This window comes from Dermacentor silvarum, unplaced genomic scaffold (genome assembly GCF_013339745.2).
Source record: "Dermacentor silvarum isolate Dsil-2018 unplaced genomic scaffold, BIME_Dsil_1.4 Seq483, whole genome shotgun sequence".
Classification (NCBI taxonomy): domain Eukaryota; kingdom Metazoa; phylum Arthropoda; class Arachnida; order Ixodida; family Ixodidae; genus Dermacentor; species Dermacentor silvarum.
Window position 1 is genome coordinate 1 of NW_023606306.1, and position 72,089 is coordinate 72,089.

The 72,089-nt window shown below is 48.4% G+C and overlaps 1 protein-coding gene across 1 annotated transcript; it reads left to right on the forward strand.

The window, feature by feature from the left end:
* Positions 1-4,057: 4,057 nt before the first annotated feature.
* Positions 4,058-36,682, forward strand: LOC119435154 (lysyl oxidase homolog 3A-like; the record flags this gene model as incomplete). The annotated part of the gene is given in 6 exon segments (XM_037702086.2): positions 4,058-4,261; positions 9,232-9,349; positions 34,216-34,468; positions 35,304-35,343; positions 35,346-35,381; positions 35,384-36,682. Coding segments are annotated over 6 exon segments (692 nt in total), but the record flags the coding sequence as incomplete, so codon positions are not given.
* Positions 36,683-72,089: the final 35,407 nt, after the last annotated feature.

The window sequence follows — 72,089 nt, forward strand, 5'->3', positions numbered from 1 at the left end:
AGCAAACAGATAAGGTGAGTTACATGAAAAATATATATTTTAATAACTCCATCAGAAGACAAATCGTGATGAATGTCAACGTCCGAGATGGAAGGAAGACGATTGGGAGACCTGCTTTATGTGGTAGTTCTCTCTGCCAGATCACGCTTCTCGCCAGTACGCACGCATGACCAGATTGTATTTAACTTTTTACGAGGGCTATTTGTGTAACGCTAAGGAATGCTGATTACTGCAGCCCCGGCTGACTTTTACATCGTTGAATGAACTTGTGCGAATGTTTCTGCGTATTTGAGGACAGAGGGCCCGCTTGGCAAGTCATTCTTGGCACGTAAGCAGACCTGTCTGCTGCACACTTCATGTTGTATGAATCAGTGCTCAGCGCAGTGAGACCAAATAAAAGTTATTGTTTGAAAATTGAGAAATATTTAACAAAGCAGTGAAACATGACCTTATTTTAATGCCCGCCCTCTGTAGCAAGCACAAAAAGCATAACAGAAATATCTTTTCTGTTTTTACATGTTTAGCCATACATAAATCTGCGAAAGAATTGTTTTTCTGGATGAGTTTCAATTGCTTTCATATCTTTAGCTACTTCATGTTCAGCGCTATAGATGTTTCAGCATTTTTGTAATGCTTTACCAGTATAATAATTAAGGGAGCTCAAGACAAACAGCCGATAGCAGGCAACCGCATCAACAGATGTCTTGTAATCTTAACTGGGTGCTGTCATTCGTAAGAAAATTTCCACTTTTGTTTTTAGCTTACACTTTTGTAAAATTTAAAGGGCGCGTTGGCGCCCTATATGATTTTACACGATGTAAATGTACTTACATTTGCGGAAAAGCCTCAACAGCTGTGCCTGTAACGGAGCATTTTCGAAAAGTCTGTGCAACCGACGGAACCTGGGGAGCCGCGTCACCACTGGCCTCTTGTGCAGGAACGGCCCCCTCCAACTGCATGTAATCCTGTTGTTCTGCGGAGGAGGGAGAAAATATGGGGCATTTTAGCTTGTCCAAACTGGTGAGATAGCAAAAGAGAAAAGAAGTGACGAGAGTGGCGCAGAGACCACATTCCGCCAGGAGTTACCAGCGACTTCCTGCGGAGGTGCTGCGCCTCTAAGTGAAGAACAGATGTACGTGTGATCACAGTGGACCCTTACTGTGCTCCACCCTGCAATTTTTGGGTGGAACTTATTGTCGGGGAACAGTGGTGTCTTCGCTCCTTATATGTGTCCTTAACATAAAGAGGCAAGGTTACCCTCTACACGAGAGAACTCCTTCACCGAGGCGCTGCCTTCAGCAAGCCGGTAGGATGTTGGCTCAAGAACCGATGGCACCTGGGGAGCGGCGTTACCACTGCCCTCTTGTGCAGGAACAGCCTCCTCCAATTGCATGTAGCCACGGTGTGCTGCGAATGAGGACATAATATGGTGCATTTCAGTGTGTCAAACACGCAGCAAAAAAATGAAAGGAAAAAAAGGAAGAAAGAAGTGATGAGAGTGGCACAGAGAGCACATTGCGCCAGGAATTACGTGGGACTTCCTGCGGAGAGGCTGCACGTCCAAGTGGAGGACAGGCGTACGTGTGATCACAGTGGTGCCTTACTGTGCTCCACCCTGCAGTTTTTTTCGGGTACTAAGAGAACAGTCGTGTCTTCGCTACTTATATGTGTCCTTAACATAAATAGGCAAGGAATTACCTCCTACACTAGGTGATTTCTTCACGGTGGTTGGTTGCAGCCATTGGCGAGACATTATCTGAGATGAACGAGCTCACGTGGCCTGACAAGTTGGACTCTGCAAACGTAATGTGGACAATTTATTTATGCCATATGCAACTACGTGTAAAGTTAAAATGAAAGTCACCTTCAATTTGGAAGGCTGGAGATGATTCTGACCAACGTCACCACACCTGTCGTCATGGGTGTCAGATCCGGTGCCTGCCATAAAGGTGTAGTAAATATACGTTAATTTTATACCAAGGAATGTATTCGATCAATTCTGTCGATGTATTCCCCTTGTTTTAATAAAGATAAGCACTGTTTTACGAACGACTATAGTACAGTCATGCCTATTGTCGCACGAAAGACGGCTTGGCGATTTGCTTACTCATAACAGGAGATATTGTAGGCTCTGCGTCGTGAAGAAGTAAACCGGGCCGCAGGAATGCTGATTCATGAAAGTGCAGCGAGCACACTACTCTCGACCATAGTTGTCCCGGCGTCTTATCTAGTAGGCATGGGTTCCTACAAAATTTCACCCAGGATAAATGCCTGCAAATTCAAGTAGCATGTAGCATTATTTAGGCCAATGTCCTGGCGAATAAGGAAGAAAAAAAAAGAGAAAACTAGATCAACGCAAAGCAGGGTGATGACAGCAAATGAAGAACACATGGCAGGAAAGATGTGGCTGTAGCACAAAGTGAAAGCATGAAGTACGGCATGTGAGAGATTAGGGCCGCGATTTTGTAGCGAGGCATTATTACTTATTGTACTCTAGTCTTATCATCCACCGCTCAGTCTGTTACGGCTAATCCCGTTGATAACGCGAGCGGACTGTCGCTCCGACCACTGACAAAGCGCGATAAGCGCAAAAAGGCATTATTACATGAAAGGCATCGCTACAAAATACCGGCCTAGTTGTGCATCTAAGCACAGTAATAACGATTTGGAGCGTTGTTTTTATATAGAACTAAAGCGATGCGAATTTTAATTGACTGAAGCACAATATTTATGCTATTTGAATAGGCGGTGAAGCGCTGGGGAAGTTGACACCAAAAGCTCCTAGCCTAAACTACGGCAGCAACGTAGCGCTAATTGTAAAGTAACAGACGTTTCACACAGATTTTTCAAAGCACCACGGCATCCCTCCACACAACCCTACAGGAAGGCATTAATAGTAATAGAGTTTTGCCTCACCTTGTGGAATAGAGAGGAAGCCGGTGTAGTGAAACGCCAGCCGTACGGCTGTTGCTGTTGCATCCTTGCACGGCACATCGTTTCCACGGGTACCGAGGAAAACGTTCGGCGTGAACTGTTGGTCGCATCGTCCCGTAGGACGCCGAGCCCGTTGGATACAGTGTTCAGCACTTTCACCCACGATGAAACGCACCTCGCAACACCACGCTCAGCAAAAAGTAAATTGGCGCCACAATAATTCAGAGAACGCATGCAGGAGCGAAACACCAAAGCATGCGAGGAGGCGTGTCGTAGCAGACGAACTTTACGAGCTCGCCTTTCCGTGCAATACAAGGGTTGCATGGTATGATTACGACATGCGCCCCTTCTTCAGAGGGCGCTGAGAAAAAGGTATAAAAAAGCACTATCATAATTTCTTTACACATTGCGCCTAATGAAAATTGATTGGGACATAAATGTTGTTTGAACAGTATAAAAAATTGCTTCGCCCTTCACAAAAAATGATTTTTTTATCAGTGTTTCTTCCCTCCTCCCCTAGTCGCGCTTCAATCGCAACTCCCATAACTCCCCTTGTTGATGTCGCTGGCAATAGGTTCTGAACCGCTTTTCGCCCGAAGCTTCGCGACCTATGTGAATTGGCCTTGGCTTCAACCTGGACTTTCTAGGTGCGCCACCGTCGACTTGGCTTTCGCAAGCCAAAAGTAAAGAAAAAAACAAGGGCTTTAGGAGAGGAGGCGGCGGAGGAAAGAGTAGATGGCGGTACTTTTCTTATATAGGGAATTTAGGGCACCAGGGTTTACTCTGGAACCGTCGATGACTCATGTATAAAAGCCGACGCGTTTCGCCGCTGATCATATTTCTACGATCGCCGACTGTGTTCGCCGCTATCGTTGTGCTTCGAGTGCAACTTGCTTTTGTGGGCGTCGGTTCGCCCAGTAAAGTCAGTTTCGTCGTTCACAGTTTTGCGATTGTTTTCTTCACCATCACTACCACGTGACAATATCGCTTGGGAGGGGAGGTGATGTGAAGGTAAAGATGCATGAGCTGGCCTCACAACAAATCCAGTTCCTAGCTTTCGAGTAAGCAAAGGTTGCGCTTCGACCCACCTGTACCGTGTTGCTGCTTGACGGTGCGATTTCAGAACGAAGTTTCAGAACGAAGTATTTCGAGCGGGTCGTGTGTGAACGGGGAGACTTTATTGGCGCAGACCAAGCGGACCTGGTGATTGACGAACACGAGGTGGAGCGGTCGGCCTATCTGGAGGACCGGCAGCTGCTGTACCTGCAGTGCGCAATGGAGGAGCACTGCGTCTCTGCTTCCGCCTATGCGCTCAAGGCAGACCCCGGTGAGATACCAGTGGTTGATATCTTTGGGTGTTTCGAGAAATTTACTCAACACGATGATACCTTTCGAAGTTGCCTGGTCCCGCTGTGCCTTGGTACAACCAGGGTTGAATCGAAACGCATGTCATTGTCCACTTTCGAAAAACGCATCGCATCTCTTCACAAAACTTCTCATTGACTTGTTCATTTACCAATGGTTGTTGTGGAGAATTCTCGTAAATAAGAGAAGCAACGTTTTTGATCAAAGACACCGAAAGCAATTGCAAACGCAAACATCAAAAAAACGGTGTTTACCTTGCGCTCGCCGAATCCAGCGCCTTTAAATGTCACAACCTTTGTCGATAGCAACGCTGCACCTAAATATAAGTACAGTTGCATACAGTTCTGAAGAGAAAGCTTAGTAGCGCGTAGAATGAATGCTCCATTGAGGAGAAGGTACTGAAACTGACCGGGACATTGCGAATCAGCAATATTCCAAGAAAACAAGGGAATTGACGACATAGTCTTCTAAAGAACGGCGAGGTAAATAACCAGGAAGCCAGCATGCTGTGCGAACACATTCGTGCTACTTTAGACGATATCTCGTAGCGACATGCAGGCTCATAAATGAGGTAACACTGCAGTTCATCACGTGATCACATCTCATTTAAACTGCCTTAAGCGTATCCAAGGGTGTTTTTTAGACCATGCAGAATTTCAGAAAAATCAGCTATGGCAGATAGCTTCATTCCAGTCATTGAGCTGTATTACTCAACGAGGCGGCCATTGCTTGTACAAGAAATCGAAATGCCTATTCGGTGAATTAACAAACATTCACCGAATAACTGTTCATTTATTTATTTTACGGCACATATTGCAATTTACGAATTGTAGCCGTGAGTTCGCAAGATGTGTCCACTTGGAACAATTCCTTAGGATGACACCACTTTCGAGATGTTCATTCCCAAAGCGTTAGACGAAATACATGGGCGTTCCAGTTATTTTTGTGCTACATTTTTGTACTACATATGGGGCAGAAACTTGGAGGTTAACAAAGAAGCTCGAGAACAAGTTAAGGACCGCACAAAGAGCGATGGAACGAAAAATCTTAGGACTAACGTTAAGAGAGAGGAAGAGAGCGGTGTGGATCAGAGAACAAACGGGGATAGCCGATATTCTAGTTGACATTAAGCGGAAGAAATGGAGCTGGGCAGGCCATGTAATGCGTAGGATGGATAACCGGTGGACCATTAGGGTAACAGAATGGATACCAAGAGAAGGGAAGCGCAGTCGAGGTTGGCAGAAAACCAGATGGGATGATGAAGTTAGGAAATTTGCAGGCGCAAGTTGGAATACGCTAGCGCAAGACAGGGGTAATTGGAGATCGCAGGGAGAGGCCTTCGTCCTGTAGTGGACGTAAAAAAAAATATAGGCTGATGATGATGATGACATAAAACGGCGGTTGGCAAAAATGTAAATGGAACAATAGTGGACATTTACTGCACGTTTGACGGCCCATATCACGGCGAGATACTTAGAAGTTGTTTCAAGTGGAAATGCCTTGAAAACTTACCGGCTATCATTCGTATCATGCAATATGGGCCGTAAAGTAATTATTTGAGAAGTTAATTAGTGCATGTTTGTTACGTCGATTATGTAGTTATATTTATCGGGCAAGCAATGTCCACGGGTTCGAGTAATACATCTCAAGGACTACAATTATGCTACCTGCCAAAGGTGATTAAAAAAAATTCCGTATGATCTGAAAAAAGAAAAATCTCCCCCTATACGTATATGCAGTATGATCGTTCTAATTTACCACTTCGCATCGGGCAAGGCTTTATTGAAATTGAAATTCATTTAGGTTTAGGTGTCACAATTTACGCACTTAGTGGAGGGAAAAGAGTGACAATGCCTGACTAGGCCCTCTCTCCCACAAAACTATGCTTTCCACTTGAACACATGACATCAGTCCCTTTGCATTTCAAGGGCACACAAACGAACCAACTCGCAATGAAGTGCGATCTCACAACGCAGAGCGAAGGGCTCTTGGCTACGCTCACCTTTATGCTTTAAATTCGCTAACAATAGGGGGCTACGTCAAGTAGCCGAGTCATTTTCACATTCGAGCCAGTGTGCAAGTCATCATTCAAATTCGACGGTTCAATGGGCTAGATAGGCTAAATTAGCTAGTTTAGCATGTATGCACAACAGAATGCGCAAAAGAACTCCAGAGATATACAAAAGAATTACCTGCAGAAACAACCTTGGGTTGATATTTTGCAAGTGCTTTCAGGCACATTAGGATAACAGACGGGCTTCTGATTGTAATGACCAACGCGTCATTCAGCCACCAGTGTGTACCTTGTAGAGAAAGCGGAAATTTTCTTCAGTATTCAAACGGGTGTACAATCACAAGACACGACATGCTTTACTCGGTAGAAAAGCGCCACAGTTTCCCACTACGACGAGAGAAGTGCAGCGAATTTCGGCGACGAACTTATCCTGTAACTTCTCTCTTTATCGTCAGGTAGAAAATTCACGCATTCACTTTTGAAGACAAGGTCTTTTGGCGAGTTCATATCAATTTGAGGTTCGTGGAATCTGGGTACCCCATGACTTTCGCCTCGTAAATTAGATGGTTTGAGGCCTTCTAGGGCACGTAGGGCAACAAAAGAGGCGTAAAACTGAAGCTTGGAACCAAAAAGACACACAAAGTTATCGAGCTATGTAAGGAGGGGTAATCAGGCGTAAATTAAGGAAAAATGGAGACATGAAGCCCAGATGCGCTGGTTCAGACTGCCTACGCCTAAATCCCGAAACGTAAGTGTGTCTTTACTCACGTAAAAATTGGGGCCGAACCCGCAGATTGTGCAGTCTGAAAATGTGGACCAATCCCCAAGAAGTGCGGTTTAAGAATAACGAAAGTAAAGTAAAAAGTTAAGTAAAGGGCTCTATACAAAAGTAAGCTGGTACTAAAGCAAAACGTATGTCAAGTTAAGGCGACTCAGCAGCGGTTGACATCAAAGGAAGAAAGACACGGTCTACTGAGGGAGCTGCTCCTCCCCCCCCCCGCCCAAATAACAAACATGGAAACACTTGGAAGAACAAACCACACGGTACACTAATGCGTCTCGGAAGACCTTGTCTTCAATGTCAACCGCTGGTGATTTGCCTTTTTTATAAGAGAATTATAGCTATGCGACGCACCTAAAGCGCCAAACGTGGCCATGTGCTGGCTTGCACGAGAGAAATTCGTAAAGGTGTTTTATTTCGCCTTTTATAGCATGCGTCGCTGGCCTGATGGTTAGACTCAGGTTGGCCATAAAGAGTCAGAAACATACAAATGGCAAGGTGTGCAGAAGAGCCAAAGAGAGCAATGGCTTAAAAATAACAATTGATCTATTGCGACACTTGATCACGCCAATAACTTGAACTAGTACTGGGAGCATACGTAGGAAAACGTGAAAATGCGCTACATGAAATACAACCTTTATCTATGTGCCGTTGCTTTATCAAATTGCAGGTGATGTGTCCCCAAATAACTGCTTGCAGTAGCGCTGTGGCGCCTCATTCGAAACGAGTAAATGCAATCAATAGTCGGTTGTAGTCTTCCCCAAACTCTTTTTCTCTGGACCACCTTTCCTATATACTGTTGCCACCTGACGAAAGTTAATAACTGTTTCAGCTATTGTGTTCGAAACAAATGTGCAGCCATTAAGCTTAACTTACCTCACATGTTGCTTTATTACGAACGTGCTTATAGCATATTAGACTGGTCGTTCCAGAATACTCTCCGTTCTGCGCAAAAGCGGTCTTATAATGCAGCTACAATGATTGTAAACTTTTCTTTCAAGGCCAGCGGTAAACTTCCGGTCATAATTTCGTAATGCCAGCCGTGTGTTTCCGGATACATTTTATTTTTATGGAAATTTCTTTCTCATTATAGGGTCCCCTGTAAGTAAGTGGCCTATATAAATGTAGTCTTGCACAGATTCCAGAAGCTGACAGTCAATCACAAATTTTCAGTCACAATAATTGCATTCTACCGGTTCTAACATATATGGAGATTAACAACTTGGAGGTCAGCAGGGACGCTTGAGAAGAAGACCGAAAAATGTTAAGCATGACGTTAAAATGCAAGAAGACAGTGGTGTGGATTAGAGAGCCAACGAGGGCACCCGATATTCTAGTTGGAATTATGAGGAAGAAATGGAGCGGGGTGCGCCATATTATGGACAGGGCAAATGTGCCACTGGTCTATTAGTCACAGAATGGGTACCAAGAGAGCGTAAGAACACTCGAGGACAGCTGAGATTTCGGTGGAGTAATGAAATTAGAAAAAATTCTGGCATGAAATAGGGTTTCCTGGCTCACGACAGCAGTAATTGAAGATCGCTGGGAGAGGCCTTCGTTCTGCTGTGGACATAAATAAATGGTGATAAATAAGGTGATGTAAATATAATGAAAGATGCCGTTAATCATTGCTGCGAGCATAAGCGAGCACCAGTGGCAATAATGAAGCTGCACTGTAAAAGACAGTTTACAACATTTGCGGCCGTTTCTCGTCCACAAACAGTAATCGTCATCTAGCTGTCTTGCGTTTGCATTCCTGAACGTTGCGCGCCCAGTACTTCCAGATCACGAACGGCATTCGCGTTTTAAGCGTGACATAACATTCTTGAGAGAAAAATATCCAGATGAGAATTTTCACGAAAAGAAACGAAAGCAAGACAGATGACGATTGTTGTTTGGGGACAAAATACGTCCCGAAGGGTGGAAACTCTTTTTACAGTGCAGTTTATCATCTATCAGACCCTCTTATTCACGTAACGCAGCTTTAACAGAAGCTTTCAACACTGATATAGAACATTCCAATACTGTCACTCTGTCTCCTCACCATGTTCTATTTAGCTACAGAGCAAATGGCAACGCTTCATCCGAGCGTTGTTATCCTACGTGGCCGTGTCTTCAAACCACCGTCCCGATGCAGGTTGGCTGTACGAGAGTCGGCGCCTGCTTCGCTTCACGGCGCGCGTGGCGAACGTGGGCAACGCTGAGTTCATGCCCTTCCTGCCGAAGCACGCCTGGGTCTGGCACTCCTGCCACATGTGAGCTGCGCTTTACCTATACTCTGTGTCCCATCCCCATCGTCTTCGGTGAGCATCACTGATGCAACCCTGTGCTGAGCGCGTGGGATGCACCATTCACGTCATGGTAGGCTGGCGATCATGATAAAAGCCCGGAAGAAATGCTTAAATGGGTGTTCTGGCGCTTCACTCTTATTTTATTTTGGCATTGGCCTCCATTTGTTGGGTTAACTTTATTTCTTTTTTCATTTACAGATGAGTATATTCAAAATTATTATGTTTGGGCTAGCCAAGTGGCAAGTTCTCCAGAGTAGCTATGATGGTATACTGTATACGTGATTCCTGCATAGCGTTTCGTATTTACTCGGCGGTACAATGAATGATCATGGCAATACACAACCCGCCGATGTGGCTTAGGGGCTATGGCACTGCGCTGTTCCCGGCTACAGCAGCCGTATTTATATGGGGGTGAAATGCGAAAACGCTCGTGCACTCTGATTAAGGTGCACAATAAGGAAACCAAGGTGGTCATTATTATTCCCGAGTTTCCCACTATGGCGCACCTCATATTCAGATCGTGCTTTTGGCACGTAAAACCCCAGAATTTCATTTATTTTTATAGCAATACACATACTGTTCAAGTTTGCGGACTCTCGTCTGCGATTAGAAGTGGTATATAGGTTCAGGATCAAAACACTTGTCCCGGTGACCGGTGTTTGGCCACTAATTTGTCTTCAGTACTTTTCGTCAGTACAAGTCCGTTTTCACCAGTACAACGCGTCGATGGAAGGTTAGCCACTGAAGCCAGCTGCTGTGCAAGTATCACGCAAGGAACCATGGCCTGCAGCACTAAAACCAATAAAGACCCAAGTGGTCACGGAGGAAGCGAGGTTGCCCCAGGTTGGCGCCTGAGAATTTTGTTGAAACGCCTAGATAGCGTATCAGGCCCCATGGAAAGGACACTAATAGCGGACATGAACGCAGGTGAAATTGGTAGATGGCCTTTCTTAAACGTCCTTGCAGCATTTGTTCAGTGAAGAAGTCATTAGGTGGGAGAATCGCGATCCGACGAGCAACTTTGTTTTTCTCAATCTGTCTCTCTCGGCGCCGACGGCACCAGTGACATCATTGCCACGACGTTCGTGCGAGATTGTGCGACTTTAGCCTTTAAGCAGTAAACTAAACAGCTGGAAAACCAGGACCCGCCCACCCAAAAAGAATCATTATAATAATAGCTAACTGTTTCAGGAACGCGACAGGAGCGTCCGTACCTATATTTCAGCTTTCGTGTTGCCGTTATGTTTCCCTAGCCTATTCCCCCTCTGACCTATAGAAAAATGCGACAATTATTGCGTTTGTTTTTGCGCACTTTTTAGAAAAATCTATAAGTGAACACTGCCTTATTCTTCTTTCGTGTCTGTTCATGATGCGGTTGGCTTAATGGATTAAGAAAAATGCATTATCAGAGTGAAGGAAACTGTTATTAAAAGTATCACGGCAAGAATACACGAAGCAGTGCTGAGCCTGCATGCATGTGGTCTGGCACGTGCCTCAGGACACCAAAATCTGTTCATACACGGGAGGTATTTTTTCGCATACGTACGCTTAGTTACCAGGATGGTGTGCGCTGTGTTGTTTTCGGTTTCAATCTTATTAGAGAAAGAAACAACTTGAAGAAAAAGAAAGTAAAAAAGGAAGATCTTCTTCTTTCTGGGGTTTCACGCGCCAAAACCAGTTCTGATTATGAGGCATGCCGTATTGGACGGCATACGAGTTTTAGCCGTCTCCTCACTATACACGGAACATCGCTACCATTGAATTACGTCCCTGCAGCATGGCCTTCGTTACCACTGTGGTCTCTCCATTAACCTCGAATATGCCTCACCATTCCAGGCGTGAATAAGAAGGCGCAAATGCCGTCAGCAGCATTGAAGCAGGCAGCATTATTGCTACTACATGAGGTCCACAGTGACCGCTTACATGTTTACACAGATGGGTCGGTCATGCACTCCAGTTCAGCAGCTGCAGTATTTGTCCCAGCAAAATCTACAGTAATAAAATTCCGGACATAGCACTTGACATCGACGACGGCTGTCGAACTTACAGCTCTGTGTGCAGCAATGAAATTTATCGAACAGGAACCGCCCCAGAAATGGTCTATCTTCTGCGATTCCAAGGCTGCCCTCCAGAGTCTGCTCTCTGCACTACGCCGTGGACCCCACGAACGACTTGTCGCGGACACACGCGAAATTTACCATCAGGCAGTTGACAAAGGACATGACATTTTCTTTCAATGGCTGCCAAGTCACTGTGGTATCTTTGGAAACGAGCAAGCGGACGCAGCCGCTCGATCCTCACATACCAGTACCGATTGCGTCGCTATCCCTATGTCCAGAACAGACGCAGCAAGAAAGCTCCATGCGCTTGCTCGCGAGCTTACGTTAGCCCACTGGAATTCAACGGTCTTTAAAAACCAGCGCCTATGTTCCCTGGATCCTAATCTGAAGTTCCGCCTTCCACATGGCTTACCATGACGGGAGGTAACTCTCATTTGTCGCCTTAGGCTTGGAGTGGCGTTCACCAACGCGTACTCCTACCTGATGGGAATGGCCACAAGTCCAGATTGTGAAACTTGCCGGTGCAAAGAGACGATAGCACATCTTCTGTGTGATTGTCGTCGTTTTAGTGCACAAAGGAAAGTCCTCAGAACCACGCTCGACAAGATAGACAGCCGTCCCCTTATGGAAGCCAGAATTCTTGGTCCCTGGTCCCAACCGACGTCGGAACGAACTGCTTTAAAAGCGCTAGTACGCTGTTTGAAAGAAACAGCACTTCATGAAAAACTATAGAATTGTGCGGACAGATGTGTTTTTTGTTCTTTTTGTTTTCTTTTTAATCTTCTCTTGTTTTCTAATCTTTTCTGCCCTTACCCCATCCCCCCGTGCAGAGTAGCCAACCGGACACTTAACTTGGTTAACCTCTCTGCCTTTGGCCTCTTATTTTCCTTCCTTCCTTCCTTCCTTGGAGGGCTCCGGATTAAATTTGATCACCCGGTGTTCTTTAACGTGCACTACAACGCAAGCGTACGGGCGTTTATGCATTTCGCCTCCATCCAAATCTGGTCGCCACTCCAGGGATTCAATCCCGCGTCCTCGTGAAAAAAGGAAGAACGTGCATTCTTCTTCTTCTTTCTGAGGTTTTACGTGCCCAAACCAGTTCTGATTATGAGGCACGCCGTAGTGGAGGGCTCCGGATTAATTTTGACCACCTGGGGTTCTTTAACGTGGAGCGTGCGTGCAACAGTGTATGTACAGATAGAATCACACTTGTCTAGAGCAGTCCAGCGGCCGGCTGCGGACTGCAGAAGCGCCGCTTACCGGCAGTCGCTGGGTTCGAGATATGTTGGATTCAAGCGCCAAAAGCCTGCATGCGGCATGGCTTCTCGCGGCCATTTCTGTTATCGGCCTGTAGATTTTTTCACGAACGTGGGTGGGCGAGATCTGCGCTTATTCGCTGCCTGCTTCGTCGCGTGCAGCCGGCGCCGAAGCTGATAACATAGCAAAAAATGTGTTTTACTTCGCGACAGTCGTCGTTTGCGTCTATCACTTCATGTGCCAATTGGCGTTGACGTCACCATTCACCGAGACGCCTATGAATCATTGCCATTTTTTATCTTGAATCATGTGTAGTTCTCAGAGCCAGTGCATGCATTCCGTGGCACATCCACGCTTATCACGGACAGTGGTCGTTCCACAAGCGACAGCAAACAAAAAAACAAAAAAAGGAGAAGAAAAAAAAGTAAGATAACTGACTATCTCTTATGATCAAATTTACAGGCTGACAGCGCAGATAGGCCGCAAGTGCACATGCCGCGTGCAGGCTTTTGGCGCTTGCATCCAACATATCTCGAACCCAGCGACTGCCGGTACGCGGCGCTGTTGCAGCCCGCAGCCGGCCGCTCGACTGCTCTAGACAAGTGTGACTCTATCTGTACTACACGCTCTCTGTAGGGCTATTCGTTGGTAAGCAAGGTATGCCAGAAACGTCCCCATTAGCAAACCGTCCGCAAGTCTACATCTTTAGAGTTCGATTTAACTCCTTTCTTTATTTGCGCATTTGCTTCACGAACTCACGAGTGTCGCAGAAAGCGCATGCAGAGCAATGTGAACGCTAGTGGATCGATGGAACAGCGTGTTGCTGCGCACTTGCAAGCCTGTTGCCGACATCGCCTTTGATCTCCGCTGTGCCTGCGACGTGGTATACCAGATTATCCCAACAAAATATTGGCCACTCTCTCAGCGTCCAGTAAAGTACTATCCGCACAAGTCGCAAGGTGGCCATGACGAAGTTGGTAAAATTCATTTAATTATGGGGTCTTACGTGGCAAACCAAAGATTTCATTATGATGCATGCCACAGTACGTGAAAGACTCCGAGTTAATTCTGACCACCTGTGGTTTTTTTCATCATCATCATCAGCCTATTTTTATGTCCACTGCAGGACGACGGCCTCTCCCTGCGACCTCCAATTACCCCTGTCTTGCGCTAGCTGATTCTAATTTGCGCCTACAAATTTCCTAACGTCATCACCCCACATAGTTTTCTGCCGTCCTCGACTGCGTTTCCCTTCTCTTGGCATCCATTCTGTAACTCTAATGGTACACCGGTTATCTACCCGACGCAATACATCACCTGCACATCTCCATTTTTTTCTCATAATGTCACATAGAATATCGGCTATCCCCGTTTGCTCTCGGATCCACACCACTCTCTTCCTGTCTCTTAACATTACGCCTAACATTTTTTGTTCCATCGCTCTTTGTGCGGTCTTTAACTTGCTCTCGATCTTCTTTGCTAAACTTTAGGTTTTTGCCCCATACGTTAGCACCGGTAGAATGCAATGAGTGTACACTTTTTTTCAACGACAGTGGTAAGCTCCCAGTCAGGATTTGGCAATGCCTACCGTAAGCACTCCAACCCACTTTTGTTCTTCTGTAAACATCCTTCTCATGATCATGGCCTCGTGTGATTAATTGACCTAGATAAATGTACTTCTTTACAGACTTCTAGAGACTGACTGGCAATCCTGAATTCTTGTTTCCTTGACAGGCTATTGATCATTATCTTTGTCTTCTGCATAATAATCCTCAACCGCACTCTTGCACTTTCTCGGTTAAGGTCCTCAATCATTTGTTGCAATTCATCCCCAGTCTTGCTGATCAGGACTATGTCATCTGCAAACCAAAGTTTGCCGAGATATTTGTCGTTGATGCCCACTCCTAAGCCTTCCCAGTCTAATAGCATGAACACTTCTAAGCATGCAGTGAATAGCGTGGGAGAGATTGTGTCTGCTTGCCTAACCCCTTTCTCGATAGGTAACTTTCTACTTTTCTTGTGGAGAGTCAAGGTAGCTGTGGAATCCTTGTAGATATTTGCCAAGATATTCACGTATGCCTCCTGTACTCCTTCAATACGCAATGCCTCTATGGCTGCTGGTATCTCTACTGAATCAAATGCTTTTTCTTAATCTATGAAAGCCATATAGAGAGGTTGATTGTACTCCACAGATTTCTAGATTACGTCATTGATGACAGGGATATTGTGACCTGTAGTAGTGCGAATAGGGCAAGCGCAGAGGCGGAAGAAGAAAGAAGTGCGCGTGCTAACCGCCCCGCTCGATAGTTAGCTCTCGCCGCCGTTTTTCTCCAGAGCCCAGCCGCTCTCAACAAACGCCGTCAGCCCCCTTTTGAAGACGCGTGACAAAGTGGGGGAGGTGCGGGGTACTTCTCACTCATGCCACAGACGCCTCCTGGGAGCAGAAGCACCAGCCCTGTGTTAGTCCATACTCCCGTCCATCGGACCAGCCGCAGGATCCAGGGACTGCCCCCTGAAGACACCGTAGTGCTTCAGACTACCCCAACCGGTATGGAACGTGCAATGACGAACCGGTATACACTTCAGAACCCGCTGGTGCCGAAGTTGTTCCATGGCGACGTCTTCGAAGACGTCGAAGACTGGATGACCGAATTCGAGCGCGTCGCCGAATACAACGAATGGGATAACGCGACTAAACGTAGAAATGTCTACTTTTGCCTCGAGTACGGCGCGCGTACATGGCTTCAAAACCGTGAGGAGCAACTGACGTCGTGTCGCGAGTTCCGCCGTCATCTACTGGGCACCTACGCCAGTCCTGATCGCTGCGAACGAGCCGACCGAACAATTCAGGTCCGAGTCCAGCTTCCCAACGAAAGCGTTACCGCGTTCGTCGAACATATGACGCGCCTCTTCAGACGAGCAGACCCTGGAATGACCGAGGACAAGAAGTTGCGTCACCTGATGCGAGGGGTGAAGGAGCAGCTCTTCGCTGGTCTGGTGCGCAATCCTCCGAAGACTGTCGCCGAATTTCTATCCGAGGTTGTCAGTATGGAGAACATACTTCAGCAGCGCTCTAACATTTACGATTGGCAAGTGAACGCGACTACTGACATGTCCACGGCCATCGGAAGCCACAATGACCACCTTCGGGACCTCATCCGCACCGTTGTGCGCGAAGAGATACTGAAGGTTTACGGCACCCCACAAGCCACGGTGAGCTCCATCGCGAGTGTTATAAGAGATGAAGTGCACCAAGCGCTCCGGTCCACCGTTCCTTTTGCTAACACCGCGCCTGCATCTTCTGTACACCACCGTGCGACCTACGCAGAAGTCTTGAGACAGCCTGCTTCGTCCCCGCCGCTGTTTGTTCAGGCCGCTCATCCGGTTGCACTCCCACCAGCCCAGCCAGTGCCGTACATCGAGGAACGACACACGCCTCCACCGTTTCCCCATGCTGCTCCTCCGGTTGTGCTTCCGCAAGAGCAACCGGTACATTACGCCGACGATCGACGCATGTCCCCTCGGAAGTCAGATGTTTGGCACACTCCGGATCGCCGTCCTCTGTGTTTCCACTGTGTTGAGGCAGATCATTTGTACCGCCAGTGCCCAAACCGACGCCTCGGGTTGCGGGGCTTTTCCGCCTACTCGCCGCCACCCCGTCTGGACCAACGACCTCGGGACATTGAAGATTATCTGGCTCAGCAACGCGTGGCCCCGCCTACCGGGCGGCAGTCGCGCTCGCCGTCGCCAAGGCGATTTTCACCACCGCCCCAGCGGTATTCCAGCGGGCGGTCGCTAAGTCGCCGCCGGGAAAACTAACTACAGCGACTTTTGGGGGCGAGGCCGCTGGCAGTCAACGCGCTGAAGACCTCCGATCGACGCGAGTAACGAAGGGTACCGGTCCGACATCAACTGCAGCTGAACGGAATGACCGGCTTTCGCTCGACATACCAGTGGTGATCGACGGTCACGCGGTTAGCGCTTTAGTGGATACCGGAGCGGACTATTCTATATTAAGCGGGAAGATGGTGACGTTTTTGAAGAAAGTGATTACCCCTTGACATGGCTCGCAGATTCGTACGGCTGGCGGTCACGTCGTTACTCCTCTGGGATCCTGCACGACAAGAATTCGGATTCGAGGATCGACATTCGTGGTGAGTTGCCTTGTCCTACGCGAATGCTCTCGCGACGTCATTCTCGGAGTTGACTTCCTGCAGGAATACGGCGCTGTTATTGACTTACGGGGAGGTGTAGTCACCTTCTCAGCTGACCAAGCAATCGGCACAAACGACGACAAACGACGTGCCGACGCGCTTTGTTTCCGCCGAAAGTGTTACACTTCCTCCACGAGCCAGTGTTCTAGTCGAAGTGATGTGCGGTGGAATGCGCGAAAGGGGAGTGGTTGCAGAAAGTAACTTAGCGCATTTACTGACGCAAGGTGTTTGTGCGGCCAGCAGTGTGCTACAGCTTCGTGATGGTCGATCTAAGTTGCTAGTCAGCAACTTTAGTAACGAGCATCGACACCTCTTCCGCCGTACTTCAATAGCGTTTGCCGAAGAAAAAAAACACGTCGCTGAATGCTTTGCCCCTGAACCAGTGAGGATGGCTCACAAGTCACTGGGCAACGTCGACATTAATCCAGAGTTATCTAACGACAAACAGGCAGCACTGCACGAGCTCTTGCTTGAATTCAGGGCATGCTTTGCAAGCTCGTCTAAGGTACGTCAGACTTCGGTTTCAAGGCACAGGATCATCACATGCGACGACGCACGCCCGATACACCAGCAGCCCTGCCGCGTGTCGGCAAAGGAGCGCGCAGCGATTCGTACGCAAGTACAGGAGATGATTAATGACGGCGTGATCGAACCTTCCAACAGCTCATGGTCATCTCCGGTCGTTCTTGTCAAAAGAAAATGGAACGCTACGCTTTTGCGTCGAATACCGGAAGCTCAACAACGTAACTAAAAAGGACGTGTACCCACTGCCATGTATTGACGACTCGCTAGATAGACTGGGGCGTGCCCAGTTCTTTTCGTCACTCGATTTGAAAAGTGGATACTGGCAGGTCGAGGTAGACGAACGAGACCGCGAGAAAACGGCCTTTGTGACTCCCGACGGCCTTTACGAATTTTGAGTGCTCCCTTTCGCTTTGTGTTCCGCCCCAGCAACTTTCCAGTGAATGATGGATACTCTCCTCGCTGGATTGAAGTGGCAGACTTGCCTTGTGTATCTTGACGACGTAGTTGTCTTTTCTGAAACATTTGAGCAACATCTTCATCGCCTGCGGCATGTGCTAGAAGTGCTCCGATCGGCTGAGCTCACGCTTAAACCAGAGAAGTGTCACTTCGGTTATGAAGAGCTCAAGTTTCTCGGATACGTCGTCAGCGCGAAAGGAGTTCGACCCGATCCCGACAAGCTTGCCGCTTTAGCAGCTTTTCCTCCTCCTGCCGACAAGAAGGCCGTCCGACGCTTCCTGGGCTTGTGTGCGTATTATCGCCGCTTCATCGACAACTTCTCCAAGATTGCGGAACCCCTGACTCGCCTTACCAGGGATGACACACCATTTGCCTGGACGAATGAGCAACAGGCAGCCTTCGCTGAACTACGACAACGCATGCAGTCAGCACCCGTCCGGGCACATTTCGACGAGGAGGCTGACACCGAGGTGCATACTGACGCCAGTAACATCGGCCTTGGTGCAGTAATCGTCCAACGTCAAGGCGGCATTGAAAGAGTAATAGCTTATGCTAGCCGCTCGCTGTCCCGTGCCGAGGCGAACTACTCTACTACAGAAAAAGGGTGTCTCGCGTTCGTCTGGGCGATCACGAAGTTTCGCCCTTATCTCTACGGCCGTCCCTTCAAAGTGGTGACAGACCACCATGCTCTATGTTGGTTGGCGAATATACGCGATCCTTCAGGACGGCTGGCACGGTGGAGCTTGCGGCTGCAGGAATTCGACGTCACCATAGTTTATAAGGCTGGCCGCAAGCACGAAGACGCCGACACGTTGTCGCGTGCTCCCGCCGAATCTGTCAGTCGACAGTCAGAGGACGACGACGGCTTCCTGGGCGCCCTTACTACGTCGGACTTGGTCAGATGGCAGCGTGACGACGCTGAAATTCGACCTCTCATCGACCAATTAGAGGGCCTTCAAACAGCCATAACACGGCATTTAGGTCGCGTCTTGACGTCTTTCTGTCTAAGAGACAATGTGCTGTACAAGAAGAACGCCCGCCCGAATGACCGAGCCTACCTCCTAGTAGTTCCCAAAGACTTGCGGGACGATATTCTTTTCGCTTGCCACGAAGAGCCTACATCTCGCCACCTCGGCTCCTCACGAACGCTTGCTAGAGTGCGCGAGATGTATTACTGGCCCGGGATTTCGGCGAGCATCAAACAGTATGTTCAAGGCTGCCGTGAATGTCAGCGACGAAAGTCACCACCCCTGAAGCCCGCCGGGTTATTGCAACCCATCGAACCACCTCATAAGCCATTCGACCAAGTCGGCTTGGACATTATTGGGCCTTTTCCTCTGTCAACCGACGGCCACAAGTGGGTGATTGTCGCCACTGACTATTTAACCCGCTATGCCGAGACAGAGGCGCTCCCACGAACCACGGCTTCTGAGGTAGCGCAGTTCATGTCTCACATTGTATTGCGCCATGGTGCCCCATCTTCTGTTATCACAGACAGAGGAATGGCGTTCACGGCTTAGCTCATGGACGAAATTTTTCAACTAAGCAATACCAGGCATCGAAACACGACCGCTTACCATCCGCAGTCCAACGGCCTTACGGAGCGATTAAACAAGACCATCACAGACATGATCTCTATGTACGTCGACGTCCAGAACAAAACATGGGATCGTATCCTGCCTTATGTGACCTTCGCGTATAATACCGCCGTACAAGAAACAACGCGCTTCACACCATTTCGCCTCGTCTACGGCCGCGAAGTACAGACCACGGTGTAAGAAGATAGGTGCTCCGACGGCGCGCCCGCGCTGGGGCGAGAGAGCGGCCACTTCATGTGACCGGAAGTGAGCACCGCCGCTAGGGGCAGCACGGGTTCAGGAGGCCTTGAAGAAGCGGCGCAACAGTGGATAATTTACGACCTCCGTCAGCATTTAAACACCCATACCCAAACACATGCAATTTTTTGTTATTTAGCCGCCAAATCCGGAGCAGGTAGAAGGTTCATGCCACTTACAGTCAAAATACCGTCATTTCGAACACGAGAGAGACGCGTCGTCTCCTCGAGCAGACGGCGCGCTGCGCTTACCGCTGCTCGCCGCGTCGGAGTCAATCGGAATGTCGGCAGAAACATAAAGGGACGCTCCTCCAACCAACTAGAGTCGTTTTAAGCAAGCGAACGTCATATATTCATCGAAATAAAGCACTTCTGTCGCGCGTGCCCATAAAAGCGCCAGCAAAGCGAGCGAAAAGTGGCCCCCCAGAACATGTGCTGCCCCTTGCGGCAGCGGCGTGCGTAGAGTCACACTACGTGGCCGCGCCTCGCACCGCCGTCGGATCACCTTCCTTTTTAAACCGTGGTACAGACGATGCTGGACGCTATGCTTCCATGCCATGACGCCGAGAACCTAACTACTGACGCAGAAGAATTTGCTCAGCGCGCTGAGGAGGCTCGCCAACTCGCGCGGCTGCACATCGGTGAGCAATAACACGCAGATGCACGACGCTATAACATCCGTCACTGGCAAGTGCGCTACAGTCCCGGAGACCAAGTGTTGGTGTGGACCCCTGTTCGCCGCCGTGGTCTTTGGGAAAAGTTGCTCAGCCGGTATTTTGGCCCATACAAAGTGCTGCGCCGCATTTGTGACGTGAACTATGAAGTCATTCCAGACAGTGCGGCGCAAACACGGCGTGGACAACCACCTAGCCCTGACGTAATTCACGTCGTACGCATGAAGCCCTACGTTGCGCGTTCGTGATTTTTACGCTCCCATATGCACCTAATGCACTTACTCTCTGTTTCTAGAGAGGTAGAGAATTGTTTCTAGCTACGCTACTGTAGCTCTCACTGTGTTCTGTGCGCGAGCATCTTCAGTGAGTGTGTTTTAGTTTTTGCTGTTTTTTCTTGCCTTTCACCACCAGTTCTTGAGCACCGAGCCGATGGTCTCTCCGAGGAAGGGGGAAAATGTCACCTGTAGTAGTGGGAATAGGGCAATCGCAGAGGCGCAAGAAGAAATAAGTGCGCTTGCTAGCCGCCCCGCTCGATAGTTAGCTCTCGCCGCCGTTTTTCTCCAGCGCCCAGCCGCTCTCAATAAACGTCGTCAGCCCCCTTTTGAAGACGCGTGGCAATATGATCCATCGTTGAATATCCTTTCCTGAAGCCAGCCTGTTCTCTTGGTTGATTGAAATCAAGTGTTGCCTTGATTCTATTGGAAATTATCTTGGTGAATATTTATACAATACTGAAAGCAAGCTAATGGGCCTATAATTTTACAATTCTCTGACGTCTCCCTTCTTATGGATTAGTATAATGTTGGCATTCTTCCAGTTCTCTGTCACACTTGAAGTCGTGAGGCATTGCGTATAAAAGTGATTATTTTACGTGCCTGTAAATGCAGGTACACAAGCGCTTTTGCATATCGCCCCATCTTCATGCGGCCGCCGTGGCCGGTATCGAAACCGCAACCCCGATCTCCGCAGTGCAGTGCCATAGCCACGAAACTACCGCAGCGGAAGCCGTAGGCTTCAACCCACATGACTGTTAATTGGATCCCAGGTATACATCCACTCGGATCTGTAGTTTACGTTGCGCCCTACCAGGCCTGTAACAAGGGTGGTGAACGAACACGATCGGCCCATTTCCAAGGTCGTAACAGCTGTTCAGTGAAAAATTGCTGAGACTTGCGCAATTTTCAACCTGTACACGTGAGATGTTCCGAACAGTTTGCCATAACGCATAACAAGTTTCACCTCGTTATAGGTTTTCGACTGCCCCACGCACCCCGACCAGATGATGATGGCGGAAGTGCATTTTAGCTTCAGCAAATACAGAGCTGGCCTCGTAAACCATGTCTGTACTGTATTTTTATTACTCTTAGGTGTAGGACTGCTTGGTGTTCTTTGTCGCAAGCCACAGTAAGTGTCAGAGGAGCCCTTTCTGCTTTTATATCTGTCGTTTGAGGAAATAGAATCAGCGTGCATTCAAGATCAATGTTTTTATTCTTCATTTTATGGGAGTGTATACAGTCTATATGAGTTGTTCAGTCGGTATATATAATATATATATATATATATATATATATATATATAGGGTGTCCCTGCTAACACGCAGCATGGTTTTAAAAAAGAGGAACGGCGTTACGCGACGCAAACCTAGTGCGTATTTTTTCCAGTGCAGTGGAGTAGCCGCCAGTAATTTATTCATTACGGCCATTTATTTAGTTAATTGTACATAATTATCGAACTTGAGAAGTACTGTCCTAATCATCAAATTGTCAATGAGAAAATTGTAGAGCAACATCGAAAACTCCCGATACCGCTTTCTGTTGCTCAATACGTGGTACGTAAATGCGTTTTCCGAGTGTGAAATGAGCCCGCGAATACACGCAGAATTGCCACGGTACTGGCCGCTCGAGGCGCTTTGCGTGTATTCGCGGGCATCTTTCACGCTCGGAAAAACACATTTATGTAGTACGTATTGAGAAACAGAAAGCTGTATCGGGAGTTTTTCATGCTGCTCTACAACTTTCTCATTGACACTTTGATAAGTAGGACACTAATTCTCGAGTTAGAGAATTAATAACAATGAACTAATTAAATCTCAGAAGAAATTGCTGGCGGCTATTCCACTGCACTGGAAACAATACGCACTAGGATTGCTTCGCGTAACGCCGTTCCTCTTTTTTAAAATCGTGCTGGGTGATAGCTGGGACACCCTGTATAGTCCTATATATTATCAGTTCCACTCTCAATTGTGTTGTTTGGTGTTTTATTGTGTTCAAAGTACAGAGTACAGTGACGAAGTGTGATGTAATAGTTACATTTTCTATATTAATGGCTGTTCTTAGTGTTACCATGGCGTTATAGGAGCCAAGTCAAACATATTCCTAGTCTTTAGCGCCAGCGTAATGGCAATCATGCACTTTAATGTAGTATCAATCAAATAATTAAATTAGAAAACATACTACCATTACAGCGGAATGCCATGAAAAGTTACTAAAAAGTTAAAGATGCTTACAAAAGCATCAAATAAATCTACCGTGGGTCGAAAGCTCTCTCACTTGGTGCATGAATGAATAGCGAAATTTTGCGGGTAACACAAGTACAAACACAAGACTATATGGCGATGCTGAAACAATCTGGCCTCATCACAGGATAGTTCCAGGCCCGTCCCGTGTTCTTCTTACTCTGCCAATTCGTCGTGTTAACCGCTAGATTTGCCATTTAACTATGAAAATAAAAGTGGCCAACACATGCAGTAGTCTAAAAACAGCAACTACCAAGGAGGCGGCATAAACGTAGAAACCCGACAGTTGAGTAGCCTTCTCGAGCTCTAGGGTTAGTCTTAAGAGGGAAAGGCCACCGCTTCAACACCTGGGACCTCTCAGGTTCAAGACGTGGGGCTCCAGTTTCGACACATTCGTTTTATGACCGTTATGACGACTTGATGATGGATATTTCTCCCGGTGCACGGGAAACAAACGGACAGCAGTAGCCTTAATTAAGTGCGGCATTTACCGTTCCTAGCCTGCTTTGGCGATTTCGCGACTCACTGAACCTGAGCTCCTAAAGTCCTACGGGACGCTTAACCGAGAGAAATCCGGATTTTACATGTAGCCACGAAAAAAACGAAATGTCGGTGTGCCTCTTAGTGAGAAAATAATGTTCTGCACATGCTGTTTCCAACAAGGGTGAACACTACAGGATACTGACCCACTCAGGTGCAGCAGTTGCACTAGCCATCTCCTGAAATACTGACCGTTTTATAGGCTGTCATATCATGCGAGATGGTTCAGTTACCAAGTCGGAGTTTCTAGGGTGCAAAAACTATCGGAATAGACAGCAGTTATTTCAATCTATATGTCAGTTTCAACTTTTCTTAACGAGCCCACAAATTTTGAAAGCAGTAGCTAATTGTTTGAGACGATTTCAAGATTTCCTGAACTTGCATAGAAGTATTTTAACTTCCATTCAAATGTTTTTTGAGGTGCAAGAATATTCCCATAGCTAGCTTTTATCTAATTACCTTACCCTCGTGATGACAGGATGATAATTTCTAGCGACCCACGCGATTCTGTCGACGGGAGACGTCTTTGCAGCTTTGGCGGTGCTGCATTAGCCGGTGTGGGAAATAATATCCGATACGCACCACTTAAAAATGCCGGCAGTGTAAGCACGTGATTTCGCCAACGCCGGAGCTCGCCCCACCGAGTTTGCACTGAACATCTCTCCTCTTTAAAACGGTATTCCTACATGTAGTCATTTTCACCCACTACTCGCCGTTCTTCGAAAAACCGCAAACACAGAACCACCAGGTTAAACCTCTAGCTTCTCGCTAAAGTTAGCATCTATCGCTCTCCGTCGAGCCAAGCATATTGTAACGATGTGGCATCGACGGGGACGCGGAGCAGCACCAACAAAGACACTTTATCAGTCGCCAAGAAAACCAACAACGTCTTCTTCGTCTCCACGCTTAACCCAAAAGCCCGCGCTACTTCAACCTTGTCCCACTGGCACATACGCGCGGCGATATAGTTGTTCCATTGGCTCCCCCCATAGAAAAAAAATCATCGTCCCTGATCATAGAGGCTTGGCAAACTGCGATAAAGTAAAACAACTGTGCAGTCTTGTCCGTCTTCAAAGTACGGCTTCATACGAAGCACTTGAACGACCTCGGTAAATGCCGTCGGCGCTTTGAACAGTGAGAGCATCCGGAACGACTTCGTAGGTGACGTCACTGATGCGTCGAAGAACTATGTACGGCCCGAAGTATCTGCGCAGGAGCTTTTCAGAGAGCCCACGCTGACGAATAGGTGTCCAGACCCACACTTTGTCGCAGATCTTGTATGTTACGGGTCTGTGTCGAAGATTGTAGCGTCTGGCGTCACATTGCTGTTGTTCGTGGATTCGCCAACGCGCAAGCTGCCTAGCTGCTTGTGCTCGCTGTGTGATCTCTTCAGCACCATCTCGTTGTCATCAAATTCATGAGAGAGCATTGCGTCTAATGTTGTCGTAACCTGACGGCCGTACACGAGGCTGAAGGGTGTCTTGCGAGTGGTCTCTTGACGAGCCGTATTCTACACGAAGGTGACATAGGGTAAAACCTCGTCCCAGTTCTTGTGCTCTACATCGACGTACATGCTTATCATGTCAGCCAGTGTCCTGTTGAGTCGTTCCGTCAGGCCGTTTGTTTGAGGGTGATAGGCCGTGGTCTTCCGGTGGGCGGTACCACTTAAACGTAGAACGATGTCCAAAACTTGGCCATGAACGCAGTACCTCTGTCCGTGATGACTAGTGCCGGAAGCGCCGTGTTCTTAAAACGAGGATTCAAGAAAAATTGCGCCGCTTCATCTGCTGTTCCCCGTCGTAGATCACCTGTCTCGGCATATCTAGTGAGATAATCCGTGGCGACGAATTATTCACCTGTTGCCGGTAGCAGACGTTGGGAAGGGGGTCCAGAAAATCCATGCCTACTTGTGCAAATGGTGTTGGCAGGTACTTGAACAGGGTGCAGAAGGCCGGCTGGCTTGACGGAAGGTGGTTTGCGGCGCTGGCAATCCAGACATGTCTGAACATAATGCTTAACGACCGCAGCAAGTCTCAGCCAGTAGTAATTCTGCCGAATCCGTGCCTACGTGCGAGTGTAGCCCAAGTGCCCAGCGGTCGGCTCGTTGTGGCAGGCGTGTAAGATTTCACGTCGAAGCGATGAGGGAACAACGAGTAAGTAGTTGCTGCCGCTAGGGGAAAAGTTCTTCTTGTAGAGTACGTTGAGGCGCAAGCAGTATGACGTCAGCCCTCTTGTATATAGCCTTGGCACGCTGTTGGTTCGTCCTTCCAGGTAATCAATCAGCGGCAGCAATTCAATGTCATCCCGTTGCAGAAAGACCATGTCGTCATCGTCTTGTGCTGCCGTCTCAACAGGAGACCAAGAAAGGCAGTCGGCGTCTGCGTGCCGTTTTTCTGACTTGTATGCGACAGTAAAGTCGAACTCTTGGAGTCTAAGACTCCAACGTGCGAGCCGGCCGGAAGGATCTTTCAAATTAATGAGCCAGAAGAGCGAATGGTGACCGCTAATAACGGTGAAAGACCGACCGTACAAATACGGACGAAATTTCAGAACTGCCCATACCATTGCGAGGCATTCTTTTTCAGTGGTGGAGTAGTTAGCCTCCGCTCGGGACAGTGTCCTGCTGGCGTAAGCGATCACCTTTTCGCTGTCGTCCTGCCATTGTACTAGCACCGCCAGTAGACCGACATTACTATCGTCTGTGTGCAATATCGTCGGAGCGTCTTCTTCGAAGTGTGCAAGCACGGGAGGCGCTTGCATGCGTTGCCGGAGCTCGTGAAATGCCCGCTGCTGGTCTTCGCCCCAAGTGAAAGGGATATCTACTCTGGTGAGCTGTCTTAACGGCCACGCGATGCGTGAGAAATTTGCAATAAATCGCTGGTAATATGCACATAGTCCCAGAAAACGTCGCACGGCCTTTTTGTCCGATGGGGCCGGGAAATTAGCGACGGCCGCAATTTTATCCGGATCAGGTCAGACTCCTTGGTTACTGACGACGTGACCGAGGAACTGGAGCTCTTGAAAACCAAAATGGCACTTTTCAGGCTTCCACGTGAGACCGGCAGATCATATTGCTTCAAAAACAGTTTTCAGCCTTCGTAAGTGTTCGTCGAACGTTGCGGAAAAGACAATCACGTCATCCAGGTACACCAGGCATGTTTGCCATTTGAGTGTCCATTAGATGCTGAAATGTTGCTGGCGCTGAACACAAACCGAAGGGGAGCACCTCAAATTCGTAAAGTCCGTCAGGCGTCACAAAGGCGGTTTTCTCACGGTCTCTCTCATCCACTTCGATCTGCCAATAACCGCTTTTCAAGTCCATTGAGGAAAAGTAGCACGCGTTTCGCAACCTGTCCAAGGAATCATCAATACGTGGCAGTGGAAACGTCCTTCTTTGTGACCTGATTGAGCTTCCGATAGTCTACACAGAAGCACAGGCTACCATCCTTCTTTTTCACTAAAACTACAGGTGACACCCAAGGACTATTACATGGTCGAATAACGCCATCTTCCAGCATCGTCTTCACTTGTCTTTGGGTTGCCTCGCGTTCCTTCGGGGCCATGCGATAAGGGTTTTGTCGAATAGGTCGGGCGTCGACATCAGTAATGATGCGATGTTTGGTAAGTGGCGTTTGACCAACTCTTGACGCAGATGAGAACAGCCCTGGTACTGGTTGATGAGCTCAAGAAGACGGTCTCGCTCAACGGCCGTTAACGTCGAACTAACGTCTACAATAGGCGCAGCTGTGGGGATCGTAGATGTCGTCTCCTGCGCTAAGTGGCAGTCTTCTATCGGTATTACTTCGTCGAAATAAGCTACAGCAGTGCCTATCACGATGTGTCGACGCTCGTTACTAAAATTCGTCAGCAAGAGTTGGGCGCTTCCGTCAATTACATTAATAAGTGCTAATTAATATGCCGCAATTCAGTGCTAGCGCATTGATGTGTTCAGCGACTCCAGTCCCATTCTGCAGGCTGTCACAGTGCACGGGTACGAGAGAGCAACTCCGCGGCAAAAAGATCACGTCGTCTGCAGCTATACGTAAGCGACGTTGTGGATGCTCCTCATGCGTGACATTATCCGAGTTCGCGGCAAACGAGACGCTTGTGTCGCGGATGTTAATCACGGCACCGTACTCACGCAGGAAATCCATCCCCAATATAAGTTCCTTGCAACGCTCAGAAAGAATGACGGGGGCGACGAAGGTTGAACCGGCGAATAAGAGTCAGGCTGTACATTTCCCGACAGGTGTCATCAACTGACCTCCGGCGGTTCGTATGTTGGGTCTGTGCCATGGCGTCTTCACCTTCCTTAGTTTGTCGGCGAGCTGTGCGCTTATTATTGAAAAATGGGAGCCAGTGTCAACAAGAGCGGCTACTTGGTGGCCGTCAATGCGAACGATGAGGTCGGCGCTGACGGCGTCAGTTACGTCTTTCGTAGTTGAGTCCGTCGTATTTGTCGTTGCATTCGCCGTCTTTGCCGTATTCGTCGTTGCATTCGTCGGAGTCTTTACATCGTCATACGTCGATAATGGGGATATGGCGAACTTCGAGTACTGGAAACCTCACCCCCGGAGGTCGCTGCGTCTAGTTTCCCCGTCGCGGGCTAGGAGACCTGCCCCTAGTGACGTCGGCAAAACTGCGACGCGTCGGTGAATTGTAGCGCGCAGGTGATGGCGAAGGAGAACGTGATCGGGGAGTCGTATTTTGCGGCAGGTCGTTCACAGGAGCGTCGTAGGCGCGTCGACCGTCATACGGAGAATAGGCGTAGTTGGTAGGAAAGCTTGGGTATTGGGCGGCGCGATAGTTGTTCCATTTGTGGCAAACTCGATAGACGTGTCCAGCTTCGCCACTATGGTAGCACACTGGTCGGCGATCGACGGTGCGCCACAAATCGGTTTTCCGACGCTGATAGTTCGGTGGCAACTCTCCATGGTGCCAAGGATTGGCGTGCGTGTGTCGAAGATGCGACATTGTTTGTGGTGGCGGGATCGGCGAGGTCGGTAGAGTTGACGGGGGTGACGATATCGACTCTGTTTGTAGCGTAGGTGATGGTCTAGTTGTGGGTGTCAACGGTGTCGAAGTTGCGTGGGCTGGACGGCGAACAGCCTCCGCATAAGTAAGGCGCCGCGGCGCGTTACCACAGTCTGGCGATGAAAAAGCTTGCCGGACTTCTTCACCGGACTACATCAGCTACAAAAGATACCGTTGGCGCCGATTCCGTACCCGTAGTCACAAATCCGAGCTGCCGAAGCTATTCTCGCACAACCTCTCGGATAATTTCACGCAGAGGCTTGTCGTTACTTGCCGCCAGAACGGAAGTGTTCGCCGCCGAGTTACTCATGTCGTGCTGGCGGTATCGTTGCTGCAGGGCCCGTTCAATGGCTGTGACCTCTTTTGTGAACTCCGCCACTGTAGTCGGTGGATTTCTCACAAGGCCGGCAAACAGTTGTTCTTTCATTCCGCGCAAGATATACCGTAGCTGTCGCTCCTCTGGCATGTCAGGGTCTTCTCTACGGAAACGACGGGCCATATCTTCCGAGAACATTGCAACGCTCTCATTGGGTTTTTGAATTCGGATTTCGAGGAGACGCTGCGCATTTTCCCTCCTGTCGATGCTCGTAAAGTATCCAGCAGCTGTGCGCAGAAGTCGTCCCAGGTGGCAAAGCTTCTCTCCCGGTTGACGTACCACGTACGAGCATTGTCCTTCAGATAGAAATAGACGCTCGAAAGTTTGTCCGCCGAGCTGGTCACGTGGTTGTACTTGGCGACGCGCTCGAACTGATCAAGCCAATCTTGGACGTCTTCAAAGGCATCACCATGAAAGCTCTCCGGAACCATAGGGTTCTGCAGGGTTACTTGTGTTGGAGCCGCGGTGGCCATGGTAGTTGCAGGGGGCGAACGATTTCTTGAGGTTTCTTGCAGGGGACCGGACTCGGGCGTTAGGCCTAGTAGGCGGCGACTGAACCGCTGGACCGTTGTTTCGATGCGCAGCGCTTAACCTAAAAGCCCGCGCTACTTCAACCTTGTCCCCACTGGCACATACCCGCGGCAATATAGTTGTTCCAATATGAAAACACACAAAATCAAGCATCCTCCTCGAAATAGCTTGATATAGATTTGGCAAGCCATATCCGCTATTCGTCATGCATAATACACTGTCGCTGCCAATATAGAGTACAATGGGCATGGATGTCAAGGTCATTTAGAACAAACCGATAAATAACGCTCGATGCTCTGATGCTCGCGGATGCGTACGTGGAAAGTGGCGCGAACGCTAAATAATACGGTACACCACAAAAGCATACGGATCAAACGTATAGGGTAGGTGCAGCGGCGCAGAAAAGTCGACAAACACAAAGGAACACGCAGAGAACTTTTACAACACAAGGAACTGCAATTTAATAACAGAGCGGGGAATTTTAGGCGCTGTAGGAATACATCCTGGGTGGGAGGCCCAGTGTAGAAATATCCTCGGGGCTTCGCAAATTACGACATGCTGAAAAACACAGGCACTCACAGGCGGAAAGCTTGGTGAGACGAGTCATGTGCATTGGGTTAAGTTACAGACGGCCGGCTTCATTAAACGGTCATGAAAAAAATTACTGTCAGCGGGCTCGCGTTCGAATCCGAGGTGTTTAATACTACGAGAGGTGCCTCTGCCACACGCTATCTAGTGTTGATTGAATCTGGCTTGATCATAGACTATCGTAAACAGTTTTGAGCCTGTATGCGCAGTACACTTGTGAACGAAGGAATCAGATATCAGTAGGCTTTGGTCAGTCTTTTATGCCTGTGTGTATGACTGTCTATATGTCTCTCTATTGAGTAGTGCGTTCAGGGAGGACTCACGGCTGCCGAACTTGATGTCGAAAGCCACGAGATGGGGCCAACAGAGCATGGGATGTTGCATAATGCAGCGCTTCCAATGCGCTACGGTGCTTTGCATACATCGCGCTAAAGAACCTGCTTTTTAATCGGTAACACGTCAAATCTAACACGTTCCTGCTTCAACGTCCGTTAGAGAGGTTCTTAGAAATGCAGAGAGAACAACTGTGGAATTCACATGCAATTCTTACAATTACGTGTCGCACATGAAAAAAATGTGTCAATGAAAACCTACTCCTTCGTATGCAGATATCACAAAAACAATACATGAATATTGTGTAAGGGGCCTGGCTACTCATTTCTAGAAGTCACAGGATAAGCAATATATTGTTATAGAGCAAAAGTAATTAATTATAAAATGATTATGTGCCTATAATGACTCAATTATTTGGGTAATATGAGTAATGCAAACCAACAGTAAAATTATGTTAAATAATCATTTATTATGAATCTTACGTTTTCATTACTTGAGTTATTTCAAAGTTCGATAATTAAAATTAATTTAGTAATTCAGTAATGAATTAGACGCATTAAACAGTTAATATTGCGGTGATAACCTCTGCGTAAGAATAAAAATGGGATGCCTCAGTGAAAATCAAGACTTTATATTAAACAAGGCGTCATTTGATCTACATAAACTACAAAAAAATCCGAAACAACACAAGCTTCGACGTACGCGCCAGCGGCGTAAAACCAGCACAGCTGACAACAGCAGGAATGTGCGACGGGTCGACGGATGTTGGCGGCGGCACTGCTGTCGCATGGGCTGGCCAAGGTCATTCCAAATTGGTCGCGAAGCTACGGGCGAAAAGCGCGTTAGAACGAATTGCCATCGACATCAGCAAGGGTGGTTATGGGAGCAGCGATTGAAGCGCCCTATGTTTGGAGGGAACCAACGTTGGGAAAGAAAAAAAAGTTTTTTAATTAAAGCGAGACACCGTTAGATTCAGTCCACAAAAATAAAATTCCTAATCAACTTTATATACGCATGGCGAGAAAAAAACTCTATTTTACTTAATCATTATTAATAAATACCTTTTTTCAGCGACCCATAAGAGCGCCCACCGATAGCGGCCGGCGTTGACGCCGCTATCACTTGATGCAATGCAGCTGTTGCAGCGTGCAGAAAGGCGCGCTGTAAAGTTAACCTGTTACAATACCCCCCTCACATGTTGTGTGTGTTGTTTTGCTTGTCGGCGTCTGTCTGAATTTGGCGACGTGGGTAGTTTCATCGTTTCTTAGCCTGTTCAGTGAAAAATAGCGAGTTGCGACCGCTAGATAATTGTTTACGTTAGTAGTTTTCGTTTAGTAGTAGCTCAGGACTTTAGTAGTAGCTCAGAACGCCCATCAAGTCGAATGGCGGGGCATTTTAATATACAGCTCTAATGCAGGCCTCCGAAAACAAATTACGCGCCTTTGAGAACAAAATGACATCACTTCTATTTTTAACGGATATGACGTCACCTTATTTTTCTTCCGCCGGAAGAGTTCTCTCCTCACACAGATGGCGCTAAGCCCCATAGATACTATACTACTATTGACCCTTTTCCCGGCGCTCCCGTGGGCGCTGCCATGTTTGATCACGTGGTGACGTGTCCATTGCTTGCCTCAGTCGCCTCCGTTGCCTCCGTGTTTACAATGCAAGCGCGTGACGCCGGTGCAGCGCAGCAAACCTACGTTTCGACGCAAATCATAGAAGTTGACTGTGTGGACGAGAAGAAGCTTTGACCACAGCCTTAGAGGACATGTAAGTGCTTTCAGAGCTCATTACGCCTTGTCCAAACGGCGTGAGCAGCGTATACGGTGCTTCTATTAAAAGCGGGCTAGAAATGTATTGCAAGCTGTGCATACATTCCGCTTATGAATTAAATCAGGATCATGCAGTGTGCTCTTCCTTCTTTATTTGGCAAGCATTTTGAAGCAGCGGCTTTTCATGTTTCTGACTCAGTAAAGTTCCTTCTCGTTGCTCGGGTAGTCACTATTTCATTGTTTTTTCAGCCTAATCGCTCGCGGGTGTGCTCTGCTGCGATAGATTTGCTCTTGCTGCGCACAAAGCTTGGAACGTAAAGCGTCTGTACTTCTGTACTGTTCCCTCGCTTACTCTGTGGACCGTCACGAAACGTTCAGCTTCCAACATGCGCGTCTTTTCGGTGTAGTCGCCCTCACTCATGCTTTGGCACATCGACACATTGATTCAAGTGTGCGCCCATTCACTTATGATTGGTACGTTGGCGATAGGGTGGGCGTCGTAAGTTTGCGTGCAAATAGGGGTTGATGTGTGTAGATATCGCGCGAGCACGCGCTATAAGCCTCACAATGTCATACCAACAAGCCCAAATCACTGCATTACAATAGGTTGATTCCATTCCTTAATATGCGAATCACTATTTTTGCAGCGAACTACCGCACACGCCTTTCCTTTATCGTTACACATTTTGCAGCATGAATTGGGCGCAGTGCATTAGCAAACACCCAGTTGCATTTCCGACAGCTGATCGCACAGTAGCAGGGCAGAATTAGCAGTAATGGTTTCGTATTCGTGCGCATTCGCTGAGGCAACATATGGCGCGCCGCCGAAAGCGCCATCTCGTTCCTCTAGAGCAAACTGTTCCGCGAAAAGGGTCAATATAAAAAGTAGCGCCAACCATTTCCCTCCTCCTCCGTTCCACTGTCGCGCTCGGCGCGGCAAGGGCGATCGAGGCGCGATCTCGACAGTGTCGGCCCTGTCGGCTCATGTCGGCCCTGCCGTACCAGACGATGGCAAACGCGCTACCAGATTAAATCCGCGGAAAACTTCGATCGCGCCCTGCGGAGCAGTTTCGGAGGTGCTATTTGGCTTCGTCAGTCAGTAACTGGCCTTAATAATGCCGTTTTGGAAGTAGCAACGCGACGATGCGAGGCGGCGCAAATACAAAGTGTGCAGCAAGCGTTTGCGCTCGCCGGATGACAAGCAAAAAAAAGCCTTTTGCCCTCGCCTTGTCGGTTGCGGCAACTGAAGGCGCAGCAGCATGCCATCACAACGAAGTTCTTGTCCCTAACACGTTTGATCCGTTTGTGCGTGCAGCACTTTCGTCGCACAGGCCCGAGAATGGTGGTCGGAGCGCGCTGGAAAGAAAACAATATACAAAAGCGCACCGCGTGCTTCCGCGTGACACGGATTGGCCAATGAGGAGCGGAGGAGGTTTGGGCGACAGGAAGCAGCCAGGAGGAAACGCCGAGGTGAGCGCGGTGGCGGCAAGATATAAGAATGGCGCTACTTTTTATACACAGGGGCTCTATGATCCGCCGACGAACCGCCATGTTTTGAACGTATGGGCTTCTATGGAAGCTTCGCTATACCAGGTATATTTACCTTGGGCTGGCATCCAAGTGCCGGACCTTTCCACACTTTTCGCCTCAGGGCAATGCAGGGCGCGTGCCGCCCCTGAACACACTACCCCCTTCTAGTACACCTTGAATTCACGTAAACGTTTACAGGTCGGGCTATGTCAGCCTTAAGTAAAGATGTGAAAGCCCGCGTGCATGAACCATACCGAATAGTTCATACATTCCTATGCTTATGTCAGTGTCAACGTGGTCGGTGCATCAAACGTGCTATAAGACGGTAGTGTTCTGTTCGCACACTGTTTTCTCGCCTTGACGCTGACTGCTGCCGTGTTCTCGGCCTGATTACATTTCTGCGTAAACTGCCACAGGGGTGATGAAATCATGTATGTAAACGAGGAACCTTTAGTTGCCTTGTATTCGTGCGCTCCCTTTGGACATTCGCATACAGGATCACTGAGCCAACTGGCCTGACTAGATCACGTTAGTATATATATATATATATATATATTATCATTGAACATGAGCCTCTCGTACATGCAGGCATTACCACTCAATGGAAGTGTTCGCTCACTATGACGTGCTCGACACGGCCGGACAGCGTGTGGCTGAGGGCCACAAGGCGAGCTTCTGCCTCGAGGACAACGTGTGCCAGCCCGGAGTGGACAAGCGCTACAATTGCGCAAACTACGGCGACCAGGGAATCTCTGTCGGCTGCACCGACACCTACGCACACAACATCGACTGCCAGTGGGTCGACATGACCGACGTGCCACACGGACACTACACTCTCAGGGTGCGGATGCGCAAGCTTAAAGTGATCGTTTCCTGAAATAAAAAGAGCCTATAGCGATTTCGGAAACTTGAAGTGGTTCATAAAGTTCGAAGATATCTCACTAAAGTCGATAGGAATGTCGGCCTCGGACGTGACGCACAGTAATCCAGCAGCTGACATTAGTGCTTCCATCTGGCGAAGTGTGCTCAGGAAAGTAGGTATTATCGCCACCTAGTATCAGCGTTTGATTACCAAGCCGTTTTATGTTCATCAGGGCGTGACCAGTGATGAAGCACTATAATTTAGTCACTGACTGCCTAGGAAAACGAAAGTTACTGTAGTTTTGCAAGGAAGCAAGGAAACGTCCCCCTGCGCTAAGAGAAAGAGAGGGATTGAAGTGCCCCGTTAGCCAGGATTACGCCACAGTAAGTTCTGTGGCGTAATTGAAGATTAAAGATTGACGGCAGTGACGAATAGCAAAACAAATGAATTATTTTAAAGGTACAAAATACCTCGTGTATCTTCAGGCATTAGGAAAAATTGGAACGACCTGCGTAGACAAAAGACAAACATTGTAGACAAACTGCCTTGAGGAAAGGCTTGCTTCCCGAATTTGGGTTTATTTTCATCATCTATACATTTTTATTGGGATTGCAGTAAAAATACCTATAACAGTCGTTTAGAGGCGTCGGCTGCAGTCTGTGGTTAGTGCTTCGAGATAACCTATGTTTTTATCAGCTCATCCGATCCCTCTCATAAGTGCTGATGTAAATATGAGCATGTACCAAAATCTACATTGTTGGTGTTTTGGAATCTGCGGAGAGTGCGTAAAAAACCCTACTCTCCTACTACGCAGGTGTCCATCAACCCGGAATACAAACTGGCTGAGATGAGCTACGAAACAACGCTGCTATATGCGACCTCATCTACACGCAGCCTACGCTGCCGTCACAAACTGCACTCTTGGAAGGCCGTGAACTCGCAGCGACAACGAGAACGCTCCTTGCCCAAGAGGACGTGCATCTCAAGGAGCGTCGAGATAAAGTGGACACGTCAATGTGCCTGTTCGGACTCCTCCGACCTACCACATGACCGTTCATTGGTTGGTGCTGCACTCAAGGTCCAAGTCGCAGCAATGGTGTTTGCGGCAGTCGAGGAAAAAGGACAACTCGCGCCTGTGTGAATGTTTTTTTTTCTTTTTGTAAAAAAAGTTACGACGGCATCAGTCGCAGGGTCTACACGGCAGCATCCTGGTAACGACGGATGTGCTCGCGAGACCGTCTAGCGTTCTGCTTGACCGCCTTAAGGTACAGCGATCATAGCGAGCTGCAAGCGCATTCAGCGGAAAGGACTCGAATGATATAGCATACCTCTACGTGTTCTAATACGTTAGATGGCTCTCAGAGTTACCTTCCTAAGTGTGCATGCCACTTACACAACACTAGTGACCTGCATGATGACTTAGACATCGGGGTGGGGACAGATGCTCGGATCAACAGAACCCCGTGAATCGAAGTTCGTAACGACATTTGTTTTTTCATGCCTGTTGCGTCAAAATAGTCTCCAGAACGGCGCTGCGACGCTGCTGACAAATATTGAAAAAAAAGAATGAGCGCCGCAAGGTGACTGACAATGACTGGCTGGACCGTGGATGCCACAGGGTATCCGGACGTCTAATAAATGTGGAAAGAATGTGAGATTGCTGTAGGCTTGCAAAGTCGCCAAACTAGGAGCTACCCCCCCCCCCTTTCAAGCCGACTTGAAATCAAGCTCGGTTCAATACTCAGGTTTGGCAGGGGGATCTTCACCAACACCAAATACATCTTAGCGCTTCCTGTAACATTGTCTCTGGTCGTGCCTGTGTGTTCTTAGCGGGATAGTGCAGTCGACTTCTCGGGGAGCTAGGGCTTGCTACTGCCCAATCCACCCACCCCTGGTCTGTTGTGATTTCCTGTGCTAAGTTAAAATTGAAGAGACATATATTTACATGAGCCCGTTTCAAAGGTCAAGTTAGGTTCATATACATGCAGGCGCGGCTGAAAATTATGTAAGTGAAGTTATTTATAATAAGGTTTGATTCGCAAATCGTTGAGAAAAGTGACCATCCACATACGCCACACAAGCAGTAGGCGCATAGATAGCCGCCTTAACACCACCACCAATGACGAGCAACTGAAAGCTGATATGCTGATGTTCAACGGCTACTTTATGCCACCTGCTGGTACAGTAATTGCACTGCCAAGAAACTTGAGTGTTTTCTGATGTATACGCTAACAAAATAAAAATTACAATAATAAAAAGGACATCAAGCAGCGTGACACTTTTTCTTAGTGTAAGATCGACATATAAGGTAACACACGAAGGATATGTGGCTGGTTACCGAACAGCAACGAGCAAATCCACAGAAAAAGCGTAGCCAAAACAAGCACAAATAAAACAAAACAAGAACAAAGAAACAAAACCACAATTACAAGCCACAGCACAGTAGGATGCGCAGTGCCTAGAATTTGTATATAAGTCTTAGTATATAAACCTTCGTCCTGCAGTGGACATAAACGTAGAATGGTGATGAGGATTATACAGTCAAAAGTGGTAGAGCAAGGAAGGTCACTGGAGTCATCGCTTCGACATTGGTTCTTGTTAAAGCGCTGGCTCCAGTGACATTCCTTATTCTATCAATGTTCATCACTTCATGCATCCATATTCCTGTGACCTTTCTATTGTTTTAGCATACAATCGTGCTTGCTTATATGAAACTTACATAAATGTTTACATTTTTCTTACAAATATTTGTCTTATCGCTTTCCCGGATTCACGTAAAAGTGCAGACAAGCTGCATGTTTGTAAACAAAGAGACATGGCGAGCACATGCAGGGAAAAAATGTAATACCATTCTTACACTCTTTCCAAAGTAATAATGCAAAGCTTGGCCACGTGTGTTAACCTTGCCTCCGAGAAAATTGGTATCACTAGGGTATGTCGTTTTCTTTAAGTTTTTGGCGCTTATTTAACGCGAAGGCAGAGCCACCGCCACTTTCGTAATGTCATGCTCAGACAGAAACTTGCCCTAACTGCATCCTCTATAAATAAATCTAAAATTCGCGCCATGTCCCTGAACCCAAATCCATTTGCAATCTCGCCAACGGGGCTTGAATTGAATGCAAACAGCTGCCGCGCGGGTATTTCTTTCACGGGTTAAGGAGGCAGAAATACTTGCCAAGAGCAGTAAAAAACTCATAGCACGCTTACGGCTGTGAAACGTGAATGCCTAAATTTTAGCTGCGTTGTGGGCAAGGACTTCTTGCTCCCAATCTCAAGCTCGTTGAATCGCTTTTGGGGTTGAAGGTCCCGCATGTTTCACAATATTTAATTGTAAATGATGTTTTATATTGTTCTAGTTTAAACTGTAACGCTCCTCACCGATGCTGGAGTACACGTCGGTTTTCTATAAGCGTACACTAGCACAGCTAAAGCGCTTTGACGACGGGGCTTAAGGGCAATAGGATGACGACGAGTGTATGACTACAATGGCATGACGATGACCATGTGGCGATTTTATGGTGACGACGACGTGAGAATGACGGAAGGAGTAGAATCAGACGAAAGCTGGAATGACGACAATGGAAGGAACGCGAAGGCATTCCTTCCATGCCTTCGCGTTCCATGCCGACGACGGCATGGAATTGACTGCATGGCAATGACTGTATATATATATATATATATATACAGGGTGTTTCAGCGAACACTTTCAAAATTTATTAAGGTTGCCTGTGATAGACAGCCCAATCCTAGTTAATGAGCTGGTCTACTCGAAAAGGCGGACATTACATGAACAAAAATTGAAATGCATAAACGATTAATCAACAAAAATTCACTAATTAAGTTTTTACTAATTACCTGATGGCCCATATTGCAATTTACAAATTGTAGCCGTGGAGTTCGCAAGGTGGATCCACTTGGAATGAATTATCAGGATGACACCAGTTTCGAGATATTAATTCACGAACTTTCCGGAGAATGCATGGGCGTTCTAGTTAAGTTCTTAAAGAAACGTCGATTTATGCATTGAAGAACAAAAATAACTGGAACGCCAATGCATTTCTCCTCAAAGTTTGGGAATTGATATCACGAAGATGGTGTCATCCCGAAAATTCGTTCCAAAGGAATCCAGCTTGCGAACACCACTGCTACAATTTGTAAATTGCAATATGGGCCATCAGGTAATTAGTTAAAAACTAATTAGTAAATTTCTGTTAATTATTCAATAATGCATTTCAATTTCTTGTGCAAGTAATGTCCGCCTCTTCGGTAGACCAGCTCATGAACTAGAATTGTGCTATCTGCCACAGGCAACCTTAAATAAATTTTGAAAGTGTTCGCTGAAACACCCTGTATAGTATATATTATATATATATATATATATATATAACGACGACGCAGTGACGACAATGTCATGAGGACGCCAACATAATAACGATTCAATGACGAAAGCATGATTACGGTGGAATAATAATTACTTCGATGAAACAACGAAAGACGGTATGAAGAAGACGGCATGACGACAATAGGATGACCACGAGTGTATGAAAACAATCGCGTGACGACGGCTCTATGAGAACGACTGTTAACGACGATTGTATGACGAGATTCGGATAATGATGATGGTGTGACATGGCGTGAAATAGCGTGACAGCTACTGTATGGCGGCGACGGCTAAACGACGATGGCGTGACGACTGAGCGTGACTCTCAGTTGCATGACGTCATACACAGTGGCGTGTACGCAGCAGCACATGCCTGAGAAGAAGTGTAGACTGCACTATCTCCGGGATCTGTCCACCACTGCGAACTGCACCAACGGCGCAAAACTGAGCAACGAGCTAAGAAAAGCTAGCCATAGAAAAACGTCTTTATTCATGAATGGGATAAATGTCGACAGCTGTATGCAGAGAACTTGCTCTCATGCTTTCGCTTTGGTTTTCCTCGAAATGCTATTTTTTTGAAGTTCCTTTTAGTGCATGTCTCTGTTGCTGAGTCAAGATCAGTGGTCTCCATGGGATTAGTCTTAAGCCGATAGGTGTCATTCTAGGTGTTCGTTTTGTGACTGCTCCTGCCGCTGTGTACGCATGTGCGATCAAATACGTTAGTTTATTTGGCATTAGCAGGTTAACAGAAATAATATATTGTTACGGGGAGAAAATATATGTAGTATTTACAATATATACAGTTCTAAGGTTGTAGCTCTGTGGCCAGGGTAACACCATCTACCGAGCCCCGAGTCACTTGAGCCTCTTCTTCACCAACCAACGTCATTTTGTCCACAGCGGTACAAACTCGTACGTGACAATAACCCCCGGCGGCAGAAACACCATCTCAATGCTTCTTAGGGTGTCGAATCATTGTGCGAGTTATAGGCCTTTAGTCGCCAAACGAGCACGATATCAGTTCCTGGGGGGGGGGGGGGGTAGAAGACTTGGGAGGTCACAGGTGATATCTCATATGTGAGGCTGGTGACTTGGCGAAGAACTCGGTATGGCCCGACGTATCGTGGCAGTAGTTTTTCGGAAAGGCCGACGCGACAGCACGGTATCCAAAGCAGGACAAGGGACCCCGGGCTGAAATGAGCGTCCCGACGACGACTGTCGTAACGGTGCTTCTGGATAGTCTGAGATGCCAGAAGACGGTCATGGCCAATACGACGTGCTGTGGCCGCGCGAACAATGGCGTCGTGAGCATAGAACGTTGTAATGGTGGCATCAGAAGGGAGCAGCAAGTCAAGAGGCAGGAGGGGGTCACAGCCATATAGTAGATAAAACGTGGAATAACCTGTAATATCGTGACGCGACTAATTGTATGCAAACGTCACGAAAGGTAAGGTGCAGTCACAATCCCGGTGATCATCAGACACGTACATGGAGAGCATGTCCGTGAGTGTACGGTTGAGATGCTCGCTAAGTCCGTTTGTCTGTGGGTGGTAAGCAGTCGTGAACTTGTGGGACGTTGAGCAAGAGCGAAGAAGGTTGTTGACAACCTTAGAAAGAAAACAGCGGCCTCTATCAGTGAGTAGCAGACGTGGGGCACCATGATGTAGGATCACTTCATGGAGGAGAAAATCAGTCACATCAGTTGCGCAGCTTCTAGGGAGGGCCCGCGTTATGGCATAACGCGTGGTATAGTCCGTCGCAACGGCCACCCACTTGTTACCGGAGGATGAGGTTGGAAATGAGTCAAGGAGGTCCAGGCCGACGCGGAAAAATGGCTCACCGGGGATATCTATAGGCTGAAGGTGCCCAGCGGGATACAATGGAGGCTTCTTGCGGCGTTGGCAAAGTTCGCAGGTAGCGACGTAGCTTCTAAAAGGGCGATATAGCCCAGGCCAGAAAAATTGTCTGCGCACATGGTCGTATGTACGGGAGACACCCAAATCACCAGCGGTGGGCGCATCGTGTATCTGCGAGAGAATTGTCGAGCGCAGCGTCAGTATAAGGTGCCGTCCTGGAGAACAAACATACGGAGAGAATCGTCCTGTTGCTCCGAGGTAAGGCGTTCTATGGTGGATCGCGAATGTGGGTCACGACGCTGCTCGTCGGCGATGCTTGATAAGTCGGAGACCGACAAAACGCAGTTATCGGTTTCGGTGCCATCGGGTGGGTCGACAGGGTAGCGGGAGAGGCAGTCCGCGTCCTTATATAACAGCCCAGATTTGTAGTACACGGAAAACTTTACTCTTGCAGGCGTAAACCCAGCGGCCAAGACGGCCTGTCGAGTCTCTGAGTGAGGATAGCCAACATAAGGCATAATGATCTGTCACGACGGGGAAATGTCGACCAAACAGGTAAGGGCGGAACTTAGCAATGGACCAAACAAGGGCCAAGCATTCACGTTCTGTTATGGAGTAGTTTCGCTCTGGTGCAGAAAGAAGACGGCTGGCATACGCGATCACGCGATTCGTGTCCCGCTATCGTTGGGACAAAATAGCGCCAATGCCATGGCCGCTTGCATCAGTGCGAACTTCTGTGTAGGCATGCGGATCAAAATGACCCAACACGGGTGGATTGATAAGGCGACTGATAAGCGTTGAAAATGCTTCAGCCTGGTCAGGTCCCCAACGAAAAGTGGTGTCCTTTTTAGGAGGTCTGTGAGAGGTCGAGCAATTTCGGCAAAGTTCTGGGTAAATCACCGAAAATAGGAACACAGCCCTAGAAAACTTCGGACAGCGGTAGAAGAACACGGAAGTGGAAACTCACCAACGGCACGAACTTTGTCAGGATCAGGCTGGACGGCAAAAGCGTCAACCAATTGACCGAGTACTTATATTTGGCGGCGGCCGAAATGACATTTTGAAGAATTGAGCTGTAAGCCGGCCCGTCGAAAAATATCAAGGATAGCTCAGAGTCGGTGGAGGTGGCTCTCAAACGTCGGTGAAAAAACTATGATGCCATCAAGGTAGCAGAAGCGTGTGGTCCATTTGAATCCGCGCAGAAGAGAGTCCATCATGCGCTCGAAGGTAGCAGGGGCATTAAACAGTCCGAAAGGCATCACTTTAAATTGGTAGAGACTTTCTGGGGTGAAGAAGGCGGTCTTTTCGCGATCTTGTTCATCTACTGCGATTTTCCAGTAGCCAGAGCGCAAATCAATCGAGGAAAAATAACTGGCACCGTGTAAGCAGTCGAGCGCGTCATCAATACGCGGAAGCGGATACACGTCCTTTTTCGTAATTTTATTCAGGTGACGGTAATCGATACAAAATCTCCAGGTATTGTCCTTCTTTTTAACCAAAACGACAGGTGACGCCCACGGTCTGCAGCAAGGCTCGATAATATCTTTGGAGAGCACTTTGCCTACCTCCGTTTGGATCACCTGGCGTTCAGCCTCTGACACACGGTAGGGCCTCCGGTGTATAGGAGGAGCGTCACCAGTGTGGATGGGATGGGTGACGACACGGGGTCAACCTAGCGGGCGGTTTCCAAAATCAAAGATGTCTTCATAGGGGATCACAATGCGGCGAAGGGCGTCGGCGTAAGCAAGTCGTAGGTCAGTAGCTATCATTGGCGTAAACTTGTCGTTGCGTGAAGTAGGAGGGTCGGAAGCTGCAGCAGTGTCGAATCGTGGTTCGGGCGTAAGAGAAGCTACTCCACAGTCTTCCAAAGGGGACAGCAAAGCGATAGATACACCGTCAGGAAGCACTTGCAGACACGAACAAAAGTTCAAAAGTGGAAGCCACGCCCGATTGTTGACAAGAGTTGCAATTGAGCTTGGTAGTGCTATTTAGCGTGCCAGGAGAACGTCGCAAAGTGGGGACACCACGTAAGGACCATCTCGAAGTGGAGGAAAAGGCGACATGAGGATGTAGGTAGCAGCATCAGGTTGCAGTCGAACAAATTCAGAAAAACGAAGTTGGGACTTGTGGTTGTTGGTCGGGTCGGCAAAGTAATGGGGCAGTTCAAGGCCAAGGGTGCCGGTTGCACAGTCATTAAGTGCTGAATGAGCAGTCAGGAAGTCGATTCCAAGAATTACTTCGTGGGGACACTCGGCCAGTACAGTGAACAGGTCTAACACTGGACGACCGGCAATGGTAACACGGGTGGCGGACATTCCCATCACGGCTGTTGTACTGTCATTAGCTACTCGGACGGCAGGCAATTCGGCAGGTGTCAGGACTTTACGGAGACGGCTACGACGATTTGATCGCATAACCGACACCTGAGCGCAAGTATTGGTGAGGGCTTGAACGGGTATATCATCAACAAAAATTTCAGCAAGGTTCCGTCGAGCAGCACGGGTCAGCAGAGGTTTTGCAGTCGGAGTCGTCAACGCAGCCTCACCTCCGGGGGCTGCATTGCTTTGTTTCCCGAGAACCGGCCCGCGTAGGACGGGGACGAGGGACGTCGAGGTGTAGGCGAACGGGACTGACGGCGCTGCGGCGAGGACGAGTGGCTAGTGGTGTTTCTCCGAGAGCATATGGTAGAGGCGAGGAGTACCAGCGGAGTACCAAAGGCGAGGAGTACCAGCGGAGATGTGACCGACCCGGGAGCAAGCAAAGCAAATTGGCCTGTCATCCGGCGTTCGCCATTCAGAGGGGTTCTGATATCAATTCGGGAACGACTGGCGAGGTGCAGCAGAGGCAAAGACAGGAGCGGTACGGGTGAGACGTGGGCGGATGACAGACTGGATGTCCATGTTTGGAATTTCTTGGCGGACAACAGCTTGAATGAGCGAGATGGTCATGTTGTCGTGTGTTTGGGGACAGTGAGAACTTGGTGCCGTAGCCTCAAGTTCGCGACGGATGACCTGTGTCAAGCTTTGCGTGGCAGGCGGATGTGATGCCGGAGGGTCGTTGCAGGAGGAAGTGGCAGCCGTATTCGGAAGTCGGTCGAAGCGTTGTACGATGCGTTTGCTCTTCGCTTGCTCAAAATTCCGGCATTCCTTTATGATGGATTGAACCGTTGAGCAGTTCCTGCAAAGCAGGAGGTTGAACGCATCGTCCGCGATGCCCTTCAAGAAGTGTCCAACCCTACCGGCCTCTAGCATGTCCGCGTCCGCTTTACGACAGCGAGCCAGAATGTCTTGAAAATGCGCGACGTACAATTCGGTTGGTATCTGGACACGAGACGCTAGCTCTTGACTGGCCTCCATTTGACATCCCACAGGTATTCCGAAAAGATTGCGTAGCTTTTCCTTGCAGGAGTCCCAGCTTGTAATTTCAGTTTCTTGCGCCTCGAATCATACCTTCGCGGTTCCTCCCAAGTTAAAGATCACGTTGGCCAGCAAAACTGTGGCATTCCACTTGTTGTGCTTACCGACGCGCTCATACGACGTCAGCCAGTCTTCGACGTCGACCTTGCCAGTGCCGGTGAAGATTCCCGGGTGACGTAGTGCCACTTCCGCTGGTGTCTAAGCAGCGGAGGCAGCGTCAGCGTCGGAGGCAGTGTCAACAGCCATAACAGCGGAACCCATGTGACGCCCGCTGCGAAGATCCAGGGCCGGCTTGTGGCGAGATTGCCCAGCACCTCCACCAAAATGTTACGGGGAATAATGTATTTACAATATATACAGTTAGTAGATTGTAGCTCTGTGGCCAGGGTAACACCATCTCCCGAGCCCCGAGACACTTAACCCTCTTCTTCACCAACCAACGTCATTTTGTCCACAGCGGTACAAACTCGTACGTGACAATATAATTCAATTCAGGAGTCCTATATGCCAAAACAACGGTTTCATTATGAGGCACGCCATAGTGGGGGACTCCGGATTAATTTTGAGCACCAGTGGATCTTTAACGTGCCTCCAATGCACCGGACACGGGTGTTCTTGAATTTCGCCCCCCATCGAAATGCGGCCGCCGCGGCCGGGATTTGATCCCGTGACCTCGCGCTTGGAAGCGCAACACCATAGCCTCTAAGCCACCGCGGTGGGTAGAAATAATAAAAAGATATGGAAAAGAAAGGTTCTTTCAGTCAAATGGGATGTTCGACATTTACTACGTTTAATGCCACCCATCATCAAACGTTATGTAGAACGGCAGTAGAATCCACTTCGATGGTGACCGTTCAAGCGGGAGCAGAGCATGCTCCTCTATGCGTGCTGCTCTTACTTGATCCCACACGTCTTCACTGAAGCGGTGGCGCTGCATTTTGTACACAACGAACGCCGTCACCCCCATACACATCCCGTTTTTCTCAGAATACGTGGCGACTGGAAGACATACCAGAGACAGTCTAGAAAGGGGCCGTCTGCATGCATGCAGCCTCGCCCCTCCGTGGTCAGCCCCCTTTGCTGACCACAGGCATCTCTCCCCACCTAGAGCCCGATGTTTTACGACCTTGTGTACTGTTGAGAGTAAAACCGCGTTTCGAAGAGCAAGGTTGTCTCCCTGTTTTCTCCCCAGAGATCGCGAGGCGCCCTTTGCGTGGGGGCCGCTTCGGGCGAGTGCACGCGTGTGTGTTACTTCGCGTCGAGTATTTCTGATCCACAGAGGTACATTAGTGGCCGCTGTTGACAAGACCGAGTCCCTCCAATCAAGTGCGCGGTTGGAGAGCTGACTCCGTGGTCGGTAGTTTACCAGTTCTTGCCTCCTCGAAGCTCCGCTGGCATTTTCTTACAAATATCTAACCATGTGCACTATTAAAGGAACGAACCTTCATATGGGCACTGAGAATACAGTTAATGGTAATACAAAGCTTTAGTCTCGGCTAGGTTGTTCATTTCTATAATAAATGTAATACGCCCGCACATATCAAACAGATCAAACAAGCGTCATGTCGCCATTACTAACTTCTTTATTCTCTTCTTCAATCCCCCCGCTCCCTCCGATGTTCTCAGACTTCTTCTTCTCATTCGGTACGCTTCACTCCCCCCACCTTTTTATTCATCCCTGCTGGGATGGTATTTAAACACATTTGCTATGGACGCCGATTCTTCATTTTCTTTCGGGCCGATATATCAGACAGTTTTAAGTTGCCTTGCTGACTTGCAGTTTTCACGACACGATACGGTCCTTTATAGCCAGATCCAGTATTTGATAACCCCTTTCTCACGAGAACCAAGTCTCCTACCTCCAGAGCTGCTAACGTTGTGTTTTGCTTCTTATCGAAGTTTCTTTTTCATTCTTTCACGGTATTTCGCTTGGCTGTCTTCTGTCCTTCTTCTTTCTGCAAGCTGTACTATCTTGTCGACTCCCAAGGATACATCAGCGGGAAGATAAGTTGGTTTTCCAGTAGCAACAAAGAGTGGTGTACATCCTAGACCAGTTGTGTGCGATCGGTTAATTATGATGAGATACTGCTGCTTCAAGGCAGCACTTCCATCCTCCCGGGAAACTTGGGTACATGCTGATGTATTGCTTCAGGTCCCGAATAGTTTGTTCCGCCAATCCATTAGCTGCTGGATGGTACGGGGCAGTGAATCTGTGTTACTCCTCGTCGTTCTGCCCATTCCTGCAGTTTATGGCTTCGGAAGGCTGGACCATTATCCGATACCAAAACTTTGACGCTGTCAAACATTTTGCGTTTGAGCAATGAGATCACGCTGTTGGCGTCCTCTCTTCCTGGCTTCGCTGCTACCATCCTTGTGCACTCATCCACGCACACAAGGAACGCTTGCGTTTTCTTCACACCTTCCGATTTCTTACGGAGTTCGGCGAAGTCTAGGTGGACAACTTCAAATGGTGTCCCTGAATGTTTCGGCAATGCCATTTGTTGAGTTGGTTGTTTGTATTTCACCTTATTCAGTTGACATTCGTGACATGATTGCACATACATGTTCGCGTCTCGTTTCATGTGGGGCCATGTAAATCTCTTCGCGAGCTTCATGTAGGTTCGCCAAAATCCATCGTGTCCACCTGAATGAGGGCTATTATGGTAGAGATCCAAGATCTTTGGCACAAGTGTGGGAGGCATTGTAATTTTTCCCGTCACTGTAGGTTGTAGTGCTTCAGTTCCTTCCCAAAGTTTAGCGGCGTTTATTGCTTCTTGGTGAAATGAAACAGGCTTGACCGCCAACCTCGACATAGCATCAGCGTCTTTCATGGAATCTCCCGGGCGATGACTGACGTCAAAGTCAAACTGCTGAAGCTCGTTCACCCAGCGTGCAATTTTTCCTTTAAGTTCCGCCAACTTAAAAAGGTGTGTCAGTGCTTCGTGATCAGTATAAAGCTTGAATTTTGATCCTTCTAAGTAGGAGCGGAATAACCGAATGGCCTTTAGGACAGCTAGGGCTTCTTTATCAGTTGTTGTGTAGTTTACTTCCGTCTTGGTGAAAGTGCAACTGAAGTAACCCAGCATGCGAGGCTGTTGATTGGCTGCCCGGGTGGAGTCTCGTTGATACAGAACCGCTCCCGTTCCATAATGTGACGCATCTGTATTTAGTTCAAATGGAAGCGAAAAGTCCGGAAGGCAAAGCACAGGGTCAGAAGAAATTAGCTGTACTAGCTAGCTCTTCGTATGCATCGTCGCATTCTCTTGTCCATTGAAAAGGTACATCTTTTGCGTCAACCTTGTTAAGCACCGTGTCTTCATAGCGTAGTCTCGAATAAATGCTCTGAAATGTCGGGCTAGTCCCAAAACACGCGAAGTGAATGGACGTCAGAAGGCTTCACAAGTTTAGCGATGCGCGCCACGGACTCTTCTTTGGTATTTTTAGTGGTACCATCAAATACTCGACCCAAAAAGGTAACTTTGTTCTTAAAGAACTCGCTCTTCTTGAAGTTTACCTTGAGCATGGCTTCGGACAAAGCAGTGAGAACATGCGCAAGGTTTTCTTCATGTTGCTGCTTACTCTTAGAATATACAATGATGTCCACATATACATTGCAAAAGCACCCCATAAAAGGGTTCAAAACTGTATTTATAATCTTCTGAAGCCAACTGGGCGAGTTTTTCCAACCAAACGGCAGACGATTATATTCATAAATGTCCAATGGAGTCACAAAGGCGGTGTATTGCTTGGTTTCTTCTTGAAGTGGCATTTGCCAGAAGCCTTTGCACAGATCTATCCTGGACAACCAGGTGCAGCCGCCTGTGTCGTCAATGATGCTGTCTATCCGAGGCATTGGAAATAGGATCAAATATGTTTGGTTGTTGATCGCTCTATAGTCAGTGCACAGCCTGAGGCAACCTTCTTCTTTTGGGGTAATGGTGATTGGCGATGCAAATGGCGATACAGATGGACGGATGATGCCAGCATTTAACATCTTTTGAAGCTCCTTTTTTAGCCTTGTCTTCTTTTCTCTCGATAGGTTGTATGGCTTTTTCCTGACTATAGTAGTGTCCTGTAATTTAAAGGGGACTTCAAACTTGGTGGTACCAGTAGGATAGCCTCCGAAGCAGAACAATTCCGGATAGAGTTTCTGAATACTTTCTCCATTTTCGGCCTGCGAATTCGGTTTGCATCAGTCAAAGGTTTGGAATTATCTTCATGAGGGCTTACAGACACAGTCTCGTCCCAATGAATGTTTAGCCTCAACGCTTTCATGTCCGGGCGAGAGAGAAGGAAGTCGTATACGACACCTTCTATCACCAAGGCATTAACCTCCGCGTACTGCGACTCATATTTTAGCTTTAAGCTTATGCATTCGCAGTGTTCCTTTTCACGACCATCATACCCTCGTACAAGGACTGATCTGCCAATGAATATGTCTTCTGCATCTGCTCTGCTTCTCTTGACTATCGATATTGAAGCTCCACTGTCGACAAGAGCTTGTACGTTCTGTCCGTTAACTTCAAGGTGTATGTGAAGTAAACTTGAAGAAATTAGTAGGATGGTCTTGTTTAGTTTCGGTTGAACACACTGAGGCTTTTGTGGCATTTGTTTCTCTTTCAACAGTGCTGGTGACTGCAAGGCGTCACCGGGTCGTGAGTCGGTGGCTCTAAGTCTAATATTTGCACTGTCTTTAAGTTGCGGCGACCTTGCATCCGAGTTGCTCGACTGAGTATCTGACTGGTGGGGAACATGTGGCCGCGTCTTCCAGCTCCTCTCGGACCAGCAGTGAGGGAATACTTGTAGCAGCTCTAGTAGAGCTTCGAGAGTGTCCGGCCCTTTTATTTATGCATGCCGTTGCAAATCTCTCGGGAGACCGTGAATTATAAGTGCTAAGACTGATCTTAATGGCAACTCTGGTTCAGCAAGTGTAAGCAGTTGCTGCTTCTCAAGGAAGCAGTCATGCGGTGAACCAGACCTAAAACGGTACACAAGTGCTAAGACTGATCTTAATGGCAACTCTAGTTCAGCAAGTCTAAGCAGTCGCTGCTTCTCAAGGAAGTATTCATGCGGTGAACCAGACCTAAAACGGTACAACAGCGCCTGGTCCCATCGCTGTACGCTATTTGTTTTGAATGTAGACCGGAAGTTCTCCTTCCACATGCACCAAGGTTCGCAAACGTGCTCTAAGAACCGCAACTCGTGCCACTTTTTTGCTACACCACTGAGAAATTGTCGCATGTTTAAGACCCGGTCTTGGTCAGACATCCATCCGTTGTATTTCGCTGCGGCCTCATAAAATATGATCCACCCTTCTGGGTTATCCGAAGACCCGTCAAAAGTTTCAGGCCGTAAAATTTCAATTGGGTGGTTTCTTTTGTGGCGTAAAGCAGACAGGAGAGTTTCCGTCATTTCATTCTGTTGCAAAAATTGTTCCTGTTGCGTCGTTATGGCCCGAAGAATTGTTGACATCTTGTCACATGATGCTCCACGACCTAATGGTCGTCCGAGTACAAGCTGGTTAAACAGGGTCACTGGGATATTCACCTTCGCCGAACCTCGTTTAACAAGCTCTTCGGGCGACATAGAAACTCGATCCAGAACAACATCCAGGAGCTCACCCGTTGTTGTGTCCAAAGGGAGGTAGACCGGGGAATCATCCTGGACTTGGTAGCATTTGAATACCACTCAGTCGTTGTACTCCTCCACGAAAAAAGTCACCCACATCTTCTTTCACTTGTCGGCTGCGCCAAAATATGTAATAAGCCCGCACATATCAAACAGACCAAACAAGCGTCATGTCGCCATTACTAACTTCTTTATTCTCTTCTTCAATCCCCCCGCTCCCTCCGATGTTCTCAGACTTCTTCTCATTCGGTACGCTTCACTCCCCCCACCTTTTTATTCATCCCTGCTGGGATGGTATTTAAACACATTTGCTATGGACGCCGATTCTTCATTTTCTTTCGGGCCGATATATCAGACAGTTTTAAGTTGCCTTGCTGACTTGCAGTTTTCACGACACGATACGGTCCTTTATAGCCAGATCCAGTATTTGATAACCCCTTTCTCACGAGAACCAAGTCTCCTACCTCCAGAGCTGGTAACGTTGTGTTTTGCTTCTTATCGAAGTTTCTTTTTCATTCTTTCACGGTATTTCGCTTGGCTGTCTTCTGTCCTTCTTCTTTCTGCAAGCTGTACTATCTTGTCGACTCCCAAGGATACATCAGCGGGAAGATAAGTTGGTTTTCCAGTAGCAACAAAGAGTGGTGTACATCCTAGACCAGTTGTGTGCGATCGGTTAATTATGATGAGATACTGCTGCTTCAAGGCAGCACTTCCATCCTCCCGGGAAACTTGGGTACATGCTGATGTATTGCTTCAGGTCCCGAATAGTTTGTTCCGCCAATCCATTAGCTGCTGGATGGTACGGGGCAGTGAATCTGTGTTACTCCTCGTCGTTCTGCCCATTCCTGCAGTTTATGGCTTCGGAAGGCTGGACCATTATCCGATACCAAAACTTTGACGCTGTCAAACATTTTGCGTTTGAGCAATGAGATCACGCTGTTGGCGTCCTCTCTTCCTGGCTTCGCTGCTACCATCCTTGTGCACTCATCCACGCACACAAGGAACGCTTGCGTTTTCTTCACACCTTCCGATTTCTTACGGAGTTCGGCGAAGTCTAGGTGGACAACTTCAAATGGTGTCCCTGAATGTTTCGGCAATGCCATTTGTTGAGTTGGTTGTTTGTATTTCACCTTATTCAGTTGACATTCGTGACATGATTGCACATACATGTTCGCGTCTCGTTTCATGTGGGGCCATGTAAATCTCTTCGCGAGCTTCATGTAGGTTCGCCAAAATCCATCGTGTCCACCTGAATGAGGGCTATTATGGTAGAGATCCAAGATCTTTGGCACAAGTGTGGGAGGCATTGTAATTTTTCCCGTCACTGTAGGTTGTAGTGCTTCAGTTCCTTCCCAAAGTTTAGCGGCGTTTATTGCTTCTTGGTGAAATGAAACAGGCTTGACCGCCAACCTCGACATAGCATCAGCGTCTTTCATGGAATCTCCCGGGCGATGACTGACGTCAAAGTCAAACTGCTGAAGCTCGTTCACCCAGCGTGCAATTTTTCCTTTAAGTTCCGCCAACTTAAAAAGGTGTGTCAGTGCTTCGTGATCAGTATAAAGCTTGAATTTTGATCCTTCTAAGTAGGAGCGGAATAACCGAATGGCCTTTAGGACAGCTAGGGCTTCTTTATCAGTTGTTGTGTAGTTTACTTCCGTCTTGGTGAAAGTGCAACTGAAGTAACCCAGCATGCGAGGCTGTTGATTGGCTGCCCGGGTGGAGTCTCGTTGATACAGAACCGCTCCCGTTCCATAATGTGACGCATCTGTATTTAGTTCAAATGGAAGCGAAAAGTCCGGAAGGCAAAGCACAGGGTCAGAAGAAATTAGCTGTAATAGCTAGCTCTTCGTATGCATCGTCGCATTCTCTTGTCCATTGAAAAGGTACATCTTTTGCGTCAACCTTGTTAAGCACCGTGTCTTCATAGCGTAGTCTCGAATAAATGCTCTGAAATGTCGGGCTAGTCCCAAAACACGCGAAGTGAATGGACGTCAGAAGGCTTCACAAGTTTAGCGATGCGCGCCACGGACTCTTCTTTGGTATTTTTAGTGGTACCATCAAATACTCGACCCAAAAAGGTAACTTTGTTCTTAAAGAACTCGCTCTTCTTGAAGTTTACCTTGAGCATGGCTTCGGACAAAGCAGTGAGAACATGCGCAAGGTGTTCTTCATGTTGCTGCTTACTCTTAGAATATACAATGATGTCCACATATACATTGCAAAAGCACCCCATAAAAGGGTTCAAAACTGTATTTATAATCTTCTGAAGCCAACTGGGCGAGTTTTTCTAACCAAACGGCAGACGATTATATTCATAAATGTCCAATGGAGTCACAAAGGCGGTGTATTGCTTGGTTTCTTCTTGAAGTGGCATTTGCCAGAAGCCTTTGCACAGATCTATCCTGGACAACCAGGTGCAGCCGCCTGTGTCGTCAATGATGCTGTCTATCCGAGGCATTGGAAATAGGATCAAATATGTTTGGTTGTTGATCGCTCTATAGTCAGTGCACAGCCTGAGGCAACCTTCTTCTTTTGGGGTAATGGTGATTGGCGATGCAAATGGCGATACAGATGGACGGATGATGCCAGCATTTAACATCTTTTGAAGCTCCTTTTTTAGCCTTGTCTTCTTTTCTCTCGATAGGTTGTATGGCTTTTTCCTGACTATAGTAGTGTCCTGTAATTTAAAGGGGACTTCAAACTTGGTGGTACCAGTAGGATAGCCTCCGAAGCAGAACAATTCCGGATAGAGTTTCTGAATACTTTCTCCATTTTCGGCCTGCGAATTCGGTTTGCATCAGTCAAAGGTTTGGAATTATCTTCATGAGGGCTTACAGACACAGTCTCGTCCCAATGAATGTTTAGCCTCAACGCTTTCATGTCCGGGCGAGAGAGAAGGAAGTCGTATACGACACCTTCTATCACCAAGGCATTAACCTCCGCGTACTGCGACTCATATTTAGCTTTAAGCTTATGCATTCGCAGTGTTCCTTTTCACGACCATCATACCCTCGTACAAGGACTGATCTGCCAATGAATATGTCTTCTGCATCTGCTCTGCTTCTCTTGACTATCGATATTGAAGCTCCACTGTCGACAAGAGCTTGTACGTTCTGTCCGTTAACTTCAAGGTGTATGTGAAGTAAACTTGAAGAAATTAGTAGGATGGTCTTGTTTAGTTTCGGTTGAACACACTGAGGCTTTTGTGGCATTTGTTTCTCTTTCAACAGTGCTGGTGACTGCAAGGCGTCACCGGGTCGTGAGTCGGTGGCTCTAAGTCTAATATTTGCACTGTCTTTAAGTTGCGGCGACCTTGCATCCGAGTTGCTCGACTGAGTATCTGACTGGTGGGGAACATGTGGCCGCGTCTTCCAGCTCCTCTCGGACCAGCAGTGAGGGAATACTTGTAGCAGCTCTAGTAGAGCTTCGAGAGTGTCCGGCCCTTTTATTTATGCATGCCGTTGCAAATCTCTCGGGAGACCGTGAATTATAAGTGCTAAGACTGATCTTAATGGCAACTCTGGTTCAGCAAGTGTAAGTAGTTGCTGCTTCTTAAGGAAGCAGTCATGCGGTGAACCAGATCTAAAACGGTACACAAGTGCTAAGACTGATCTTAATGGCAACTCTAGTTCAGCAAGTCTAAGCAGTCGCTGCTTCTCAAGGAAGTATTCATGCGGTGAACCAGACCTAAAACGGTACAACAGCGCCTGGTCCCATCGCTGTACGCTATTTGTTTTGAATGTAGACCGAAAGTTCTCCTTCCACATGCACCAAGGTTCGCAAACGTGCTCTAAGAACCGCAACTCGTGCCACTTTTTTGCTACACCACTGAGAAATTGTCGCATGTTTAAGACCCGGTCTTGGTCAGACATCCATCCGTTGTATTTCGCTGCGGCCTCATAAAATATGATCCACCCTTCTGGGTTATCCGAAGACCCGTCAAAAGTTTCAGGCCGTAAAATTTCAATTGGGTGGTTTCTTTTGTGGCGTAAAGCAGACAGGAGAGTTTCCGTCATTTCATTCTGTTGCAAAAATTGTTCCTGTTGCGTCGTTATGGCCCGAAGAATTGTTGACATCTTGTCACATGATGCTCCACGACCTAATGGTCGTCCGAGTACAAGCTGGTTAAACAGGGTCACTGGGATATTCACCTTCGCCGAACCTCGTTTAACAAGCTCTTCGGGCGACATAGAAGCTCGATCCAGAACAACATCCAGGAGCTCACCCGTTGTTGTGTCCAAAGGGAGGTCGACCGGGGAATCATCCTGGACTTGGTAGCATTTGAATACCACTCAGTCGTTGTACTCCTCCACGAAAAAAGTCACCCACATCTTCTTTCACTTGTCGGCTGCGCCAAAATATGTAATAAGCCCGCACATATCAAACAGACCAAACAAGCGTCATGTCGCCATTACTAACTTCTTTATTCTCTTCTTCAATCCCCCGCTCTCTCTGATGTTCTCAGACTTCTTCTCATTCGGTACGCTTCAATTAACCCCTGCACGGCGCGAGACACACAAAAAAGTTGTAAGCAGCTTAGACCTAATATTGTTGAAAAGAATGACTTCGGGTGGAGTGTCCTCATTTCACTTGTACAATAACAAATACCATTTGTAGCCGGCCAACAGCTCCGCTGGTATTTTCTGAGAGAAGATCGCGCAGAGTTCGTTATTCAAGAACAAAGTTTTATATGTTCAAGAGACCATACATTGAATGGCACGATAGTCGTGGTCTCGGCTGCTTGTTTGTTAGAGCAATGGTGTATATGCAGGAATGAAAATAATATTGTAACGGATACGAAAGGCAGGCACAAAAAGAGAGAACAAAAGACGAAGAGAACGAAGAGCTCGAGAGGCCGGACTGCACTACGATCACGCTCCGATCATCGCCCATCTCCTGTAAAATAAAACCATTTCTTCACAACTCTTCGTAACAGTTGTGGTAGAAGGTGCGGGTAATCGATACCCGAAGACGGAGGCTGAACCACAAGTTCTTCGACGGAGCCGTCGCCTTGCTGGACTCCCACCGAATGCACCGGAGTTGAGCATGTCCTACGACGCAGATGAACAATGGCCTATTGCAACTGCTGTGCCGACCAGTTCCATTCAGCAACAGAGATGCGCGTCCCTTCGCCGGAAGACCGGACGAAGACGTCGAGGAATGGCTCATCCATTATCACCGGGTGAGTGCCGCCAACAAGTGGAACAGCGCTTCTCAGCTATCGAACGTCGTGTTCTTTCTAACGGATACTGCATTGATGTGGTTCGAGAATCACGAGGAAACGTTAACGACATGGAGCAGATTTGTTTCTGAAATCAAAGAGCGATTCGGCGACTCCGCGACGAAAAAGAAAAGGGCAGAACAGACGCTACTGCAATGCGCGCAAGTGCCAGGCGAAACCTGCACAACCTACATTGAGGCAGTTATAAAACTGTGTAGGATGGTAGATTCTGGAATGTCTGAGGAAGACAAAGTCGGGCACATCCTAAAAGGAATTGCTGAGGATGTTTAGTTTCCTCTTCGCAAAAGACACCCTAGCTTCCGTCGCCGACGTCATTCGGCACTGTCGCACTTTCGAGCAACTGAAGACGAGGCGCATCACGCCGAAGTTTGGCAGGCTACCCAATGTGACGACAGTTGCAAGCGTAGAGAGCAACCAGCCCCTCGATCTTGCAGCAACAACCCGACAAATAGTTCAGGAAGAACTCAGCCTGCACGCGCAAGTGACACACCCAGGCACTCATAGCTTCCGCTTACCACCAGATTTCGAGCCAAACGTGGCATCCTTCTCCCGTATACTGCGGCAAGGGGCATTGAGGATTATGAACTCGCGCCCCGACAGCAGCCACGTCTCTACGACAGAGGCCCTACTTATGACGCTCAGCCACAACGAGAACAGCCGCGTTTTTACCCCCGAAGCCCTGTGACTTCTGCGAGGCCGCGCCAAGAACAGCACCGACCCTACTACCACGACGTGGCTTATAATCGATATAATGGATTTCAGCGAGCTGCAGACACACATTATTCACATGACAACTAACTTTCTCGCCGCCCGCAGCAGGCTAGCATTCGCTTCGAGGAAGATGCTGTCAACCACGACCCTCCCGTATGCTACAACTGCGGTTCCTCAGGCCATATTGCTCGGTATTGTCGCCAAGGCCGTCAATCACGAAGGACACCACCGATGTTCTCGCCACCCGGAACCCGTACTTCATGTAATTTGCGGACGACCGATTTGCTTCCAATGGACCGCTTCTCGCGCGCGACCAGACGCAGAGATTCGCCAGCATCTGAGCGCAGTTTGATGCCACCAAATAACCGTCCCCGTCGCTCTCCGTCCCCTCGGCGCCGTTCTTCCTCACCACCGCCGGGAAACTAGCATCCGCTGCCAATGGGGGTGAGGTCGCCGGACGGTCTTTGGAAGAAATACCTGTGCCTGTTGTGATGCACAAGAAAAAAGTGAATGTGTTGATTGACGGAATACCGACCATGGCGTTAGTTGATGATGGAGCAACTGTGTCTGTGATGAGCCTCACTATCAAAAACCGTCTAGGCCACAAAGTTATGTTTTCTTGGAACGACGGTATTACCTTTCGTGGAGTAGGCGGCGAGGGCTTCATCCCCTTGGTGTTTGTGCTGTGAGTGTTTAGTTGGCTGGGAAAATGTTTGTGTCGGAATTCCTTGTTCTTTCTCGATGTTCACACGATGTCATTCGTGGTATCGATTTTCTTAAACAATGCGGTGCTTCCGTGGACTTTGGTTGTGGCGAAATATCGTTAAACAAGTTATTTATATCAGCACGTCCCGAACAAAGCTCGCGTGGTGAAGACAGGGACACAGACACACTCAATGTTCTTGATGAAGTGATTGCACCATCGTGGTGCCGGACGCCCGTTCGTATTTTTGCAAATACTGTTGACGCTGATTGTGTTGACCTTGTCGTTAAGCCTCTCCGCATAAACTGTGCTAAAAAAAGTATACTTGTGCCCTGCTCTGTCGTGTGCATGACGAAAGGAGTCGCCACATTGTGGGCGCTGAACTGTTCCTCCACGCCGATTGTCCTCCCTCGCGGTATGAAAATCGCTCTATTCGATGAAGCCGCATGTAGCTCAATAGCGGCACTAACTGCGAACGTCTCTACAGCTTGCTCTCCTTGCGATAATTGCCATTCTGAAGAGTTAACGCTTGGCATGATCAGCAAGGTTCTGTGTACATCGGAACGACAAGCACTGGTACAGGTCCTTGCCAGGCATGAGGCTGCATTCGACTTCACGCATGGAGATGCACCCCTTCATTTACCGTCGTGCCGCGCTCGTCACCGAATAGATACCGGCTCAGCACTCCCCATCCGCCAGAAGCCCTACCGAGTGTCATCCTCCGAGAGCAAAGTTATTGCAGAGCAAGTCAAGGAGATGATGAACAAAGGTGTCGTTCAAGAATCGTCTAGCCCATGGGCAGCCCCAGTAATCCTGGTCAGGAAAAAAGATGGCTCCTGGAGATTCTGCGTAGATTACAGACGTCTAAACGCAGTGACAAAGAAGGATGTCTATCCGCTACCAGGAATCGATGACGTCATTGATTACTTACACGCTGCTTCGTACTTCTCAACACTTGATTTGCGATCGGGGTATTGGCGAATACCTATGGACCCTACCGACAAGGATAAGACCGCTTTCGTGACTTCAGATGGCCTATTACAATTTATGTTATGCCTTTTTGCCTTTGCAATGCTCCTGCCACATTCGAAAGATTCATGGACACAGTACTACGTGGTCTAAAGTGGGAGATATCCATGCGTTACCTCGATGATGTTGTAATATTTGGCCGCACGTTTCAAGAACACAACGAACGCCTTATCCTTGTTCTCGACTGCATCGAAAAAGCTGGACTGGTTCTAAACTAAAAAAATGTAGGTTTGGCGAATGCCAAACACTGGTCCTGGGAAACTTAGTCGACAAGGATGGCGTCAGACCCTATCCTCGTAAGATTCAAGCGGTGAGCGCCTTCAAGCCAGCGCAGTCAGCACGAAAACTTCGCTCATTCATTGGCCTATGTTCATATTTCCGTCGTTTTGTTCCCCGGTTTGCCGACATCGTTTACCCATTGACAAGTATTGTGCGACAAGATGCGGCCTTTAATTGGACACCAGAGTGTGACGCTTCATTCTCTCAATTGAAGTTTATACTAACGTCAGCACCCCTCTTGCGTCACTTCGATCCATCTTGCCTGACTGAAGTTCACACTGATGCTAGTGGAATCGGGATAGGCGCGGTTATTGTACAACGTCACAGTGGCGCAGACCATCTTGTCGCATATGCCAGCCGTTGCCTGAGCAAATCTGAACGCAAATATAAGGTTACGGAACAACAATGCCTTTCAGCTGTTTTCGCTGTACAGAAGTTTCGGTGTTATCTTTACGGTAGACCATTCAAGATTATCACCGACCATCATTCTTTATGCTGGCTGGTCGGTTTGCGTGATCCCTCTGGTCACTTCGTACGTTGGGTGCTGCGCCTTATTGTGACTCGGGGTCCGGGACGAGAGACGGAGTCTTGAAGCAGGCGAAGAGGAGACGAAAGCTTTATACAATATGTACAAATATGTACAGATATTGCAGAAATAGCAGGTAATAGCTGGTAATAGCTGCCCTAAGCTGGTGATAGCTGGTCCAAGCAGTCAGAGCGCACCAGACCGACGGGGCGGCCGGTGGCGACTCTCTGGCTTAACAATGGGCCGGTTCTACCTTAAATCCCCTTGGCGGCGGCTCCTCGTCGACAGGAGCCAGACGGGACGGTTGCTGACGCACCCCTGTCGTATTGTGTCGTCGCGTCCCCTTGGCGACTCGTCGACAGGACCCAGAGGGACGGGTGGCGATGATGGCAGGTGCTATGGCACAAGACCACCCCCGCCGCCAGACAATGCATCCAGAGGTCGAGCTGTCCGACGCAGCTCGGAAGATTGGATGCGCCGGTTGAATGACGTCTAGGATGGTTTGGAGGTCTCGGCTCTGCCGCTTTTCCCGCCGGTGGTCTTTTCTGCTGCTCGGTCCTGATAATGTCCACTGGAACGACCAAGAATCAACAACGCCAAACCACTCCGGCCAAAGCAAGCACCCTCCGAATGCTCTGCAAACCGCAAGACCAAAATCATCGTACAACGCATTTTCCCACATCTGCCTTCGCTAAACAAAACAAAACAACAACAAAAAAAAAATCCCGAACAACACGAGACACGTATCTGAGAGAGAAATTCGAGATACGGACCTCTTTTTTTAATTTAATTGTCAATGCGCGAGTCTTAATCAAATCAGAATTGCGTCTCAAGCGATTGTCAACTGTAATGCGGGCGGGTTGTCAAAGATCAAAGTTGCCGAAGATGACTTAATTTTGCCCCCGAAAGCAATGACGCAAAGGCTGAACACCGCTAATCTTTGCGCTTGGGCGCCACTTCGCAAAAGTGCTTAATGAATCCGACAACTGTCACCGCATAAAGAAATAGCCCCCCCCCCCTTACTGCTGACAAAATGCGCTCGGAAAAAACGAGCACCACATTTTTAAAGCACAGAAGCGGTCCTAACAAAAAAACAAACAAACAAAAAACAAATACTAAAACTTGCACGAACTACATGAAAGCAAAAGTGAATCAAATTCTACACTGAACTAACGCGTACCATACAAAACAATCAATCTAAATTAAGCATTTAAGCTTTGTCTAGCCTAGGTTAAACGTAAAAACAACAAACAAATGAAAACACTGACGCTTTCTCTACTTGAGCTTTCAGCAATCAGGTCTCAGTAAAATGATTAACCAACTAAAAAATGTCGGTGTCTCGTGAATAAAAGGGACCAGAGCATAAAACGATGCGCTGTTTTTGGCATATCCACCCTTTTAACGCTGAACATGCGACTGAACTTTAACGCAACAAAACACACAAAAACAAAATGATGACTTAAAAGACAAATAACAAATGTGCCTTCAAAATACCTGGGTGGTGTTTCAGGTGGTGTTCACAAACACACCCTTTCAGACGCGCTCGAGCGGGTCGCCCATTTTCGGGTGTACGCGTTGTCCACTCGCGACACCAGAACAAAGCTTATTTGCCCGAAGCACCTGCGACTTTCGACCCGCGGCCTCCAAATACTGCGAGAGAGACGCATTCATGGACCCGCGTGCACGCTCTCCCTTTGACCGCTGGGCAGTCGCCTGTCTTTCCTCCAGGAAGGGAGCGGCAATTGAAGCAGACTATTAAGCATACCCAATGCTTTGATACGTTCCTCTGCTTACAATTCCTTGACATCGCTGTGAAACGGCGGCATTTGCGGCGTCTGAATTTCCGAGAAATTCTGCCTTTAGTGACGCGCGTCACGCCTATTATAGATCGCAGTAGCCGCCTAAGCCTCGGGTTCACCATATAGCGCTTTTTCCCAACGTGTTGGCGGTTGGCGCGCTTGACCCGGCTCGTATCGCCGCCCGAGTCCGACTTTCTCGGCTTGCGCCTTCGTCGTTTGCCCTGGGCGCGGCTCACAGGGCTTGCGGTCTCGGCACGCGTACTCGTAGGTACGCTGCCTTCTCGTCGCAGCGATATCGCTCCGGCGGCAAAACCAAGCTAGGTTCGTGGTCATCGCTAGATGTCTGTACCTCTAACAGAACATAACTGCATCCGACGCCATCTGAGCTAGCCGGCTCGCCCTGAGGTCTCTCCTCAACTGACCGGATTTTATCGCTGCTAATGAGATCAAAGGGGCTATTGTTGGCTACTGTTTGGAAAGCCGCCTCTTTAGACGGCGAAACAACAGTGTGTTCGCGCTCGTCACATAGCGTGTGCACCAGTGGCATCACATCATTTGCTACGCATCCTAAGCTAGTAGCCATCTTAATAGGTGGCCTGTCTTCGACAAGCTCGGCCTTGTCGCTACCGCCTTGGCCTTCGCAGTCGGCCTGACTTATAGCTTCAAAATGCCTCAACAGAGCCATCTTTGCCTCATCGTAGTCCCGCTTCTCCTCATCAAGCAGGCGTTCCAGAACACACGAGAGTCTACGAGGAAGCAACAGGATCAACCGCTCGGACCAGAGGTTCCGGTTGACACCTTCTTTCTCGCAAACCTTTTCAAAGTCCGCAAGAAAAGCAACAATGTTTTCGCCTGCCTTGAAATTATGAAGATGGTATCGCGCTGTGTGCCATGCCCATGTTTGAATTTCTCGACGGCGCTCTCGCCTTGCCCTTTCCCCCTGACTTAAGTGCTCCTTCGCCTCTAACTCGCGCCTCTTACGTCTAACGCGTTCCTTTGCCTCGAGCTTTCGCTCCACAATCATTTCCCAAGCCTCTTCGGTTTCCTCGGTCGTCACGTCCTCTGCTCGCATCACGTTGAGAATCGCTTTCCTTGCTTTTCATAGCCGGCGGAAATGCCCAACTCCTCGCAAATTTGAATGAGGTCCTGAACTTGGAATTCCTCCATCGCGATCTCGTTCCTCGTGTTGCTGGTCCACTAAATTTACCTTACTTTAAACTAGAATCCACTGTTTAAGAAGGTAAATGCATAAATCAGTCTGCCAAAGAAACAAAACACTCTCCTAACATCTTCCTGTGCTAGAGAGGTCTGGCGACCTGAAAAGCAAACATCGGGCACTCACCCAGTCAAAGTGGTTGACGCCGGTCGGTCTGGTAGCTGCCATCGAGCGGTATAGCAGGCGTCCTCGTATCTCGCAGCTTGCCATCCGCTGTTGAGATACTGGTTCGTCTATCCCATAGCTGCCATCCACTATTGTGACTCGGGGTCCGGGACGAGAGACGGAGTCTGGAAGCAGGCGAAGAGGAGACGAAAGCTTTATACAATATGTACAAATATGTACAGATATAGCAGAAATAGCAGGTAATAGCTGGTAATAGCTGCCCTAAGCTGGTGATAGCTGGTCCAAGCAGTCAGAGCGCACCAGACCGACGGGGCGGCCGGTGGCGACTCTCTGGCTTAACAATGGGCCGGTTCTTCCTTAAATTCTCTTGGCGGCGGCTCCTCGTCGACAGGAGCCAGACGGGAGGGTTGCTGACGTCGCCCGCGCCGTATTGTGTCGTCGCGTCCCCTTGGCGACTCGTCTACAGGACCCAGAGGGACGGGTGGCGATGATGGCAGGTGCTATGACACAACAGCCTCCAGGAATACGACTTTGTGGTGTCGTACAAAAGTGGCCGTCGTCACGCTGACGCCGACTGCCTCTTTTGGATTCCTCTTGCAACTACCGACTGCAATGCTGAGAATTTTGACGACTGCCTCGCTGCTTTTACTTGTACGTTCCCTGATGCGGCAGACTTTCAGCGAGAACAACGGAATGATCTTACCCTCGATCCGCCTTTTGTTGCCGCCCGTACTTCTCAAGGCAGCGGTCGCTTTACTGTCCGTGATGAGGTGCTCTACAAAACTAATTACTTCAGGCATGGAGCGCATGTTCTGCTTGTTGTCCCCGAGAGTCTCCCCTCCGACGTTCTACGCGCCATGCATGACGATGCGACATCCGGACATTTCGGCTTCGTACGAACGCTACACCGCACGCAGGAGCGCTTTTTCTGGCCCAAGATGTACGAAACAACCAAGCGCTATGTGGCTAGTTGTGAAACGTGCCAACGTCACAAGCGACCGACAACCGCAGCCCCGGGTCCCCTTCGGCCATTGACACCGCCTAGTACACCCTTCGAGCAAATAGGCATTGACATTTTGGGTCTATTCCCGTTATCCAACAACAAGAACCGTTGGATAATTGTCTGCGTCGACCACCTTACACGATATGCCGAAACTGCAGCCATACCCTCATCCACCGCTGCTTGCGTGGCGGTCTTCCTGCTGCGTTCTGTGGTCCTTCGTCATGGCTCACCACGTGTCATCATCAGCGATAGTGGTTGCCAGTTCACTGCTGATGCCATTGAAGAGTTACTTCCTTTGTGCACTTCACAGTTCCGGCATTCCACGCCGTATCCACAGACCAATGGCCTCGTTCAAAGGACAAACAGAACGCTGACCAACATGCTTGCCATCTACGTCTCCTACAATCATAAGAACTGGAACGACGTGCTACCCTTCATCACTTACGCATATAACACGGCGAACCACGAACTATAACCCATTTTATCTCCTGTGTGGAAGGTTACCGCGAAGCCCTCTGGACACTTTCTTACCCTTCGTTCTGCACAATGACGATTCTGTATCGAAGACTTTGTGTCTCGCCGAAGAAGCCGTCGAATAGCTCGTCTTCGTACTCTGGCATCGCAAAGTCGTTCGAAAGAGCGATACGACGACCGTCAACCTACAAGTATCGTTCGAAAAAGGTGACTTGGTCCTTCTTTGGACACCGCAACGCAAGCGTGGATTGTGCCAAAAGCTCTTGTCACAATATTCAGGCCCATTTGTAGTTGTGGACCGCCTGAGCGAACTCACTTACGTAATAGCTCGCCTCCTGTGCAATGGTCGGCGATCAAGCAGAACTCAGCTGACTCACATTGCTCGCCTGAAGCCTTTCTACCCTGCTTGTCCATCCTGACTCGCCCCACGGGCTTCGTCTGCTTGCGGGGAAATGTAATGGATACGAAAGGCAGGAACAAAAAGAGAGAAGAGAAGACGAAGAGAACGAAGAGCTCGAGAGGCCGGACTGCACTACGATCACGCTCCGATCATCGCCCATCGCCTGTAAAATAAAACAATTTCTTCACAACTCTTCGCAACAATATATATACATATATATATATATATATGTATAATATATATATATACATACATACATACATACATATCCAGCAGTATACATTTCACGATGACTGCTGACGCCACTGCGATTAGCGTTCAAGCAATTAGTTACACATCATATTGCTGAATACACCTTCACTTACACCCTCTACCGGTACTTATACAACCTGTAGTGGTCATTCTGAGATTTCCATTGTTTCAGTATATGCGACACACACTGACTCCGGAATCTCACGACTTTATTATGACACTTGCTCGCCAGGGTCGGCCATGATCATGACGGCATGAGCGCAATGGGATGACAGCGAGTGCATGACGACGATGACGGGAAGACGACGGCTTGACGAGAATCCAATGACAATCGAAGCTGGAAGGACGACGATGGAACGACTACGACGGCATCGAGAATTTATGACAAAGATTGCATGACAAGGCTGTATGAAAAATACGCAATGACAACGATGGCAATGAAAACGTCGGCATAATCGCGATTGAATGACGACGGCACAGTTACCAATTAATAATCAGTGCATGACGTCGATGGAACAATCGAGGTACTATGAGCATGACGAATCACGACAATGGGAATATGTTTCTGAAATGACGACGATGGTAAGACGACAGCTTGACGACGACAACATGACGGCAATGGTATGATGACGACTGTGTGACATCAATGGAGTAATGGCGATGGCAAGACAAAAGTCGCATGACAGACTGGATAGATGGAAAGACATGATAGATAGACTCAAAGCGTCTGAAGTAAATATTGTTAGTCGCATTAACAACACAGAACACACCATCCCAACTGCTATAGGAATCAGCTGGTTCAGGGTATACCTAGAGTAGTACTGGAATCTTGACTGGGGTGCTATGCAGGATGCGCCGAGTTTCTCGTTCGCACGAGTTTTGACCGAGTTTGCTCGATGGCAGTCAGTGAACGGAGATAGCAAGGAACGTACAACAAGAGCGGACACGAAGAAATGTCGAGATAAAGCCGGGTATGACAACACGAGCGCACCCTGCGCGGCACAGTGATTCCGCGCTTCAAGCACAGAGGACTGCGCAACAAAACGCGCCAGCGCCGCGTAATGTTATCAACGTATTATCGCGATTTAGCAATACCGTCACAGTCCCGCTGTCTATCTGTACACTTGCCGTGAGCCGCTTGCCACGCCTTTCTCGGGTGCGTCAAGGGCGTGCCTCCTCTTTCGGGCATTATCTTTCTATCCTCCGTCGAATGCGAACAGGGCACATGCGGTGCATTCTTGCACCTACACTTTCCTTCAATCGAATACTTTTAAATACAACAAATAAAATAACAAACATTTTATTTCTTAAAGTAACGGTTTTTCGTTTTGAATGCTATAAATTTGTGATGTCAAACGGACATCGAGTGAATTATTAAATTTTGCACTTTTTTGCCGCGAATGGCGACAGTGAGGCGAAAGCTTACAAACGGATACATTCTAGAGGGTCGCATGCACGAAGGAGTTCATACGGCGAGCATTCACCAGGAGCGCTGCAGTGCTATTCTCGATAATGTCGATGCGATAATGACGCATAAAGGCAGTCATGACAATAATCTGCCCATTCCCTGTCTATTGGGGAATGGCAACGCAGTGCTGCGGCATGGCTGTTCACCGCAGGTGCTTTCATTTATTTATTTATTTATTTATTTATTTACAGTACCCTCAGGGCCCAGAAGGGCGTTACAGAGGGGGTGGGTACAATAAACGATAACAAAACAACATGGTCAAACAATTAGTAGTATTTAGAGTGATAAACTCAAAATATGATCAGTTATTGCAGTCTTGAAAGATGGTGCCTCCTGATTGAGGCGGCTATTAAGGCCGCCGCTTTACCAACTGAAACGACACTGTAGCCATAGAGACGAGAGCAACGGCTGTCGCTGCAAAATTGCTGTGCGGTATTCTAGGGTCCGTAGTGACGCAGCACAGTGCAAATGCACCGGTTTATCTGCGTGCGCGAAGCCTCCGCGATGCATTGCGAAGAAGAGCGTGCTACCCAGCGACACAATTCATCGCTTGTCACCGCTTGCCCAGTGAAGGTGCCTCCGTGCTGAGTGTGTTCTTCACTCCAATGTGCTTGCCGAATGCCTCTGCTGCTGAGCTAACAGCGATCGCAGATGGATATCGTAACGACAGCTCAGCAATTGCATTTTGGCGGCTGTGGACTCTTGTGTGCAGTTAGAAAATTAGAGTTCGAACGCAGGAAGGTGTTGCAATTGTTTAGTGTGCCGTGCTTGTGATCAAGAAATGCCATCGCATTGGCTGTGTTTGCGCTGAACGCTGATCGTGTTCGCGACACTGCATCATTGACAGAGCAGCCATCTCAAATGACAGCTGCGATACGTTATCGTTGAAAAACACTACGCACTGCTCAGGATCGTCGTCCACCACGGCGCATCGACGCCTTGCAAGCAGCTACAATGACGTGCAGATAATTATTTGCTGTGCGCTACGTCGCCACAATGCAGACAATGAAACTTGTTGTGGGGCCATCACAGCCCAAGCAGATATATGCATAAGCCACTGAAAGTCGACGCTTTTTATTTTTTGATAGTGTTGCTGAGTACATCACCGATGACAATGCGTTGTGCGTGTTTTATTTCGCCAGTCAAGATTGTTAATGCCTCTCAGTTCCCCACCACGTCGCTGTTGCCGAAAAATGTTGGGCGTGTCCCAACCGTGGTGGGCGCGCACAAGAGTTACATGCCTCGCGCGGGGCGTGACCTATGGTTTTCATTGACAGGCGAACTCGTGTCAAACTCGTACATCGCGAAACCTCCCTCGAGTTGAACTCGTGAACATGGCGGCGGCAGCAGCTGGTGTCATCGCATCCAGCGGCAGTAAGCGTCAATATGAGCGTCTGAACTCGCTCACCTACATAACCGACGTAGAGTTTCAGCGTCATTTTTGCCTTTCCAAAACGTCAGTGCGCTGGCTCTGTGACGAGTTAGGCGAATACCCTCATGTGCGGAGACAGCGTGGCGGGCAAATCATGCTTTCCGGGCACAGAGTGGTGTGACTAGGCTGCGGAGGAAAGGTTCGTGCGATCGCTTCGGCTTTCTCCAGTTTCAAGCACTGCTCGTCCACCACGCTCCAGCCCAGGCAAGGTCCGGCACTGTCATCAGAATACTGGGGCACCTGCGAGCACCTGGGTCTAAACCAGGACCAACCAACCTGCCCAGGCGAAGTGGTCACATTATATTGGAAGACTCAGAATGGACGCCGGGCTGCCTTCCGGTGCAACAGCTGCCGAAATCAGTTTTAGCCGTTACACGGTACCGCTGCACTGCAGGGGCAGAGAGGCGAAGGAAGTTACTTCACCAACACGGACCGCCTCGGCCGTGAACGACCACCTTTCCAGGCGGCAAATGATTTGGCTCACGTACTGCTTTGAGCAAAAGCGTAGACATATGACAATTGAAGGAGATGACTGGCGACTTGTTTCCTCTATCGGAGCACGCCATCGCCGACTGGAGGAACTACCCCCGTAAGGCCGCGAGGGACGAGCAGCTGGCGCGACCTCCACTCGGTGCCCCGGGTAGATAGCGCAAATTGACGAGTGCCTTCTTCGCAGCGAGCAAAAGTACAATCGAGGCCGCCTAATGACGGGCGACAACTTTCCGCCGAGCCGCCAAAATTACGGCAGTGGTAAAGATGGTGGCCCATGGGTCTTCGGCATGTTCTGCGCTACCAGAGGGGTGCTGCGACTTTCAAAGTCGACCGAAGAAAGGCGGTGACGCTAGGTGCCATTATTGCAGCCAATGTTCAACCGGGGACCATTATTCATAGTGACTAATTGGCCGCATACAAATGTATCCCAAATTTAGTGGATGCTAACGGGGCTATGCCTCAATCCGCATTGCTGAACAGTCAACCACGGCGTGAACTTTGTGGACCCCATCACGGGCGTTCACGCGCAAAAAATAGAAAGTTATTCTCAAAAAGTAAAGCGCTACCTCGTCAGCGATGGGTACAGGGTAACTGGACCGATGCTGGAGTCCCACCTGGGATGGATGTGGTGGCACTCAATGGCAACCTGCGCTGCAAAGACCATTCTTGCGTTGTAAAAGCCATGGATCGCTCGAGCTACCCAGTATAAAGACTCTTTCCTGCGGTTGTTAGAAACCATCGCTCGACGTTTGCCAGTATGAAGGTGCATTGCAAAGAAAAAGAAAAAGCGTAGTTTCTGACCCTTGTATGAGTGCTTTCCGGCATTCCTGAGTGCTTACACGGTAAGCGCATGGCAAACCACTTATGCGCTAGCCGACGCTCACTTCGTCTCGCAGCTGGGGCAGCTGGGGTGCCTCGATGCGCGCGTGGCACCCTACTCGCAGCCTTTCTTTAGCGCGAGCAACGAGCGATCTGTTAAAAGCCCAGTGTGAAAACCAGGCGCTCACCAATCTGTGCTCGGAAATGGGAGCGTAAGCACGTAGCGAGCAGCACCAATCCAATCCAGAGCAAAGATAAGGAGCAACTAGCGATCTGTTGGAACCCCAGTGAGAAACCCAAGCGCACACCAATCGGTGCTCGGAAATGCTAGCGCAAGCACGTATCAAGCCGCGCCAAGCGAATCCAGAGAAAAAAAAGAGGAGGGCGAGCGTCCCCTCGTGGTATAACACGAAACGTATTAAGCTACAAATTAGTCTAATACACCTTCACTGTACATCTTGTAAACTTTAAAATGCTTACAACCCACGTTAATGTGACTAATATTATTTTACTAAGTGCATTTATTTTATAACTTGCTTCTGCCTGTAATGCAATCGCGCGAGAACGAAACAAGTGAAAGAAGGCACGACCATGCACCGACCGTATGATCACTTGAGCCCCAGTTTGTCGACCGCCCATATGGCAACGCCCAAGGGATGATAGCTACCCAGAGTGAATCTAGAAAAACCAATGAAACTGGAGGCGTGCCGATGGACCAACTTTGTCTTGTTAAATTAGTTCTTTCATCTTGGGGCGTCGCCAGAGCTCGTGAAGATCCCGAGTTTCGCCAAAACTCGGGCATCCGCATAGCACCCCTGGTATTTAGATGTGGCTATATAATGCTGACGCAGATACCTACCATGTCAATCTGCTCGGTTCAAGAGTTCCTTGCATTGGAAATTAACCTTTGGCGATGTGTTTTAGCTGTGCGTATACCGTTGTCCTTCTCTTTCTCGTGCCATTCACGTATGCAATACGGCATGCAAGTCAAAATCTGCTGTGTGTGCGTGAGTGCGTGTTTTTGCGTGTGCGCGTGTGGGTGAGTGCGTGCGTGCGTGCGTGTGCGTGCGTTAGCCTTTGCTTAGTTCTTTTTTCCGGAGCTCTGAATAAACCACATGTAGTATGAAACAAATAATCAGGAAAACGTGCCCGCTTGTGCACCTGGTTTGCTGCATTTTCAGTCATGCTTCCAAATAACGAAGACCGTGTGCGTGTAGTAAAAACAAGTGACCAGCCCGAGCGTCCAGGTAAATTCAACAGTCAGCGGGAAGGTTATCAGCAGGCATATGAACTGTACTTTTTAGATGTCCAGTTGAGAAAACTGGAAACCATACGCACGTTCACGTTGTGGCGTCATCTTTTTTTTTTCACATGTCACTGTCTTTTTACGGTGCGGAAAATAAATACCTTATTTGCACGCAAATAACGCTACCACTAATATAAAGCGAGGAGGTACTTTCGGTCCCTCAGAAAAAGAATATATATAACGATTATAACGCGATCTGATGTCACAGAGCAAAAGGGAGAAACGCATACAAGCGAATGCCCAGAGAGCTTTATACATCGTTAGTGCGAGAGAGATAATAAACATCTTATTATGTAAATGCAGCTTTGGAGAAGCGTCCTCTTTCCAGAATGCCTTGAGCTCGTGCAGCATCATGGGTCCTCGCAATCAGCCGTTACTGGGAAGTGCCGTCGCAAAATACTGTTTAAGAACGAGTGCATGCGCCGTTAACTAGATATCCTGATGACGTCTTTGTCACCATCGGCGAGGAAGGCGTCATCCTGCACGCTCCCAAGATTATTCAACAAGCATTAATTTAGAAGTGCCGTGACAATCGAGCACCGCCAAGTTTCGAACACTACTCCGTACGCGATAGCAATCGTGGTTGTGCCTATATAGTGATTAACCTCACAGCAGTTTGACATACCAGAAGCAATAACGCATCAAAAATACCCAAGAAATGATCCTCGACGACTATTTAGGTCAATGAAAGCATTTCTGAAAGTCAACGACGCAACTGTAAATGTGTTTCTGAGCAAATTTTCATTTTGTGTTTTCCAATTTATGTGGCCCTGCCGACGAGCCCTGAATCATCTTCACTGCTTTGCGCCTTGTTCTTTTTATTATCCTGTCATGCTCTTGTCGTTATTGGCACCAGAGGAGGCGGTGCCACGTTCCAGGGCAGGGAAGCACACCAACTCCTCCACGTCGAGGTAGGCGATTTGACCGACGATTCCAAGCTGGCCACCGTCCATGAGGCGTCTCACTAGCATGAACGGGATCAGGAGCGACCAGGCGCTCCGTGATCTCGTTGAGGGGGGCAGGTATGAGGCCCTCTCCGGGCTAAACATTTCGACAGAATTACCTGTCTGGTTGGGAAAATTGATTAAGACTTGGAGATTGACTCCAACCAAATAAGGAAATTTACTAGCCCGACGTTTCGGAACCAATTCGCCTCCTTCTTCAGAGGGTATTCTTCGGAGGTGGCGGTGTGCCGCTTTTAAAAGGTCCGTCGTAACAAAGGAGAGGAAGGGGGAGAGAGCGTAAGGTGCGGAGACACTTGGCAGGGCACCTGTTCTAGACAGACAAAATAGGTGGTGGGGGGGGGGTGGGGTGGTGGGAGGGAGGGGGAGGGCTTCGGCGTCACTGGTCGTCTGGGTTGACCGATGCTGGGCGCCCTTTAGTCGCTGGAATGCGTTGACGAGGGACAGGGGGCGGGGGGGGGCGAGTTGTTTTGGTGTTGCTGACCTAGAGCGGGGGGTCCTTTCTTCCCTTCGTCGCGTCTGCAAGGCCATGAACATACAAAGAAGGAAGGATGCCCTTCACTCGGTTTATATTACCCGCCGTGTTCTGAATGTGCCAAGACTCCAGTAGTAGCCTTTTTCGCCAGTTTGTCTCTGTTTGAAGGATTGGATTTCTTGGAAAGAAATCTTGTGGTCGGCGTCTTCGGAATGTTCGGCGACGGCGCTGCGTATTCGGTTGAATGTTCTGACGTCGTTTCATGTTGTCTGATTCTTCTTTTTAGATTTTGGTTTCCCTGATGTCCGACGCCGGACAGTCGGCACAGCTGATTTTATAGACGACGCCTTGAGCTTTTTCTTTTGGTGGACGGTCTTTTGGTTTAGGAATGACAATATTCAAAGTGTTCATCGGTTTATTCGCGACTTTGAGGCCTTCTTTTTTCAAGATTCGGCTGAGAGCTTCGCTGGTACCTTTGACATATGGGATGGACACTCGTTTCTGTGGTCGAGAGGGAGTCAACGGTTGGAGGTCTCGTAGTTTGTTTTTTCTTTTTTGTTGTCGGGTTGTTTTTCGAATGAATTCCGTTGTATAGCCGTTCCCTTTGAGTTCGTTGAGAACCGTTCTCCTTTCTTTCTTTTGATCTGATTCCAATGTGCAATGAGTTTCGACTCTTATCAATAAAGAATTTACGACCGATGCCTTGTGGTTTGCCGGATGGTTGGATGCGAAGTGTAAGTAGCGGCCTGTTGGGTTGGTTTTCGGTAGACTGAGAATTTTAGATTGCCGTCGTTCGTGTAACTTGTACATCTAGGAATGGTAACGATCCGTTTTGTTCGCGCTCCGACGTGAACTGTATATCCGGGTCTATGGAATTTAAATGGCTCTGCAGGTTTTCGACTTGCGACTCCTTGACGATACAGAAGCAATCATACATGTACCTGAGGAAAACTTTTGGCTTCGGTGAAAAAGTACTCAGAGCTCTGTTCGATATTTTCCATCGTTAGGTTAGCCATGGTGACGGAAATTGAGGCCCCCATGGGAGTTCCTTTCACCTTCTTGTAGTAGCTGCTCGGAAGGTGAAGTAGGTATTTGACAGGCATAGCACGAGAAGGCGGCAGATCTCGTCTACACTCAAGGTGTTCTCACGTCGAGTGTGTCGTCGCGTTCCAGGGCCTCCCTTGTTGCGGATATAGCTAACTGAATGGGTACTCTGGTGAACAAAGAAATAACATCAAAAGAGACCAGGCATTCATCATCTTCGGCGTACATTTGATATGAGCTTGATTCCCGTGCCCCTAGAGGGGCACGGGAATCCGTTGCTTCGAGAGAGACGCGGTACCGTGGGGGAATCCGGCACGTTGCGCACAGCCCAAATGAACTCAGTCGTTCCTCGGAAACACTCACTCGAGGCTCGCCACATGCGCGGGTCGCGACACGCTGACTACCTCCGTCAGAATCAGAGGCGATCGCAGATGCTACATGCTGCACAAGAGTCGTCTTCGCCGAAGTGCCTTAGAGAGTTCTCGTCTGTGCCTCGAAAGTCGGTCCAAAATAGGTGCCGCGTGGTCTCGGTAGCTTCGGCAGCATCCGCTTGCGTGTAGT